At 47.4% G+C, this 70,125-nt stretch overlaps 4 protein-coding genes and 1 long non-coding RNA gene across 11 annotated transcripts in view; 3 read left to right on the top strand and 2 right to left on the bottom strand.

Moving 5' to 3' along the window:
- LOC125347710 (zinc finger protein 709-like) overlaps positions 1-21,390 on the bottom strand; it is a 37,787-nt gene extending 16,397 nt beyond the window's left edge. The window contains exons 1-4 of the mRNA XM_048340687.1: positions 21,319-21,390; positions 18,618-18,750; positions 17,946-18,003; positions 15,657-16,797 (exon numbers count right to left, since the gene is read on the bottom strand). Of these exons, the coding sequence (XP_048196644.1) occupies positions 15,657-16,797; positions 17,946-18,003; positions 18,618-18,750; positions 21,319-21,390 (1,404 nt within the window). The remainder of the gene's footprint in view (positions 1-15,656; positions 16,798-17,945; positions 18,004-18,617; positions 18,751-21,318) is intronic.
- A 13,987-nt stretch (positions 21,391-35,377) lies between these two features.
- Positions 35,378-36,325, top strand: LOC125347957 (olfactory receptor 10H1-like). The gene has a single exon (XM_048340887.1). It carries the CDS (start codon positions 35,378-35,380, stop codon positions 36,323-36,325), a length of 948 nt encoding a protein of 315 aa, XP_048196844.1.
- Positions 36,326-39,893: 3,568 nt separating this feature from the next.
- Positions 39,894-40,841, bottom strand: LOC125347956 (olfactory receptor 10H1-like). The gene has a single exon (XM_048340886.1). It carries the CDS (start codon positions 40,839-40,841, stop codon positions 39,894-39,896), a length of 948 nt encoding a protein of 315 aa, XP_048196843.1.
- Positions 40,842-46,154: 5,313 nt separating this feature from the next.
- On the top strand, positions 46,155-64,267 carry LOC125348876 (zinc finger protein 564-like). 7 transcript variants are annotated; one of them, XM_048342495.1, is made up of 6 exons: positions 46,155-46,166; positions 54,160-54,437; positions 57,350-57,444; positions 60,347-60,473; positions 60,631-60,691; positions 61,758-64,267. In XM_048342495.1, exons 4-6 carry the CDS (start codon positions 60,440-60,442, stop codon positions 63,517-63,519), a joined length of 1,857 nt encoding a protein of 618 aa, XP_048198452.1. In that variant the 5' UTR covers positions 46,155-46,166; positions 54,160-54,437; positions 57,350-57,444; positions 60,347-60,439; the 3' UTR covers positions 63,520-64,267. The 7 variants fall into 7 exon arrangements, with proteins under 7 accessions (XP_048198452.1, XP_048198448.1, XP_048198449.1 ...); XM_048342491.1 differs by lacking the exon at positions 46,155-46,166 and adding an exon at positions 53,282-53,429 and having other exon boundaries at positions 54,377-54,437; positions 57,350-57,397; XM_048342492.1 differs by lacking the exon at positions 46,155-46,166 and adding an exon at positions 53,282-53,429 and having other exon boundaries at positions 54,377-54,437.
- Positions 55,874-56,815, top strand: LOC125348879. The gene is made up of 2 exons (XR_007210415.1): positions 55,874-56,694; positions 56,742-56,815. It is a non-coding gene; the product is annotated as an uncharacterized LOC125348879 (long non-coding RNA).
- Positions 64,268-70,125: the final 5,858 nt, after the last annotated feature.

The following is a 70,125-nucleotide window of genomic DNA, read 5'->3' as shown; positions in this document are numbered from 1 at the left end:
AATTGGTGGCCTGGGTTTGCTCACAGGGCCTGCTTATCTCAGGTTCGCATAGTAAAGTGGGGCCTGACTTCAAAATGGCTTTAGTCTGGCTCTTCAGAAGCACTGACAGCATAACACAGACCTGGGGACGCAGTCTCTCTTCATTGTGGAACCATTCATGGAATTAAGGTTTTACCCACACTGCTTTATATGCACAAGAGCTTCTCTTCAGTATGTTTTTTCCTCGTTTTGTTTTTGCCAGTCCTGGGGCTTGAACTCAGGGCTTGGGTGCTTGCCTGTCCCTGAGCCCCTTTGTGCTCAAGTCTAATGCACTACCAACTTGAGCCACAGCACTTCTGGCTTTTTCTGAGTAATTTATTGGAGATAAGAACCTCATAGACTTTTCTGCCCGGGCTAGCCTGGAACTGCAGGCCTCAGAACTCAGCCTTCTGAGTCTCTGGAATGAAAGGTGTGAGCCACCAGTGTTAGCTGGTTTCTGAATGAGATTGTACATGTTTTGGAACCAAACAACTAAATACTTCAGAACAATGTTTAATTTTTTTGGTTTTTGTGCTGTCCTAGAGCTTGAACTTAGAACTTGGGCACTATTCCCTAAGCTTTTGCACTCAAGGCTAGCACTCTACTGTAATATGGAGGTCAGATCTGGCCAGTGCAATCATTGGCTATTGAGGGGTGTCAGATTGACTCCATCTCAGATTAGTTAAAGAGAGCAGAAGCTGACTCCATCTTCACTAAGATCTTTCCTGCCCTATCCAGGGAAGTTCCCCTTGGCTGTGATAAGATTGTATAAACTGCTTGACCACCTGAGTAGTGGAATATTCAAGGTTAAACCTGTGCCCTCCCATGAGTAGGTGGATCTGCCTGTATCATGTGAGCCCTGCCAAACCCGTGCACCAAGCCTTACTAAAGTGATAGGTTGGTTCAAACAGTTGCTATGAGGTAGACTATAACTCCAATGGCCACCTGAGAGTGACCTGGCATACTCTGTAAGTGTTGTAACCTCATTGGCCACCTGCGTGTGGCAGGCTTGACCATGTGGTGTTTGCCTTTATAACCCGACCTAGAGCGCAGCCCAGGGCATGCCCAGTCCCAGCTCCCAAGTCTGGGCTGCAGCCCTGGCCTGCCAGCCTGCTTTTTTTTTTTTTTTTTTTTTTGGCCAGTCCTGGGGCTTGGACTCAGGGCCTGAGCACTGTCTCTGGCTTCTTTTTGCTCAAGGCTAGCACTCTGCCACTTGAGCCACAGTGCCACTTCTGGCCGTTTTCTGTATATGTGGTACTGGGGAATTGAACCCAGGGCCTCATGTATACGAGGCAAGCACTCTTGCCACTAGGCCATATCACCAGCCCCCAGCCTGCTTTTTACAGTTGCATTCCCAGCTCCTGAGTCTGGGCTGTGACCCTGGCCGGTCAGTATACATTTTACTTCCCCAGTAAATCCATCTTTTTACTTGAGACTGTCTCTGAGTGGTGGACTCTTGGAGGGATGGGGGGTTCCTCCCCATCGGACCCCATTACACTGTGGTCCCCTCCCTTTGGGGGACCCCATTACATCTACCACTTGAGTCACAGCTCCACTTCTGAGTTTTTTAGTGGGTCATTGGAGATAAGAGTCACACAGACTTTCTTGCCCAGGATGGCTTTGAACCAATCCTTATAGATCGCAACCTTAATGTTTTATTTTGTAGGTGGTCTTGTGCGAATCCAGTGGGAAGGATGGAAGGTTTTCTCCCATTCCTTGTGTGTGTGTGTGTGTGTGTGTGTGTGTGTGTGTGTGGCCTGTCTGTATTTCACTTGTACCCACAGGGTTTGTGTTCAGTGGGAACTCTGAGGAGCACATTCAAGGATGAATGATAGACAAGGGCTTCTTCTCAAACATGGATGCCCAAGGTTGTGCTGCCAGGGTTTCTCTGGGGCAAAATCCTCAGGCTTCAACTTTAATACTGCACCTGACTGAGCAGCCTTTCCATAGTCACATGTTTTTTCTCTACCGCCTGACTTGTGTAACAAATAAGAAACATTGTGCTGTGGTTTTAGCAGGACAAGCATTCTTTTCAATTGCCAGTCCTAGGGCTTGAACTCAGTCCTGGGCACTGTCCCTGAGCTTTTGCTCAAGACCAGACCTCTACCACTTGAGCTACAGTGCCATTTCCAGCCTTTTCTGTGTATGTGGTACTGAGGAATCAAACCCAGGGCTTTATGCATGCTAGGTAAGCACTCTACCACTAAGCCACATTCCCAGCCCCAATATATTGTTTCTATTCATCTTTGGTAAACACTAAATGTGTCACATTTTAACATATTTAGCTATACCTAGGGGCTATTTCTGTGCCTCAAATCATGCTGGTTTTTTAAATACTTGCAAATCCATGACTAGATACCTAGAACTTTGGTCCACGTCTAAACAAAATAAATATATATTTTTCCATATACTCACCATATGTAGAAGCTGAATAGTTAAATGTATTTTCAATAGTATTGTTCATGGAGCCAAGTGTGTATATATCGAACTATGATCAATGACACTTGTGGAAACATGTTAGTTTACATTTAAAAAAAATTGTGTCAGTCCTAGAGCCTGAACTTGTGGAAACCAAGTGAAAGGTATAGGAGAACCCCCTTTTTGAGTCCCTAGAAACAGCAGGCTTAGACAAAGTAGTGGGCCTGGGGAGGGGCAAACCTAAGCTGAATAACAGGAGCCAAAAGCAGCTGGACCTAGAGCTGCTTGACCTTGGCAAAAGAAAATGAGGAAGACCACTCAGTTTAGGGGAAGTTCCAAGAAAAATATTTAAGGCTAATTAAGACCAGTCACATCCAGAACCAAGAATTGTATTGCTTTGTTTACGGAGTTTACTGGAACTGTAACCACTAACAGCAATTCTGCTTCTGTATGTCTGCCTGCTTGGTTTGCCTAACTTGCCAGACCACCTGTGTGTGGTGAATATAATTCTTGTATGAAGGTCAGATCTGGCCAGCACCATCATTGGCTATTGAGGGGTGTCATATTGACTCCATCTCAGATTAGTTAAAAAGAGCAGAAGCTGACTCCATCTTCACTAAGATTTCCCCCTGCCCCTGAGCCTCAAGTTTGGGAGTGTGCCCAGTCTGCTCCCTATCCAGGGAAGTTCCCCTTCGCTGTGATAAGATTGTGCAAACTGCTTGACCACTTGAGTTGTGGTTAAACCAGTGCCCTCCCATGAGCAGGCTTATCCGCCAGCATCATATGAGTTCTGCCAAATCAGTGCACCAATTCTAACTAGAATGATAGGTTGGTTCAAACAGTTACTATGAGATTGTAACTCCATTGGCCACCTGCGTGTGACCTGGCACACTCTGTAAATGTTGTAACCTCATTGGCCACTTGTGTGTGGCAAGCTTGACCACGTGGTATTTGCCTTTATTTATAACCCAAGTGGGGTGGGTGGTTCCAGCTCCCTAGTCTGGGCCATGATCCTGGCCAATCAGTTCACTTTTTACTTCCCACATAAATCCATCTTTTTACTTGAGACTGTCTCTGAGTGGTGGACTCTTGGAGGGATGAGGGATACCCCCCCCTCAGACCCCATTAAAATTCTTACCCCATGACCACCTATGAGTGGTACGTGTGATATTTGCCTTTAAAAACCCAGCCCTATTTGGCCCTAGTGCTGTTTTTCACCATCCCGGTGGTGGAGAGCAGACGCTGTGCACAGCTAAATAAAGACTCCTAGCCTGATTGACTGAATGCTGGTGACTATTGTGGGTTTGAGGCCCATCTGGGTATCCAGTATACAACTGAACTCAGAACCTGTGCACTGTTACTGAGCTTTTCTGCTAAAGGTTAGTGCTCTACCACTTGAGCCACAGCTCTATTTTCTGCTTTTTTGAGGGGCAAGGGATAGTTTTGTGGGAAGCCCCCTTTTTGAGTCCCTAGAAACTGCAGGCCTAAGCAAGGTAGTAGGCCTAGGGGAAGGGCAAACTTAAGCTGAATAACAGGAACATGTTCTGGTAAATGTTACCCTAGCCCTTATGGAAAACCGAATGAGAGAATTTGGAATGTGTTTTTTCTGCTAACCTGCTAACTATGCTTCTGCAACTGTGTGCTTGCTTGAATGGGGAATAACAGCTTTGATGTAATTGTACTATGGAGGTCAGATCTGGCCAGCGCCATCATTGGCCACATGGCGAGTTGCACTACCTGGCATCTTGTCTTCATGGGGTGCCTGGATTCTTGGAGGAAGGGACATCCCATCCCCAGGTGATGGGTGTTTCTGAATCCCTAAAGACAGGGGTGGGCACGTGGCCTATAGGTTACTGAACCTGTCAATCAAGTGCTTGGAACTGGGAGCTTCCTGTGATGCTGCTCCCTTACCTGACCCTATCAGACAAGCTCAGGTCCCATTACACCATGCCACATGTCTCCGTATTCCTGTCCTGTCTCCTGTCTCCTGGCTTGTCTCTGAACACCATGGCATCCCAAATCAGCTCTCCATTGGAGCTGGATTGGTTTGTTGGTATGGTTTTTGTTCTTTCTTCCCTCTCTGGCCCATTTCCTGATAGTGTTAAGGGTATGTGTGGGCTGCAGGCCTTTGTAACAACTGGCTGCCTGCAGACTGCTAATGCTCTAATAAAAGCTCCAAGATTCAATCCGTGTATATGTGGCTTCTTGCATAATTTACACATATATAACATAATGACCTTTTGCGACTAAAAGAAAAACTGCAAAATTTCCAGAGTGTAATTATACTGATATAGGAAGCATGATAAAAATGCTAAAAGTTAATATTCTGTCAGCCTAACCGTGAAATACCACTTATGTAAATGGCTTGCTTAACCTGTTCTTAACTTGCTTTGGCCATCTGTGTGTGGTACATATGATTTCTGTGTTTAAATACCCTGAGCTGTAGAGACTCAGGACTGCAGTCTAGATCCCAACGCTAAGACTCAGCCCCCAGCACTGTAGAATAAACTTTTCTTTTCTATCTCCTGGTCTGGCTCTCTCTTATTTGGCCTTTGGGATATAACAGCTTCTTAAAGAGTCTCATGCTGGGATTACAGGCATGAGTCATTGTGTGGAGCTCATCTCAGGATTTCTGGAGCCATTTCTGTCTTGTGTGTGCAAATACCTTTTCTCTTGGGGTTTTGGGACTCATCTTTAACATTATGTTCCACTTTTTTTCTAAAAATGCAGATCAGGAAAGAGAAAGATGGCGCTGACAGAATAGGGAGGCACCCCGACTGGCTCCAACTGAATTGCGAGCTGGGAACTCCAACACCCAACACCCCAGCAAGAACCCAGCAAAACCAGCAGCCAGAAGCAGTGGAAAAACGCAGGAAAACAAAAAGGAGCAAAAAAGAAGAACCGAAAACCTACACGGAGCCGGAGAATCACCGGGGCACCCTTCCCCCACCAGCCGACCCTGGCCCAAACAGGGCCAGGCTTGGAAAGGGGAACCTGGCGATCGGCAGACAGGCTGCCAGGAGCGCAGAATTCATATAGCGGGAGACCCCACGGACACAAGGCAGGGTGCGGACCAAGACACACACTGGCAGCGACGAGAAGTTCGGGTCCACACCGGGTTCGGACAAGGGAACCCAGCGTGGCAGAAAGAGGGAACCGGGGAAACCACCACGACACTTCGCCAACCCCTGAAGGGCCAATGGCTGCACAGGACACACACACAAAGCAGCAACTGTGAGTCCCTCATTATCCCCTCCCCCAACGGGAGACCAGCTATCAGAGACCCAAGCCCAACAAAGAAGCTAGATCTCCCTCCCTCCCCCTCCCCACCCCGAGGGAACAAAGAACCCCCAAATCAGGCGGGGAGCCCCCATCAGGCGCTGGGAAGTCAGTTTAGCAGGGGAAGGGTGGAGCAGCCCCAAGGCCCCACAGGTTCCTGAACTGGCAGAACCGGCCCCGCCCCCTTCCCAACAGGGGCCTGGGGACAGCCAGCAGTGCAAGCCCCACCCGAGGCGCCTGGACCTCGCAGACTCTTACAACTAAAATCACAGGCGCTGGTGGGCAATACCAGCCCAGCAGGGTCACCTGAGCCTGATCACGTCCCCCTCTCGCAGCGGAGGCGAGGTCTGAGGGTGCCAAGCCACACCTGGACAGTCGATCCCACTGGACCCCACACATACTGCCCCCCACAACGGACTCACAGGAGGGTGCAAGCACAACCCAACAACCCGGGGCTCGCTCTGGGAGGCATATCCCGCTAAAGTGCCTGTTGTAGTGGACGCACAGTGCACAGGAGGGCAGGGCCCCCGGCGACAGCGCCCGCTCTGGTAGGCGTACCCTGCACTGGTGGGCGGGGCCACAGCGACAGCACCTGCTGCCATAGACACGCCTACACAGAAGGGAGGGAAGACCTACACAGACCTCCAGATGCACAAATCACAAAGAAACATAACTCAGTTCATCAAAGGGCAAGCCAGGGCTGGGGATATAGCCTAGTGGCAAGAGTGCCTGCCTCGGATACACGAGGCCCTAGGTTCGATTCCCCAGCACCACATATACAGAAAACGGCCAGAAGCGGCGCTGTGGCTCAAGTGGCAGAGTGCTAGCCTTGAGTGGGAAGAAGCCAGGGACAGTGCTCAGGCCCTGAGTCCAAGGCCCAGGACTGGCCAAAAAAAAAAAAAAAAAAAAAAGGGCAAGCCAACTCGCCAGCTCCAAAAAGCAGCACGACTAAAGAGGAAATGGAGACTAAAAAAGCAAATGAGGCCATGTTAACAGGAATGATCGAAAGCGTCAGAAATGAAATCAGAAAACAATTCCAGGAGTTTAGAGCGGAAATCTGGAAGGACACCCAGGAAGCCAAGAAAGAAATGGAAGCAAAAATGGATACAATGCAAACCTCAATTAAAGAAATGGAAGCAAAAATGGATACAATGCAAGCCGCCTTTAAAGAAATGGAAGCAAAAATGGATACAATGCAAGCGCCTTTAAAGAAATGGAAGCAAAAATGGATACAATGCAAGCCGCCTTTAAAGAAAATCTCCACATCCTGAGAATTGAAATGCATGAAAAAATAGATTTAAAATACAACTCTTTAAAGGAAGAAATTTCCACGATCAGAGCTGATATGACAACCATAAATAGCTCTCTGACATCCATAAACTCCGCAATTGAAACCATAACACAAAGAGTGGACCATATAGAATCCAGAATCTCTCACCTGGACGATGAAGCAGCTGACAACAACCAGAAAATGGCCACACTCCAAGAAAAGGTGAAGCTTCAGGGAAGACTAAGACAGGAACTAATGGACAAAGACAAGAGATATAATCTGTGCATAATTGGAATAGAAGAAGGAGCCGAATACCAGAACAGAGGGCTTAATCATGTTCTCAATAAAGTTATTGCAGAAAACTTCCCCAATCTCACAGGGGACCCCATCCAGGTAACCGAAGCCTGTAGGACACCTGGCAGGCCAGACCCCAGGAAAGCCACCCCAAGGCACATAATATTCAAGACTACAGACCTCAAGATTAAAGAGAAAATTCTGAATTCAGCCAAAGCAAAGAAGGAAACTTTTTTCAATGGGAAGAGGATTCGAATAACATCCGACTTATCCACACAAACTTACCAAGCTCGAAGTGAGTGGAAGAACACCATCCAAGTACTTCAGAATAACAATTTACAACCTCGGATCAAATATCCAGCGAAATTGGAGTTCACATTCGAAGGGAGAACCAGATCTTTCCACACCAAAGAGGAGCTAAAGGAGTATGTGAATAAAAAACCAGCCCTACAGCAAATATTAAGAGGGGAACCCCACCCAACAGAGATCGTAAAAGACACATAGACAGAATCAGAAAGAAACTTCAATAGCCAAAGTCCATCAGAAAGACCAGTTCACTAAAGACAGGAAAAAAAAAAAAAAGAGGAAAAAATAGCCCAACAAGAAAATGGAAGGAGAAAAAAACACCCTTATCCTTTATCTCTTTAAATATAAATGGTTTAAACTCCCCGATAAAGAGGAGCAGACTGGCAGAATGGATTCGCAAACAAAAAGTTGACATCTGCTGTCTACAAGAGACCCACCTTACAGCAAGGGACAAAAACAGGCTTCGAATGAAAGGATGGAGCAAGATCTACCAAGCAAATGCACCCACCAAAACGGCAGGTGTAGCCATTCTGATCTCAGACAAGCTGGACTTCTCATTAAAGTCCACTCAAAAAGGCAAAGAAGGACACTACATATTAATACAAGGAAAAATCCAGAATCAAGAAATCACAGTGATAAATGTATACTCACCGAACAAAAGAGGCCCTACATATGTCAAGCAAATTCTCACAGAATTACAGAGCAAAATAGACGCAAACACAATCATAGTGGGTGACTTTTATACCCCACTTTCTCCAAGAGACAGATCCAACACCCAGAGGATTAGCAAGGGAGCTGAGGACCTAAATAACACCATTTCCCAAATGGATCTAACAAACCTATATAGAACCTTCCACCCTACAGAGACCCAACACACCTTCTTTTCAGCAGCCCATGGATCATATTCCAAAATAGACCACGTCATAGCCCACACAAAGAACCTCAGCAAATACAAAAGTATTGACGTCATCCCATGTATTATATCTGATCACAGTGGATTAAAGGTAACCCTCAACAACAAAGGATACCACAGAGCCTATACACATTCTTGGAGGCTAAACCCCACGCTGCTATCCAACACTTGGGCCACAGACCAAATTAAAAATGAAATCAACGAATTCATAAGCCACAATGACAATGAAAACACATCACAAAGAAACCTATGGGACACAGCTAAGGCAGTACTGAGGGGAAAGATCATTGCCCTCAGCACTCACATTAAAAGAATGGAAGCAGAGCAGGTGAATAACCTCACGATGAAACTAAAACAACTGGAGAAACAAGAAATGACAGAATCTAAAACGACTAGGAGGGGAGATATCACAAAGATTAAAGAAGAGATAAATCTGATTGAGAATAGAAACACCATTCAACAAATAAATAAGAATAAAAGCTGGTTCTTTGAGAAAATAAACAAAATTAACAGACCCCTTGCAAGACTTACAAAAAAAGAAGAGAAGAGACTCATATACATAAAATCCAGGACTCCACCGGAAAAATTACAACAAGTACACACGATATTCAAACAATCATAAGGAGCTATTTCCAAAACCTCTACTCAGCAAAAAACAATAATTTTACAGAAATGGATCAATTCTTAGAGAAGTACAAACTGCCCAAACTGAACCAAGAAGAAATAAATCAACTAAATAAACCAATAACTTACAGTGAGACACAGGAGGTAATCAAGAGCCTCCCAACAAAGAAAAGCCCAGGCCCAGATGGATTCACCAACGAATTCTACAAAACCTTTAGTGAGGAGCTAATACCAATACTCCTCAAACTCTTCCACGAAATAGAAACAGAGGGAGAAATCCCAAACTCATTCTACGAAGCTAATATCATACTCATTCCCAAACCAGGCAAAGACCTAACAAAAAAAGAGAACTACAGACCAATATCACTAATGAATACAGACGCAAAGCTCCTCAATATAATATTAGCTAACAGGATCCAGACTGATCAAGAAAATCATACATCATGACCAAGTAGGCTTCATCCCACAGTCACAGGATGGTTCAACATCCGTAAATCAATCAACGTAATTCACCACATAAACAGATCTAAAATTAAGAATTACATTGTTATCTCAGTTGATGCCCAAAAAGCCTTTGACAAAATACAACATCCATTCCTATTAAAAGCTTTGGAGATAACAGGAATAGATGGAACATTCCTCAAAACAATAGAAGCCATATACAACAGACCAACTGCTAATATCATATTAAATGGAGAGAAACTTAAATCATTCCCCGTAAACTCAGGAACAAGACAAGGATGCCCATTCTCCCCACTTCTTTTCAACATAGTGCTGGAATCCCTAGCCATAGCAATAAGGCAAGAGGAGGACATCAAAGGGATCCACATCGGCAAGGAAGAAATCAAGTTACCCTTTTCGCAGATGACATGATCTTATATCTGAAGGACCCAAAAAACTCAGTACCCAAACTCCTACACCTAATAAACCAATTTGGCAAAGTAGCAGGATACAAAATCAATCCACAAAAATCAGCAGCTTTTCTGTACACCAGCAATAGACAAACAGAAAAGGAAATTATGGAAACAATTCCATTTACAGTAGCCAAAAAAAGAATAAAGTACCTAGGGATCAACTTAACCAAGGACATGACGGACCTATTCAATGAAAACTACAAAAATCTAATAAGGGAAATCAAAGAAGACACAAGGAGATGGAAAGACCTCCCATGCTCATGGGTAGGCAGAATCAATATCGTGAAAATGGCCATATTGCCCAAATTGTTATACAAATTCAATGCAATACCTATCAAAATCCCAGCCACATTTTTCACTGAAATAGAGAAACCAATCCATAAATTCATATGGAACAGCAAAAAACCTAGAATAGCCAAAGCAATTCTAGGCAAAAAAAATAGTGCAGGAGGTATCACAATACCAGACTTCAAGCTCTACTACAAGGCCATCATAACAAAAACAGCATGGTATTGGTATAAAAACAGATCGGAAGACCAGTGGATTAGAATTGAAATAAAACCCAGAAATAAAACCGCACTCTTACAGCCAACTGATATTCGACAAAGGAGCTAAAGACATACAATGGAATAAACATAGCCTCTTCAACTACTGGTGCTGGGAGAACTGGGCAGCCATATGCAGAAAACTCAAAGTAGACCCAAGCCTATCACCATGCACCAAGATCAACTCAAAATGGATCAAGGAACTCAACATCAGACCTGAATCCTTGAAACTACTGAAGGACAGAGTAGGAAAGACACTAGAACTTATAGGCACAGGAAGGAACTTCCTGAATAGAGTCCCAGGGGCACAACAAATAGGGGAAAGACTCAACAAATGGGACTACTACAAATTAAAAAGTTTCTTCACAGCTAAGGTCATAGCCACCAAAATAGAAAGACAGCCAACGATATGGGAAAGGATATTTACCAGCACAGCAACAGACAAAGGCCTGATATCGGTCATCTACAGAGAACTCAAAAAACTAAGCCCCTCCAAGCCCAATAAACCTGTTAGGAAATGGGCAAAAGAGCTAAAGAGAGACTTCACAAGAGAAGATATAAAAATGGCAAAGAAACACATGAGGAAATGCTCAACATCCCTGCTAGTAAAGGAAATGCAAATAAAAACAACCCTGAGATACCACCTCATCCCAGTTAGAATGGCCTATACTCTGAACTCAGGAAACAACAAATGCTGGAGGGGCTGTGGGGAAAGAGGAACCCTTCTCCATTGTTGGTGGGAGTGCAAATTAGTACAACCACTTTGGAAAACAGTATGGAGGTTTCTCAAAAAGCTCAATATAGACCTACCCTATGACCCAGCCATACCACTCCTAGGCATCTATCCTAAACAGCAAAACCCAAGATATCAAAAAGACATTTGTACTTCCATGTTTATCGCGGCACAATTCACAATAGCCAAAATATGGAAACAACCCAGATGCCCCTCCACAGACGAATGGATCCAAAAAATATGGTACTTATACACAATGGAATACTACATAGCGATTAGGAATGGTGAAATATTGTTATTCGCAGGGGAATGGTCAGAACTCGAACAAATAATGTTGAGTGAGACAAGCCTAGAACACAGAAAACAAAGGGGCATGATCTCCCTGATATATGACTGTTAACAAAGGGAGACGGAGAGACAGTAGAGACCAAGTCTGTGAATACTGTATATGTTCTTGATACATTGTATATATGTCTACCTGACCTAGACAAGGGATAGAAAAACAGGTCGTAAGATATCACAAGAAATGTACACACTGCCCTACTATGTAACTGCACCCTCTTTGCACAACACCTTGTAAAAAAATTTATGTTCAATTAATAAAAAAAGGAAAAAAATGCAGATCATGGAAAATAAGCACTGTTACAGTATTATAGAAAAAAACATAGTTAAGTCTAGCTATATTCCTGGAATGGTAGGGAAACTTTGGGTAGCTATTCCTCACTTGTCCCCTCCAAGGTTACATTATGATTCACTTAATATACATTTATGTTGCCATGGAAAAAATGTACCCAGATTTATTAACCAATCTGTGTTTGCTTTAATGGGGCCAGAGCAAAGGACAGGTAAGCCTGGCGCCAGTGGCTCATGCCTGTAATCCTACTCAGGAAGCTGAGATCTGAGGATCATGGTTCAAAGCCAGGGCAGGATAGTCTGAGACGCTTATCTCCAATAAGAAGCCTGAAGTTGCACTGTGACTCCAGTGGTAGAGTACAAAGAATCTCAGGGATAGTGTCCAGACCTTGAGTTCAAGCCACAGAACGAGCAAAAAAAAAGACTTTACATATAGACCATGAGCTGGATATTTGGCATGACTGGTATAAAGGGATCTTGCCCAGTTTATTTACATAAGTATTCCTTTTTCACAATCCAAACCATGCAACGGTGCTGACCAGGAAGAACATCATGCCATCTTTACCTACAGAGATGAGGCTCTTGGATATTTCAAGCAGAACTCTTGTAGTTTCTTCTGGAGAGCGTCCAGCAGAGGACCCTCCACTGTTGAGGAGTCCTCTACAGTGAAGGTCACCTCCACACCCCCCAGGGCCCTTGGTTCCTGAATCGACATGTCCAGCAGGGAAGTGAGACTCAGGACTAGAGATGGAGACTTACTTCTTTAACAAGCTGACAGGAAGTCAGCACCAGCTCCTCACACCTGTAATCGCAGCTCTTCAGGAGGCTGAATTCTGAGGATGGATAGCATTTCCTCCCAGCCTGGGCAGGAAAGTCTGTGAGACTCTTATCTCTAACGAGCCAGCAAAAAGCCAGTAGTGGAGCTGTGGCTCAAGTGGTAGAGCAGAAAAGCTTGAGACCGTGCTGAAACCCTCAGATCAAGCCCCAGGGCTGGCACATGGGGGTGGGAAGAATAAAGACCCAGAAACAAAGTCCACCTGCCCCTGCCAAGCAAGGAGGATTTTCTTATGCTGATGAGAGGGCAACTGGCTAAGCCTGTAATAAACAGCAAAACCTAGCCTCATCAGGGACAAACAGGCCTACTTAAATTTGACATACCTTTCACCTCCAGCCTCAGTTCTCCCACTAGTTAAAAATGAAAGTTATCTGATCACATCAAAGAACACTTATTGAAATTAATTTGAAAAACAAAACAAATGCTAGCTGGGTACAAGTGGCTCATGCCTATAATCCTAGCTTCTCAGAAAGCTGAGATCTGGGGCTGGGAATGTGGCTTAGTGGTAGAGTACTTGCCTAGAATGCATGATTCCTCAGCACCACATAAACAGAAAAAGCTAGAAGTGGCGCTGTGGCTCAAGAGCTAGAGCTCTAGCCTTGAGCAAAATGAAGCCAGAGACAGTGCCCAGGCCCTGAGTCCAAGCCCCTGGACTGGAGAGAAAAAAAAAGCCTGAATCTGAGGATTGGGTTTGAAGCCAGTCCAGCAGGAATGTCTGTGAGACTCTGATCTCTAATTAAGCAGCCAAAAAAGATGGCAGTGAAGCTGTGACTCAACTGGTAGAGTGCCTTGAGAGAAAGAAAAAGTTAAGGGAACGTGCTTAGGCCCAGAGTTCAAGCCCAAGTATCAGCAACAAAACCAAGACCCTAAAACGCTTGTCCCTGTAGAAAACTGTACTGTATTTTTCCTATTTCCAGAGTCTGCAGTTGCCATGCTACTAAAATCTATTTCTCTGCCTTTTCACCATTATGTCTTATTTGGTACATTGGGAAAAGATGCTAGACCAGACATACTGGGCCTCTGCTCAGACTGGGTCACAGGTGGGTGCAAACTCAAAGATCAGTAGAAGTTAAGACTTTAGCTGGGATTTACTAAATCCCACCACCCCGTTAGTTCTGATCTGGAGAAAGCACCCAACTCTCCCCACACTTGTTTGTGTCGGTTGTAGGGCTTGAACTCTGGGCCTGGGCACTGTCCTCTTCAGCTCAAGGCTAGCACTCTACCACTTGGAGCCCCAGCACCACTTCCAGTTTTCTGGTGGTTAATTGGAGAGAAGATTCTCACTGACTTTCCTGCCCCAGCTCTTAACTGTGATGCTCAGATCTCATCCTCCTTGAGTAGCTAAGATTACAGATCAGATGTAGCCATCAGTGGCTGGCACACACTTTTCTTTAACCTAAAACAAAGTCACACACACACTACAAATTCCAATTTGGAGCAAAAAATACTTTAGCTAAATTGGTAGAAAAACACCAAGCAAATTTTCCTGAAGCTTTCCCCTTAAGAGGCCTGTGATCTGTGATCATCCTCAGGAAGCAGCACCACACAAAATCCTCCTGTGCCATCTTCCTAAGCTACTCAGGAAGGCAGAGACGTGGAGGATCGTGATTCAGAGCCACTCAGGGAAGAAAATTTTGTGAGACACTTATCTCCAATGAGCCATCAATAAACTTGAGCTGCTGCTGAAGTGGTTTAGAGACAGTTTTGGTGTTTGTGTTGTTCCTAGGTCTTGAGCTCAGGGCCTGAGTGCTGTCCCTGAGCTTTTTTTTTTTTTGGCCAGTCGTGGGCCTTGGACTCAGGGCCTGAGCACTGTCCCTGGCTTCTTCCCGCTCAAGGCTAGCACTCTGCCACTTGAGCCACAGCGCCGCTTCTGGCCGTTTTCTGTATATGTGGTGCTGGGGAATCGAACCTAGGGCCTCGTGTATCCGAGGCAGGCACTCTTGCCACTAGGCTATATCCCCAGCCCCTCCCTGAGCTTTTTGCTCCAGGATGATACTCTACCACTTGAGCCACACCTTCACTTCTAGTTTTACGGTGACTAATTGGAAATAAGGTCACCAGTCTCCCTTCCCAGGCTGGCATAGAACCATGATCCTTATATCTCAGCCTCCTGAGTAGCTGGAATTACAGGTGTGAGCCACCTGCTCCCTGACTATTGGTATGTCTTAATTAGATGTCTGTTCTTTGCATTGCTATGACTTCTTGGTAAGAACTATTCTAATTCCCAAAGCCAGATTTGCACTCGTTCCCCCAAAGGGAAACTTGTAATGTTTAGTAGCAATCAATGGCCCACACCAAATGCCAGTCCTCTCAGACCTGCAATCCAGGACTTTCAATGTTGCACCAGAGTCAGCAACAGTTCTTTTGAAGTTTATTGGTATAATTCATTACATCTCATTTGACTTTATGGTCTTTAGGAAAGAGAACCCTTACGTCAGCACAACATAACATTTAATATGTTCAATGAAGGACAAATCATTTTACATATGAAGGCTTTAAGAATATAACTGAGTCTGGTGGCTTATGCCTATAATCCTGGCTACTCAAGAGGCCAAGGTCTGAGGATTGCCGTTCATAGCCAGCCCAGGCAGGAAAAAAAAGTCCCCATTGAGACTTATCTCCAATTAACCACTCTAAAACCAGAAGTGGTGCTATGGCTCAAATGGTAGAGCACCAGCCTTTGAGCACAAAGAAACTCAGATCTCAGCCTGAGTAGCTAGGATGGCAGGCATGAGCCACCTGTCCCCAACTCTAGGCCATTTTCCCCCACTGGGATTTGGTAGGCTGATGTTCTCTACCACACGAGCCATGTCCCCAGTCCCCTCTATTACAAGTGGCAGTTCATACATCCTCCTCTGTGGATTTCTCTCACACGTGGCTCTTTTCATGCCTCTGGAGGGAACCATAATAGGGGTACGATTTCCCACATTGCTTGCACACATAGGGCTTCTCGCCTGTGTGAATCTGCTTGTGCCTTCGAAAATTGCTCAGGGAAGAAAAGGCTTTGCCACACTGCTCACACACATAGGGTTTGTCCCCCGTGTGGATCCTCTCATGACATTGAAGGGAGCTGTGACCCACAAAACCTTTGCCACACTGCTTGCACATGAATGGCTTCTCGCCCGTGTGAATGCGCTCGTGGATGCGGAAGGAACTGGAGGAGATAAAGCCTTTCCCACAGTGTTTACACAGGAAGGGCTTCTCGCCAGTGTGAATCATGCTGTGCCTGCGGATGGAGCTGGTGCAGGGAAAGGCTTTCCCACACTGCTTGCACACATAGGGTTTCTTTCCTGTGTGGACACTTTCGTGGTAGCGCAGGGACGTACGGCTGGTGAACTCCTTCCCGCACATCTTACACACATAGGGTCTCTCTCCCGTGTGAGTCCGGTTATGCTGCTGATAGGAGTTGTAGTAGGCAAAGGCTTTTCCACACTGCTTGCACACATAGGGTTTCTCGCCAGTGTGAGTTCGCTTATGTTGCTGGAAGTTGGTCAGGTAGCTGAAGGCTTTCCCGCACTGCTCACACCCATAGGGCTTCTCTCCCGTGTGGGCCCTGATGTGTCGCCGGATGCTACTCAAGAACGAGAAGGATTTTCCACACTCCTTGCACATATATGGTTTGGGGCCCGTGCTGGTCTTTCCCTGAGCAGAGGTGCTCGTGGAAGGAGAGGCAGAGTCTTTCCCAGGTTGCTCAGATCCACGTGCCTTTCCACCCGTGTCAATTTTCACATAGATTTGGACGTCATTGTGACTCTGGGAAGCTTTCCCACTTTGCGCACCTTCATCTTGCTTCTTTCTGGAGGCAGTTTGTTTGGGTTTCTGATGTTTCTGTGTTGTGGGAGTGGGGAGGGGCAGGCTGGGCAATGTCGGAGCAGACAGGGGGGAGCCATACCTCCCGTTTTCACCCAACTTCCTCCCCAAAATCCTTCTGGATACCAGTCGGATGTGCGTGATGAATTTTTCACTTTGAGTTCCATTTTCTTCATGTACAAAGACTCTCTCAAACACTTGATCTCTGTTTTGGGGGAAGAAAGAGGGGGAAGCACATTAGTCAGGTTTGGTTTATTATTTACCAGCAACTTCTGACTTTATGTCCTATACATAATATGAACTATTTTGGATTGGATGGATAAAAAATACGTGTGTGTGTGCGCACGTGCGCGCGTGTGTGTGTTGGTCCTGGGCAGTCTCTGAGCTTTTGTGCTCAAGGATAGCACTCTACTAATGGAGCCAAAGCTCCATTTCCATTGTTTGTGGTGGTTCATTGGAGATAAAGAGTCTCCCAGCTTTTCCTGCCTGGGCTGGCTTTGAGCCATGATCCTCAGATCTCAACTTCAGCCGGAGTAGCTGGGATTACAGGTGCGAGTCACCCACGCCTGCGTTATCTATATTCTAGGCTCAAAACTTGGGAGTTAATTTTACACATGATAAGTTTGTGCACAGAGCAAAGTTTGTGTAAAGTAAGCAATCAAAAAACATCCTTTGCAAGATGAACCAAAGCAACAGCAATACTTAAAAAACAACAACTATATATATATATAAAAAACAACAACTATATAACTCATGGGGAGGGTGGGAAAGGGGGAGAAAAACGAGGGAGGAGGTAGCAAGTTGGATAAGAAATGTACTCATCCTAGCCTTGAGCAAAAAGAAGCCAGGGACAGTGTTCAGGCCCTGAGTCCAAGCCCCAGGACTGGCAAAAAAAAGAAAAAAAAAGAAATGTACTCATTGCCTTACATATGAAACTGTAACCCCTCTCTCTGTACAGTACCTGGACAATAAATTTAAAAAAAAAAACCCTCTCTCTGTACAGTACCTGGACAATAAATTTAAAAAAAAAAAAAGAAAAAATGTCCTTTGTGACATTGTGTTCAGTTCCCATATGTTCTCAATACTAAGAGCATTTTAGAGTATAGTCTTCCAGAGAATGTGGCTTAGTGGTAGAGTACTTGCCTAGAATGCATGACTAGGTTCAATTCCTCAGTACCACATACACAGAAAAAGCTGGAAGTGGTGCTGTGGCTCAAGTGATAAAAGCTCAGGAACAATGCCCTGGCCCTGAGTTCAAGCCTCAGGACTAGCAAAAACAACAAAAAGCACAAGGCTCACCTTATATGCATTATTTTTTGTTTTGTGGGAAATTCATTGGTGTGGTGAAATTACCTCATATTTTCACTTGTTTTAAAAGCATCTGCAACATTCTTGTCTCCGTGTCTTCTTACTAAATTGTAGATCAAGAAAAAATTATGAGTTACACTACTTCACAGGAAAAACAGCATGTCCAGTAAGTTCACCAAATCACACTCTCCATGTTCTTTTTTTTTTTTTTGTGCCGGTCTTGGGGCTTGAATTCAAGGCTTGGGCATTGTTGAGCTTTGTTTCTCAAAGCTGGTGCAGCTTTGATCTACAGCCGCCACTGTTGGGTTTTCTGGTGACTCACTGGAGGTAAGAGTCTTATGGACCTTCCTACCTGGGCTTGCTTTGTACCACAGTCCTCAGATCTTAGCCTCCTGAGTTGTGAGGATTACCGGCGTGAGCTACTGTGCCTTGATGAGATGATTCCCCCTTGTGAATGAGCAAGAAACACTGGCCAGGGGCTGGAGATATGGCCTAGTGGCAAGAGTGCTTGCCTCGTATACATGAGGCCCTGGGTTCAATTCCCCAGCACCACATATACAGAAAACGGCCAGAAGTGGCGCTGTGGCTCAAGTGGCAGAGTGCTAGCCTTGAGCAAAACAGAAGCCAGGGACAGTGCTCAGGCCCTGAGTCCAAGGCCCAGGACTGGCAAAAAAAAAAAAAAAAAAAAAAGAAACACTGGCCAGAGCGAGCCCTCACCTTCATCCACGCAGGCCAGGCTCCACATGGTCTCCAGCATCACATCCTTGTACAGCTTCTTCTGGGAAGGATCCAGCAGAGCCCACTCCTCAGCATTGAAGGTCACCGCCACGTCCTCCAGGGTCACAGAGGCCTGAAACCACAGCAAGGACCAGTGTAAAGGGCCCAGGAATGCCCAGTGCAGGGGGCTCACACCTACAATCCCAGCTACTCAGGAGGCTGAGATCTGAGGAGTACAGTTCAAAGCCAGCCCAGGCAGGAAAGTCCCTGAGACTCTTATCTCCAATGAACCACCACAAGTAGTGGTGAGACTCCAAGTGATAGAGCACTAGTCTTGAGCAAAACAGCTCAGGGATAGCCCTAGGCCCTGAGTTCAAGACCCACAACCAACAAAAAGACTTGGGGACAGGGCTGGGACTGACTCAACATTAATTCATCCATACTGACACCATACCAAAACCGACACTGTACTTACAAATAGAAAATCCAAAACACCTCACCAACAAAGTTTTTTTTGTTTGTTTGTTTTGTTTTTTGCCAGTCCTGGGCCTTGGACTCGGGGCCTGAGCACTGTCCCTGGCTTCTTTTTGCTCAAGGATAGCACTCTGCCACTTGAGCCACAGCACCACTTCTGGCCATTTTCTATATATGTGGTGCTGGGGAATCGAACCCAGGGCTTCATGTATACGAGGCCAGCGCTCTTGCCACTAGGCCACATTCCCAGCCCACCAACAAAGTTATTTAAAAAGCCTCAATAGGGGCTGAGAGTGTGGCTTAGTGGTAGAGTGCTTGCCTAGCATGTGTGAAGTCCTGGGTTTGATTCCTCAGCACCACATATATAGAAAAAGCCAGAAGTGGGCGCTGTCGCTCAAGAAGTAGAGTGCTAGCCTTGAGCAAAAGGAAGCCAGGAACAGTGCTCAGGCCCTGAGTTCAAGCCCCAGGACTGGCAAAAAAAAAAATCCTCAATAGTTAATTGCAGTTATCAATTTATCAATATATTTAATACAATCATGTATCACAATCTACAGTAAATGAGAGCTATTGGGTTTTTTTTTGTTTTGTTTTGTTTTTAATTTTGGTGCTGTCCAGAGGCTTTAACTCAGGGTCTGAGCACTATCCCTTGAGCTTTTTTTTTTCCTGATCATGGGACTTGAACTCTGGGCCTAGGCACTGTCCCTGAGCTCTTTTTTTTTGGCCAGTCCTGGGCCTTGGACTCAGGGCCTGAGCACTGTCCCTGGCTTCTTCCCGCTCAAGGCTAGCACTCTGCCACTTGAGCCACAGCGCCGCTTCTGGCCATTTTCTGTATATGTGGTGCTGGGGAATCGAACCTAGGGCCTCGTGTATCCGAGGCAGGCACTCTTGCCACTAGGCTATATCCCCAGCCCCCCTGAGCTCTTTTGCTCAAGGCTAGTGCTCTACCACTTTGGGCCACAGCCCCACTTCCTGTTTTCTAGTGGTTAATTGGAGATAAAGAGTCTCTAGGCAGGAAAAGCCTTGGCTGGCTTTGAACAGTGATCCTCAGAACTCAGCCTCCTGAGTACCTAGGATTACAGGCAGGAGGCACCAGCCTCTCCATCTCCAGTTTTCTTCTTTTTGTAGTGTTGAAAATTGCACACCAAGGGCGGGGGGGGGGGGGGGGCGGCGACAACTAGCTACACCTCCCACCCGAGAGCCTCGATTACAGGCCCCCCACTCAGCAACCTCTCCAATTCATTCAATTGTGGATTAAAAGCCCAAAGCAAAGCAACACCCCACCCATTAAGCCATTGTCCCACCTTTGTTAACCAATTACAAAATCCTAGGACATCTTTGTCTCCTAAAAAGGATTTAACTCAAGTTAGTAGAAACAGAACAACAACAAGGAAAAGCACAGTGAACTTTCCTAAATTCCTCTTCTACCTCCAGGCAAGTGAATCACAGCCCAACCCTAGGCCTACTCCGGCCTACAATTCCGCCTCAGAAGTCTCCACAAAGAGGGAAGCATCAGGGACAATCACAGGAGCGAAGTTTCCAATATTATCAGACCCTACATAGCCAACACTTGTGGTGTTCCTGTCTACGCCGCCGCCCAAGCTTTTTCACTCAAGGCTGGCATTCTTGGCCTGTTTTGGTGGTTCATAGGGAGATAAGAGTATCAACTTTGAACTTCAGACCCTCCGATCTCAGTCTCCTGAGTGGCTGGGATTACAGGCATGAGCTGCTGGTATCTGACTCAACTTTCTTCTCTCTCTCCCTCAACTTTCTGTCTCTCTCTCTCCACTTTCTTCTCTCTCTCTCTGTCTCTCTCTCTCTACTTTCTTCTCTCTCTCTCCACTTTCTTCTCTCTACTTTCTTCTCTCTGTCTCTCTCTCTACCTTCTTCTCTCTCTCTCTCTACTTTCTTCCCTCTCTCTCTCTCTCTCCCCCAGACCCTCTCCCTGTCTCTCTCCCTCTCCCCCTGTCCCTCTCTCTCGCCCCCCCCCCCCTTTAACATTAGAAACCATCTGGGACCGTAACAATTCACCCAGCCCGTCATCGCACTCCAATCACCAGGCAGAGCTCCAATATTTAGATTTACTGTCAGACCAAGAATCCCACCAAACAACATCAGAAGCTCTGGGAAGCTCTGCCCCACAGCCTGGGGAGACAGTGCTCCGGCTGAGGGAGGCTCATTCAAAGCTGGGAGGCGAAGTGACCAAACTGGCTTGTCCTTCTAGACGCACCCTGAGGGTGGGAGAGGCCCGACCAGGCCAGAACTGCTGCCTCCGGGGCTGACTTGGGGAGGCCATAACCATTCCTCGCCCCCCCTCCCTGGTTTGTAAAGTCCCTCCCCACCTGTCTCAGATGCTAGGCCCCCTCATACTCACCATTGCTGCCTTCCTAGGTCCAGGCATTCCCCAACTCGAGAATCAGCGCATCCGTTGCTGAGTGACCAGCAACCCAACTCTAGAGCCGGGACAGCGAGCACACTAGTGCAGTTCCAGAGTCAGCAGGGAAAATGAGAAATCCAGTTACCTGCTTGAGCAACTTGTAAGCCCCGCCCTAGAGATCCTGATTGATTGGCTTGTGGTCATATGCCCGCCCCTGAAGGTTGAATGACAGGGGAAGCTATTCTCCCTCAGGGCAGGGGGAATTTAGAGAGGAATTCCAGCCACAGATTTTGCTAATCTGAGCTTCTTCCTGGGTGGGACTGTGGCCCAGCTTGGGGGTGGGGGGCGGCAGAGGATAATTGTAGATTGGCCAAACCCACTCCTGAATTGTCAGAAGATTTTCTTTTTCTTTTATGTACAATCACAGGTATTGGGACTTGAACTCAGGGCCTAGGTGCTGTCTCTTGAGTTTGTATGCTCAAAGCTGGTGCTCCGCCACTGTGCCACAGCACCACGTCTGGCTTTTTTTGTGGGTGGTGGTGATGGTGATTAATTGGAGATAAGAATCTCAAGGACTTTCCCTTCTGGGTTGGCTTCTCCATGATCCTTTCCTGAGTGGCTGGGTTTACAGGCATGAGCAGCTGGGCCTCCTTTGCACTAATCTAACTTGTTCTGGGCTTTCTGAAGCAGATCCTAAATCCAGGGTTTCTTTTTTTCTTTTTTGGCCAGTCTTGGGGCTTGAACTCAGGATTTGAGCACTGTCTTTGGCTTCCTTTTGCGCAAGGCTAGTACTCCACTTCCAGCTTTTTCTGTTTGTGTGGTGCTGAGGAATCGAACCCTAGGCTTCATGCATGCTAGGCAAGCACTCTACTGTGAAGCCACATTCCCAGCCCCAATCCAGGGTTTCTGAAGCAAGATTCTGTTGAGATGGCTGAAGTGAAGGGATTGTCTTTGTCATGCTAATGAAAGACGGGAGGGGGGGGAAAGGGGGCAGGGGTGTCCCCAAGTAGCTTCGGTATCAACCATGTCCAGGTAGCAAGGAAGAACCAGATTGGTGAAACCCTCCCACACAGGTGTGGAGAATTGCTGGGACCAGAACACCACCCCTCACTGCACTGGGGTCCCAGTTTTATCACACACTGGTTGTGAGGATCATTTATGTATGTATGTATGTATGTACGTACGTACATCCTTGCTTGCTTACTTATTTATTGGGGGCCAGTCCTGGGGCTTGAACTCAGGGCCAGAGCACCATTCCTGAGCTTTTTTCTGCTCAATCTGTTGCTCTGTCACTTGAGCCACAGATCTACTTCCAGCTATCTAGTGGCTCACTGGAGATAGTCTCACAGAAGCCAGGCATCAGTGGCTCCTGCCTATAATCCCAGCTACTCAGGAGGCTGAGATCTGAGGATGGAAGTTGGGAGCCAGCCTGGGCAGGAAAGTCTGTGAGACTCATCTCCCATTAACCACCAGAAAACTAGAAGTGGAGTGGTAGCTCTAAACGGGAGAGGGCTAGCCTTGTGCAAAAGAGCTCAAGGACAGCACCAGGCCCTGAGTTCAAACCCGAGGACCAACATCAAAAAGTCTCACAGCCTTTTCTGCTCAGGTTGGCTTAAAAACTCTGTCCTCAGATCCTAGTCTTCTGAGAAGCTGGGATTACAGGCATGAGGCATCTGTGCTGGGCTTGTGATGGTCAATTTTGACTGTAGCTATGGCTGGATTTAAAAATGCCTGAATAGGGGCTGGGGATGTGACTTAGTGGTAGCATGCTTGCCTAGCACGCATGAAGCCCTGGGTTCCTTTCCTCAGTACTACATCAACAGAAAAAGCCTGAAGTGGTACTGTTGCTCAAGTGGTAGAGTGCTAGCTTTAAGCACAGAGAAGCTCAAGGAGAGAGCCCAGGCCCTGAGTTCAAGCCCCAGGACTAGAAAAAATATGCATAAATAAATAGGGTGAGTGCAGGTGTCTCCTGGCTGTAATCCTAGCTACTCAAGAGGCTGAGATCCCAGGATATCAAGTTCACAAATCCAAGAATTTTTTTGGCCAGTCCTGGGCCTAAAACTCAGAGCCTGAGCACTGTCCCTGGCTTCTTTTTGCTCAAGGCTAGCACTCTGCCACTTGAGCCACAGCGCCACTTCTGGCCATTTTGTACATATGTGGTGCTGAGGAATTGAACCCAGGGCTTCATGTATACCAGGCAAGCACTCTTGCCACTAGGCCATATTCCCAGCCCAAGCCTCAAGAGTCTTATCTCCAATTAAACGGAAAAAAAAAAAAAGAAACCCACAAGCTTGGTGATATTGGCTACTCACAAAGCTGAGATCTAAGGATCCTGGTTCTAAGATAGGCCAGGCAGGAAAGTGTATGAGACTCTTATCTTCAATGAACCACTGGAAAACTGGTAAGTGGAAGCTGGGTGCCAATGGCTCCTGCCTGTAACCCCACCTACTCAGGGGGCTGAGATCTGAGTGTTATGGGGTTCAAGGGAGGGGGGTCCCTGTCCCTCCAAGAGTCCACCACTCAGAGACATTCTCAAGCAAAAAGATGGATTTATTAGGGAAGCGAAAAGCGAACTGACTGGCCAGGAACGCAGCAGACTCGGGAGCTGAAACTGCAACTGTAAAAAAAGCAGGCTGACTGGCCAGGGACACAGTACAGACTTGGGAGCTGCCACCGTGACCCTGAGCAGTCCTCAAATTGGGGTTTATAAAGGTAAAAGCAAAGCACAGATGTAGGGGGTTGACGCAGGGGTAGAGCAAGCAACAAACAAGTTAAGCAAGTCATTTACAGAAGCAGAATTTGGGGGTCAGGTTGACCTAATCTACTTCCCCCAACATTTCCTACCATGTTTCCCTAATCAAGATGGAGTCAGCTCTGTTCCCTACAACACAGAGGATCACTAAGTCAACTTCTGTCTCCAATAAACTACTAAGAGACCTTGGGGATGGGGACCAGGGGAAATGGGGTGCATGGGCTGGGAATGTAGCTTAGAGGCGGAGTGCTTGCTTGCCTCCATGAAGCCCAGAGTCTGATTCCTCATTACTACATAAACAGAAAAGGTGCTGTAGTTAAAGTGGTAAATTGCCACCACTCTTTTCTTTTTTATTTGTTTTGTTTTTGTTGCCAGTCCTCTGGCTTCTTTTTGCTCAAGGCTAGCACTACCTCTTGAGCCACAGGGCCACTTCCGGCTTTTTCCTATATATGTGGTGCTGAGGAATCGAACCCAGGGCTTCATGTATACGAGGCAAGTACTTTACCACTAGGCCATATTCCCAGCCTGCCACCACACTTGAGCACAAAGACACTCGGACAGTACCCAGGTGCCTGTACCAGCAAAACAAAAAGAAAGCTGGAAGTGGAGCTGTAGCTCAAGTGGTAGAGCTGTAGCCTTGAACTGAAGGACTCAGGGACAGCATCCAGGCCCAGAGTTCAAGCCCCACGGCCAAAAAGAAAAAAGGAACAAAAGAAAAGAAGAAAAAGAAGCTCAGCGGCCAGGTGCCAGCCCCCCCCACCCCCGCCTGAAATCCTTAGCTACTCCGAAGGCAGAGATCTGAGGATTAAGGTTACCATTGAAATGGAACCCAGGCAGAAAAAAATCTAGGAGATTCTTATCTCCAATTAACACAGAAATTTGGAAGTGGAGCTGTGGCTCAATATGGTAGAGTGCTAGCCTTGAGCTCTTTTACTTCAGGACAGTCCCCAGGACCTGAATTCAAGCCCCAGGCCCAGCACACACATATATACACACACACACACACACACAAAGAGGAAAGAAGAGAAAGGAAGAAAAAAAGAAAGAAAAGAAAGAGAGAGAGAGAGGGTTGGGAATATGGCCTAGTGGTAAAGTGCTTGCCTTGAATACATGAAGCCCTGGGTTCGATTCCTCAGCACCACATATATGTAAAAAAGCCAGAAGTGGCGCTGTGGCTCAAGTGGCAAAGTGCTAGCCTTGAGCAAAAAGAAGCCAGGGACAGTGCTCAGGCCCTGAGTTCAAGCCCCAGGACTGGCAACAAAACCAAACAAAGAAAGAGAGAGAGGGAAGGAAGGAAGGAAGGAAGGAGAAAATGTCTAGAGGATTAGTACATCCCATCTCTGGGTATATTGATGACCTTTTTTCCCAGGGTCAATTTCTAATCCATGGGCTTCTCTCCTAATGGATTTATAATCTGATAGCCTTATTCAGAGAATTGTGGGTGGGAGTAGAGGAAGAGTCACTAGGGGCTTGTCCTGGGGGCTAGTTTCCACCCTAATCCCTTCCTCTCCTTCTCAGGGCCCTATACTGCCTGCTCCCCAGCTTCTGCTGGGTTCTGCCCAAGCACTTGCAGTCTGCATCCTGCACTGTGAGCCAAAACACAGCCTTCTGCCCTTAGCCCCTCCCTCTCTCCCTCCTTCTCTTCCTTCCTTCCTCCCTCCTTCCTCCCTTCCTCCTTCTTCCCTTCCCTCCCTCCCTCCCTCCCTCCCTCCCTCCCTCCCTCCCTTCCTTCCTTCCTTCCTTCCTTCCTTCCTTCCTTCCTTCCTTCCTTCCTTCCTTCCTTCCTTCCTTCCTTCTTTCTCTCCCTCTGTTCCCTCTCCCTCCTTCCTTCCTTGCTTCTTTCCTTCCTCTCTCCATCCCTTTCTCCCTCCCTCCCTCCCTGCCTTCCTCCTTTCATTCCTTCTGTCTTTTCATTTCTTTCTGTGTTGGCCCTGGTGAGGTGCCAGACTTTGAAGTCAGGCCCCACCACATGAACCCCATTTTAGAATCGAACCCTGAGCCAATCAGATTTGTACCTGTGTTCTAATCTTGCTTGCACAGCTGATTGTTGTAACCTTGTTCTTTGCCTTTATAAGCCCTGTGTAATCACAGCTCGGGGCTTCCTCCTAACCTCTGCTGTGTCGGTGGGTAGGACGAGGCCCGAGTTGGCAGCTCGTTAAATAAAGCCTTGCCTTGCTTTTGCATTTTGGAGTGTCTGAATCTCGGTGGTCTTCTTGGGGGTGGTCTTGCGACTTGGCACAACATTTGGGGGCTCGTCCGGGATAGCCCCAGAGACCCCGAGATCCCAGACTCCGAAGGTAAGAAAACAGCGCTCTTCATTTGTCTTGTCCTGTAATTTGTCTGTTTGTCTGTTTTGCTTTTGCTTATACTTGTAGGGCACGAGTCAGTTTGGTTTTTGGCCGGAACTGACCAGGAGGACCTCCTAAACGAGACTCAACCCGCCCACCTTGTACTTGGGTCTGCTCCTTCTGCTTATCTGGCAGGAGGTTGTGGGCCAACTTGGGAGATCTCCAACTCGTAACTCGGGTCCACTCCTTCTGCACCCTTGCAGGAGGTTGTGGGCCAACTCGGGTCCACTCCTTCTGCACCCTTGCAGGAGGTTGTGGGCCAACTCGGGTCCACTCCTTCTTGCAGGAGGTTGTGGGCCAACTCGGGTCCATTCCTTCTGCACCCTTGTAGGAGGTTGTGGGCCAGCTTGGGAGATCTCCAACTCGTAGCTTTTCTTGTTCTCAGGCCTGTGTGTTTTCCTCCTTTTGTATTAATTGTTTGTTTTTTGTAGCCTTTTGGACTGAACATCTGATCAGAGCTATGGATAATGTTCTATCTCGAGGACTTCCATCTAGCCCCCTAGACTTGATCCTAGCTCACTGAAGGGAGGTTAAGGAGATAGCTCATTTTTGTGTGTTTCTTTCTTGCACTGTGCCTGACAAACGGATGATGGGGAACGTTCCTTCCACTCCCCTGGACTTGACTTTAGCTCATTGGAAAGATGTACAGGCGATGGTTCACAATCAGAGTGTGAGTGTCCACAGAAAGAACTCTAGGGGGACCCCCACCCAGCCTTCTTAAGCAGAAAATTGTTTGGTGCGCTAAAATGTTTTACTAAGACTAAAAATGTTTTACTAAAACTATCAAGCCCTGGAAAATGAGGCTGGAGAATGCTAAAATCATTTGTTAAAGGTTTTTGTCTTAAAATGTACGGCCGATGCTTATTCAGCGTGCTTTAAGATCTTTTGAAAATGTGTGTGTGCATGTGTGAGTGTGAACATGTTCAAGACTGCAGTATGATGCAAAACTAAGTTTAAATTCAAAGGTCTTCATGCCATGCAGTAACTGGGACTGAAGAAAAAAAAAAAGGCTCTTTTGAAACAAGCAGCCCGTAAGCAAAGGGCGGCACCTGGTTTCAGATTGCCTGTGAGCTTCAGTTTTTCCGATGCAGATAAAAGCTAAAGTGTTGTGTTAGTGTTAAAAAGGCTTTGGAAATCAAGAATACATTTCTAGATAAGAAATTTGGAAGTAAAATTGTCCTAAATAATTATTGCAAAGTGAGAAAAGGAGAATTATGGCTACCAAAATGTTTAATTGCCATTCCAGCTTTTGTAGGTTTTTTGTAACAGTTTCCAGCAGGCCCACAGAGAAGCACAGGTGATTCTTACAAGTTTGTCAAGATCTAATACTGACCCTTAATAAGTTCCAGGTAAGAGCATGCTTAAAAACTACTTCTGTGTGGACCACCTTGTTGCTTATAATTGGAGTAAAGTGGCCCCTTATAAGACTCATTGATCTGAATCTGCGGTTCGAAGCCAGCCCGGGCAAAGAAAGGTCCCTGTGAGAGACTTGTCTCTAATCAGCCAGCAGAGTGCTGGGAACGGAGTGGTGTGGAGCTCAAAAGTGGTAGGGTGCTAGTCTTGAGCTGGAGAGCTGAGGGACAGCACTCAGGCGCTGAGTCCAAGTCGAAAGTCACTCCTCCTGGGACAAAAGTGATGGAGCATCCAGAGGCAGTAAGCCACTGCTTGGATGGCAGAGATGGTGTCAGATCCTAGAGTCACTACTGTTGGCCTTTCAAAAGTTAAAGCCGGGAAGTCCTAGAAGAATAGTTCATAAGCATGCCTTTCCAATGCCCATGTCTGTCTACTGGGCAGGAATTTGCCAGTCATCTGTGATAGTGGTTAGTAAGGGTAAGTTTGTCAAATAAGAGGATAGATTAAAATCTCACCCCCCGCATTTACTCAAAGCCCTGACTGGCAGTGAGAATTTTAAGCTCATATATCTGTTTAGTAAAGAAAGCTTGTAGACCTGAGATTGTGTTCTTATTGAGATCTGTTAAAGGCCTGCAAAGGTATATTGTTAAAAATTGCAAGATCTGTCAGCTTACCAATGCCCCCAATCAACAGATTACTAAAGGAGCTCGCCTCTGTGGGAATAGGCCAGGCGTGTATTGGGAAGTAGATTTCACAGAAATTACAAATATTTGCTAGTTTTTGTAGACACCTTTTCAGGATGGGTTGAAGTCTATCCAACAAAGCATGAGACTGCGAATGTAGTGGCTAAGAAGATCCTGGAAGAAATCCTACCCAGGTATGGCTTCCCATCCACCATTGGGTCAGACAACGGACAGGCTTTCGTCTCAAAAGTAAGTCAGGGAATAGCTGCAGCACTGGGGACGGATTGGAAATTGCATTGTGCTCATAGACCCCAGAGTTCAGGACAGGTAGAGAGAATGAATCGGACTCTAAAAGAGACCTTAACTAAATTGGCCTTAGAGACTGGCGCAGACTGGGTGTCACTCCTTCCTTTTGCTCTGCTTAGAGTAAGAAATTCTCCCTATCAGCTTGGCTTTACTCCTTTTGAAATAATGTACGGGTACCCCCCACCCATTATCCCTAGCCTTCAGACTGAATTGCTTGCTGATTTGGATAATGCTGAATTTTTGTGTAAACTCGATTATTTGCAGCTCGTGTACAAGAATGTGACCCCAACTTAAGGCATTATATGATTCTGCTTCTGTCCCTACCCCCCATTTATTCAGACCAGGGGACTGAATCCTAAGAACCACGGTGGAAGGAACCCTAGACGGCATCGCCACTTGGGTTCATTGCTTCCACCCCAGGCCAGCTGACCCCTTTGCCCTGGATGACAACTACCGTGATGGAACATGGGAGGTCTCCAAGCACCCAACTCAGCCGCTTTGCCTTCGCCTCAAGAAAAGAAAGTTAGACTGAGACTAAGGTTATAGGTTCCTGGCTAGGTAAGGTCTACGCCCCTGAGTCAGCCTGAAGAAGTTACAGAAGATGGATGATCTTCACCCATCAGCCCCCCTTTAAAATCAAGGGACCAGAGTTGTTTTTGGGAAGATGAGGCAGGATAAACTAGAGACATGCAAAACAGAGGTACAGAGAATATTCTTGTAAGAAATGGTGACAGGCCATTTGTTTACTACATTGGGCCCTACTGGCCCATGCCTTACCTCTATATCATCCCCTAGACATGCAAGCCATTGAAATGGACAGAATGGAGCCATGATTGGCTCCCAAGGTACCAAAAAGAAAAAGGGGGAAATGAGGTGCCAGACTTTGAAGTCAGGCCCCACCACATGAACCCCATTTTAGAATCGAACCCTGAGCCAATCAGATTTGTACCTGTGTTCTAATCTTGCTTGCACAGCTGATTGTTGTAACCTTGTTCTTTGCCTTTATAAGCCCTGTGTAATCACAGCTCGGGGCTTCCTCCTAACCTCTGCTGTGTCGGTGGGTAGGACGAGGCCCGAGTTGGCAGCTCGTTAAATAAAGCCTTGCCTTGCTTTTGCATTTTGGAGTGTCTGAATCTCGGTGGTCTTCTTGGGGGTGGTCTTGCGACTTGGCACAACACTGGGACTTGAAACCTAGGGCCTGAGTGAGGTTCCTGAGCTTTTTCACTCAAGGCTAGTACTCTACCACATAAGCCACATCTCCACTTCTGGAGTTTTGGGGGTGGTTCATTGGAGATAAGAGTCTCACAGACTTCCCTGCCCTGTTTGCTTTTGAACTGTGATCCTCAGATCTCAGCCTCCCGAGCAGCTGGGATTACAGGTGTGAGCATTGGTGCCCGGCAGGTTCTTCCTGTAGTGTCTTCGGTTATCACAGACCTTCAGGAGAGGATGAGCCCCTCTCTCTTCCCAAAGGCCAGGGTTTGTGCCGCCAGCTCTCTTCAGCTCTCCAGATTCTCCTCTGCCAGCTGGGGGCGGGGGGCGGGGGGCTCCCTTCAGCTCTCCAGATTCTCCTCTGCAAGTTGGGGGGCAAGATGAGCTCTCCTTGGGAAATGGTGTTCTGACTGCTGCTTCTTCTGTCTCCCCAGATGCTTACACCAATGGATGCCAGCCCAGCGTGGCTGTCCTGGGAGGTCAGGAGGGGGCCAGACCCTGGCAGGACAACAAAGGAAGAATGGAACCCAGAAGGTGACTCAGTGAGGGAAGTGGGTTTCAAGAAAAAGGAGAGGGAAAAAGAAAATGGGGACAAAGGAGGGAGGACAGGAGGGAGGGAGGGACAGCAAGGCCAGGTACTGTGGCTCACACCTGTAATGCTATCTATTCAGAAGGGCTGAGATCTGAGGATCCTGGTTCAAAGCCAGCCTCCTGCAGGAAAGTCAGTGAGACTCTTCTCTCCAGTTCACCAAAAGCCATAAGTAGCTCAATTGGTAGAGTGCTAGCCTTGAGCAAAAGAAGCTCAGGGACAGTGCTCAGGCCCTGAATTCAAGCCCCAGAACTGGCAAGAAAAAGAAAAAAAAGAAAGAATGACAAATAGGTGATAGATAATTACCCAAGTAGATAATTAGGTAGAGTGATAAGTAATTAGACAAATAACTATGATTGATGATAGATAATTAGATGATAGGTCATATGACAGATGATAGATCCACAGATAATTAGATAGGTAAATGATAGACAAGATAGATAAATGATAGATGATGGAGGATTGGTAGTTCATTGATAGATAATAGATGGGGTGTAGATAGGTGATGATTAGTAGAGGATAGGTGGTGGATAGATGGATACACAGGAGGCCTAGGGTGGGGTGATTCCCAGTCCCCTGGCACCCCCTTGGCCTGGCAGTGCCCGACTCCCTGCCCAGGCGGCTCAGTGGCTGGCAAAGCCCCTGGGAGTGTGCCCCTGGGAGGAGCCCCAGCTGCAGAGATAAAGCTGGGGCCTCCTCCCCAGGCCCAGGCCCATTGCCCCCTGCTGGGCTGCGGGGCCTCCCCTAAGGTGAGAGAGGAAGGGAGCCGCCTTGCCTTTCCAGGAAGCTTTCCATGGCTAAACCAGCAGTGCAGAGGAGCCTGGAGCAGTGAAGGGGAGAGGACAGGAGGAGATGGCAGCCCAGGTAGGAGTCCGAGGCAGGAGAAGATGGCGGGGTGACGGGGAGTTTGGGTGCACAGCCTGGCAGCCCAGCTCTGGCTGTGTGGCTGCTCCTGGCTCCTGCAGGCTCCCCGAGTCACTGTGCCCAGGAGCCATTTGGAGGTGGGCAGTGGCCCCCATGCCAAGTTTTGGGGAAGACAAACAGAGAGAGAGAGAGACAGAGACAGAGAGACAGAGAGAGACAGAGACAGAGACAGAGACAGAGATATAGAGAGGGAGAGGTATGTGCTGGTCTTGGAGCTGGAACTCAGGGCCTGGGCTCTGTCCTTGAGCTTTCGTGCTCAATGCTGGCACTCAACCACTTGAGCCACAGCTCTATTTCTGGCTTTTTTTTTCTGGTGGTTTATGGGAGATAAGAGTCTCACGGACTTTTCTGCCTGCGCTTGCCTCAAACTTTGATCCTCAGGTTTCAGCCTACTGAGTATCTAGGAAGACTGGTACGAGCCACCAATAACCCTGGCTGGGATGGCCTTCCTTTTCAACCAGAAATGGGGTTCGGACTCAGGGCCTGGAGCATGTTTGGTAAGCATACTACTACCCCCGGAGCCTCCACCCTCCAAAACATGTTTTATGTGTCCTCTATGATACAGGGCTCATGCTGAATGTTCTGTTCCTAATGTTGCTTTGAATTGCATGGCCTGTGTTCACCCCGCTTTCTTTCCCACTCTTCTCCAGCTCATGGGGACCCTCCACCAGGGACCATACTCTGTCACAAGCCCTCGCTTGTGTCAGCACTGCCTTCCTGCTGAGGGGCTGTGGCTCTCTTCATGTGCCCAACAGCCCCTTAGTCCATTACTGGATGGATGAGGGCCACAGGCCTTTGTTTTTAAAAATTGATAAATAGGGGGCTGAGAATATGGCTTAATAGAGTGCTGGCTTCATATACATGAAGTCTTGGGTTCAATTCCTCAGCACCACATATATAGAAAAATTCAGAAGTGGTGCTGTGGCTCAAGTGATAGAGCACTAGCCTTGAGCAAATAAAGCTTAGAGACAGCACCCAGGCCTGGGGTTCAAGCCCCAGGGCCAGCACAAATATATATATGTTATTTTTTTTAGTTCAAAATTATTTATTGTTAGCAACTTTATATTTTTTTATTGTCAAACTGATGTACAGAGAGGTTACAGTTGCATACGTTAGGCATTGGATACATTTCTTGTACTGTTTGTTACTTCCTCCCTCATTCCCCCTCCCTCCTCCCATATATATGTTATTATAAAGGTGATGTACAGAGGAGTTATAGTTATGTAAGTCAGGTAATAAGTACATTTATTTTTGGACAATGACACCCTTCCTTTGCTCTCTCCCCCCTTTTCTCTCCCATCTCCACCCATAAGTTGTATAGTTCACTTTCAACATAGCGTCTAGTGAATACCACCACGGCTACATTTGTTCACCCTGTGCTCCTCCATTGTTGGGCCCCCTTTGCCCTCCTCTGGACCGATAAATGAACAAACATGACACAAAGAAAAAGCAACAAACTTGTTCCCATTTCCTGGAATTTACTTTGATAAACAGTATTTTATGTGCTCAGAGGCACAGAGGCATTGTGCCTTGGGGTTCCTTCCCTAAGAATATCCTCCTTTGCTCTAAATTGTGTGTGAATGACTAGAGTCCTGGTCTATTTTATTTTATTTTTATTTCTTTTTGTTAGTAATGGGTTATGAACTCAGGTCCTGGGCACTGTCCTTGAGCTCTTTTGCTCAAGGCTAGCACTGTACCTTTTTAAGCCACAGCACTACTTCTGGTTTTCTGGTGGTTAATTGGAGATAAGAGTCTCAGGACTTTCCTGCCTGGACTGACTTTTGAAACATGATTCCTTAGATCTCAGCTTCTCCAGTAGCTAGAATTACAGGCCTGAGCTACCAGCACCTAACTTCCGGTGTATTTTGTTTTGTTTTGCCGGTTCTGGGGCTTGGGACTCAGGGCCTGAGCACTGTCCTTGGCTTCTTTTTGCTCAAGGCTAGCACTCTACCACTTGAGTCACATTGCCACTTCCTGCTTTTTCTGTTTATATAGTGCTGAGGAATGGAACCCAGGGCTTCCTGCATGCTAGGCAAGCACTCTCCCACTGAGCCACATTCCTAACCCTCCTGGTGTATTTTAAATCTAGCTTCTGCATATGAGAGAATAGATGCACCATTTTTCTCTCTGAGCTTGGTTTATCTTGAAAACTTTTTTGCTAAGGCTGGCCTTAAACAGTGATTCCCCATGTCTGTCTCCAAAGTAGCTAAGATTACAAGTTCTAGCCTCCTCTCTCTCTTTCTCTCTCTCCATTTTCAGTAACCAAAGATTGAACCAAGGGCCTCAAACTTGCTAGGCAAGTGCTCTATCACTTGATTTATGCCATTAGCCATATTGTTATTATTGTTATTATTATTATTATTTTTTTGCCAGTCCTGGGCTTTGGGCTCAGGGCCTGAGCACTCACTGTCCCTGGCATCTCTTTGCTCAAGGCCTAGCACTCTGCCACTTGAGCCACAGTGCCACTTCTGGCTGTTTTTTTTTTTTTATATATATATATATGTGGTACTGGGGAATTGAACCCATGTCTTCATGTATATGAGTCAAGCACTCTTGGCACTAGGCCATATTCCCAGCCCTTATTACTTCTGAATTGTTATTACATAGGTGATGTGCAGAGGGGTTACAGTTACACAAGTCTAGTAAAGAGTACATTTGTTTTTGGACAATGTCACCCCTTCCCTCACTCTCCTAGGTTTATTTATTTATTTAGCCAATCCTAGGGCTTGAACTCAGGGCCTGGGCACTGTCCCTGAGCCTCTTTATACTCAAGGCTAGCACTCTACCACTTGAGCTACAATGTCACTTCCAGCTTTTTCTGAGTGGTTCATTGGAGATAAGAGTCTCATGGGGACTTTTCTACCTGGGCAGTCTTTGAGCTGTGATCCTCAGATCTCTGCCAGGAGAAGCTAGGATTATAGGCATGAGCCACCTGTGACAGGCTCCAGTTTTTGTTTTTGTTTTGCCAGTCCTAGGGCTCAAACTCAGGTTCTGGGCTCTGTCCCTGAGCTTCTTTTGCTCAAGGCTCACTTGAGCCAAAGTACCACTTCCAGCTTTTCTGTTTATGTGGTACTGAGAAATTGAATCCAGGGCTTCATGCATGCTAGGCAAGCACTCTATGACTACACTACATTCCCAGACCCTCTACTTATTTTTTACATGAGATTTACTCACTTTACCCAGGATAACCTTGAGCTTATGATCCCCCTAAGTCTACTTCCAAATAAGCTGGCTAACATTTCTTTTTATATATTCTTACCTCCTACAACTAGGCCTTTTAAACCATCTGTGTTGTCTCTCTGAGTATGGTATTGTGAGCAGGCCAACTTCTAGTTCTCTAAAAAGACTTTTTGTAGGCACTGCTGGTTCCCTTGTGTCATCCTAGCTACTCAGGAGGCTGAGATCTGAGGATCATTGTTCCAAGCCAGCCCAAGGAGCAAAGTCTGTGACATTCTTATCTCCAGTTAATCACCAGAAAGCCAGAGGTGGAGCTGTGGTTCAAATGGTGGAGCACTAGCATTGAGAAGGGAAAAGGCTCAGGAACAGCACCTAGGCCTTGAGTTCAAGACCCAAGATGGGCACATAAATCATATATATATATATATGTATGCATATATATAAAATTTTATTTCATATTTCATATACTTGCAGATGAACTAGCTCATGCAGGTGAAAGAATATTGTGGATGTCCTCCATCTAGATGTCCCCGGCTCTTCTTCCCTGCCTCCTCTACCCAAGGTGTTTGCCATGCAGGACCCAAACTCCACTTCCCTCTCTGAATTCGTCCTTGTGGGCTTTGCCTCCTTCCCTCGCCTGCAGCCCCTCTTCTTCCTGCTCTTCCTGCTCATGTACCTCTTCACGTTGCTAGGCAACCTGCTCATCATGGCCACCGTGGGCCTGGAGCGCAGCCTCCACACGCCCATGTACCTCTTCCTGTGCACCCTGTCCCTCTCCGAGGTCTTCTACACTGTGGTCATCATCCCACGCATGCTGGCCGACCTGCTCTCCACACGCCACACCATCGCCTTCCCCGCCTGTGCCTGCCAGATGTTCTTCTCCTTTGCCTTCGGCTTCACCCACTCCTTCCTCCTCACCATCATGGGCTATGACCGCTACGTGGCCATCTGCCACCCCCTGCGCTACAATGTCCTCATGGACCCTCGGGGCTGCGCCTGCCTGCTGGGCTGCTCCTGGGCCGGCGGCTTTCTCATGGGCCTGGTGGTCACCACAGCCATTTTCCACCTCCATTTCTGTGGGCCCAATCACATCCATCATTTCTTCTGCCATGTGCCACCACTGCTGAAGCTGGCCTGTGGCCCTGACGTCCTGCTGGTGGCCAGGGCCGTGGGCCTCGTGTGCATTGCCGCCCTGCTGGGCTGTTGCCTCCTCATCCTCCTGTCCTATGCCTTCATCGTGGGGACCATCCTGAGGATCCCCTCAGCCGAGGGGCGCCACAAGGCCTTCTCTACCTGTGCATCCCACCTCACCGTGGTCATCGTGCACTATGGCTTTGCCTCTGTCATCTACCTCAAGCCCAGGGGCCCCCCGTCTCTGGAGGGGGACACCCTGATGGGCATCACCTACACCGTCCTCACACCTTTCCTCAGCCCCATCATCTTCAGCCTCAGGAACAAGGAGCTCAAGGTCGCCATGAAGAAGACTTTCCTCCACAAATTCCATCTCCAGCACACGTGAAGAGCTGGGCCTCCAGGGGGAATGTGTTGGGAAGGGGAAACATTCTTGTACCCTAGGAATGAACTCTTTTATTATGTATAAGTATGGGGCTTGAACTCAGGGTTCAGATGCTTTCCCTGAACATTTTCCCCTCAAGGCTAGCACTCTACTATGGAGTTTGCTTCTTGATCTGGCTTTGAACTGTGATCCTCAGGTCTCTGCCTCCTGAGTCGCTGGGATAACAAGTGTGAGCCACTACAGGGACCCTGTTCTCCTAGCCTGTTTTATTATTTGCATTTCATTCAATTTCATTTGCAAAGCAATGTGTCAATACTAGGATCCCACTGTATACTATGCTAGGGTTTTACAGTTGCTTTGAGTTCCATTTCCTTGATGAGAAATAACAGGCATGAAATGTGCCTGTTGCATCTGGATTTCTTTTACAGAAAATGTGAATGTGGGTACCCTAGAGTCATCAGAGGAAAAGTCAATGTGTTGTTGTTTAGTTGATGAAATATGGATTACATTCTAAAATCAAGAGAAAGCTGAAAGCCTGCCATGACAGTTCAGGCCTATAATCTGAGCTACCCAAGAAGTTGAGACCTGAGGATCCTAATTCAAAGCCAGCCAGGGTAGAAAAGTCTAAGAGACTCATCTCCAGTTAACCAGCAAAAAATGCTGGAAGTAGAGCTATAGTTCAAGTGGTTCAGCCTTAAGGGAAAAGGCTCAGGGACAAAACCCAGACCTTGAGTTCCACCCCTAATACCAGCACACACACGCACACACACACACACACACAGCTAATAATTTTGATTTTTATATGCATCAAATGATCACACTGTGCTCCATTAATTATATATATGTGTATATATAATTTACAATGAAATAAATAATTTTGAATAAACTATCACATTGCATATTGTTTATTTTGATTCCTGAATATTTGGTGGCTACTTAAATTGGTTGTCTAAAGTGCCTGTGTCACCTGCTCTGCCTTCTCCCCCAGAGGAAATATTTCTTTTCTTTTCTTTTTGTCTCTAATGACCTGAAGTAGAAGCCATCATTAATTTTTTTTTTTAATTTCTGGTGACAGAGAATGGGGATGAATGTGAGTGCTCAGTGTGAACCCTGCCAGAATTTTGGGCTGATAACCTGCACACAGCTTTGTGGAGCCTATTGGTCATCGCCCCCCCACCTTTTAAAAAATTTTTGCTCAATAAACCCCCATCTTCTGCTTTGAACTGGCTTCCTTGCTCTGGAAGTTTCCCAGCTCTGCATTCCTGGCTGCGTGCCATTCTGGTTAAGTGTTCCTCCGGGTCACATTCCTTGGTCTCCCCAAGGCTAAGCCCACAGAGATGATTAAGGAAGATGTCTTCAGAGGTGGGCTGTAGGCATAGAGATGGCCCAGTTTTCATATCACTGCCTCTGAGCTAATCCAAGCCAAGGATGGCCATGCTAACTGCTAGATGCTAAGGCCAGACCAACACATCTCCCCAAATTCAGGTATGTGCCTATTGCTTCTATACGGCCACACAGGATTTTGTCCAGAAAGCAGCCCTATTATCCTCTGTACTTGCATTATCTCTAGGTGACTTAGAATAATTAATACAGCCTAAGCCCGGTGCCTGCAATTTATGCCGGTAATCCCAGCTACTCAGAAGGCTAAGATCTGAATATTACAGTTCCAATCCAGCTCAGGGCAGGACAAGTCTGTGAGATTCTTTGTTTTGTTTTTTGTTTTTTTGGCCAATCCTAGGCCTTGGACTCAGGGCCTGAGCACTGTCCTAGCTTCTTTTTGCTCAAGGCTTGCACTCTACCACTTGAGCCACAGCTTAACATTCCAGCTTTTTCTATATATGTGGTGCTGAGGAATTGAACCCAGAGCTTCATGTATACGAGGCGAGCACTTTACCACTAGGCCACATTCCCAGCCCAAAATCTCAGCCTCCTGATTAGCAAGGATGACAGATGTTAGCCATCAGTACCTGGTGGCCTAAGTTTTAAGTGACATAAATGGCATACAGATTGTGATTTTTTTTTATTTTTTTTTTTTTGCCAGTTCTGGGCCTTGGACTCAGGGCCTGAGCACTGCCCCTTGCTTCTTTTTGCTCAAGACTAGCACTCTGCCACTTGAGCCACAGCACCACTTCTGGCCATTTTCTGTATATGTGGTGCTGGGGAATTGAACCCAGGGCTTCATGTATACAAGGCAAGCACTCTTGTCAGTAGGCCATATTCCCAGCCCAATGGGAGATTCTTATCTCCAATGAATCACCCAGAAAAGTAGAAGTGGAGCTGTGGCTCAAAGTGTGCTTGAACCTTTGAGCAAAAACAGCTCAGAGATTATTGCCAAGGCCCTGAGTTCAATCTCCGTGATGCACCAAAAAATACTACTACTACTACTATTAAAAATAATAAAAATACAGAGTGAGAAAAGACCCCACTGGACAAGAAAGAACCAGACTGTTGCCCTTAGCAATAGCAATTTGTAAATTTTATTGCATAGGTCAACATAATAAAATTTAGGGTGTTTTTCATTACAAAATCCTTTAAAGGTTTACAGTCAGATTACTCTCCATACTGGGTCCTGACAGCTGGAAGAGGAGCCTTCCATTTTCACATTGCATTGTTGGCATGGCTTGTGTGGCTTGGAATATTACATGACTCTGAACTCTGAATCTTTTTTTTTTTTTTTTGCCAGTCCTAGGGCTTGAACTCAAGGCCTGGGCTCTGCCCCTGAGCCTCTCTGTGCTCAAGGCTAGCACTCTACCACTTGAGCCACAGCGCCACTTCCAGCTTTTTCTGTTTATGTGGTACTGAGGAATTGAACCCAGGGTTTCATGCATGCTAGGCAAGCACTCTACCACTAAGACACATTCCCAGCCAGACTCTCAGTCTTGACAAAGATGAAGATCAGGCAATAGTGTCTCATGCCTGTCATCTCAGTTTCTGAGATCTGAACATCACAGCTCAAGCAGAAAAAACATGTGAATGCTCTTATCCCCAGTAAATCACTAAAAAGTTGGAAGTGCAGGACTGGGAATGTGGCTCAGTGGTAGAGCGCTTGCTTAGCATGCATGAAGCTCTGGGTTCAATTTCTCCTAAACATAGACAGAAAAAGCTGAAAATGGCACTGTGGCTCAAGTGGATGAGTGCTAGCCTGGAGCAAAAGAAGCTCAGCAACAGTGCTCAGGCCCTGAGTTCAAGCCCTGGCACTGGCAAAAAAAGAAAAAAATGGTAAAAGAAAAAAATGATAGCCTTGACACAAAAGCTAAGAAACAGCAGCCAGGCCTTCAGTTTAAGACCCAGCAATTTCCTGTTTTCCCCCACTCTACCCCCCCCCCCAGAACCAATGTCCTGATTTAAATAGAAACAGTCAAATAGGGTTGATTTTTTTGTGTTATAGTGTCATGTCACATCTCAAATAAACTCTTGGTGATGACCGGACCCTCTGGTGTTTACTTGGCCTCCAATTCTTTTCCTAAACAAGAATTAGAAAGAGACAAGGGCAAGTGTGGTTAGGGTTGCAAACACAGAGCACTATTTTGAGGAGAAGAATCGGCTAACAGATGGAAAAGTTCCCAGATCATTATAGCTTTTCTGGGTAGAGTTTGTGGAGGAAAGTCTTCTTCATGGCGACCTTGAGCTCCTTGTTCCTGAGGCTGAAGATGATGGGGCTGAGGAAAGGTGTGAGGACGGTGTAGGTGATGCCCATCAGGGTGTCCCCCTCCAGAGACGGGGGGCCCCTGGGCTTGAGGTAGATGACAGAGGCAAAGCCATAGTGCACGATGACCACGGTGAGGTGGGATGCACAGGTAGAGAAGGCCTTGTGGCGCCCCTCGGCTGAGGGGATCCTCAGGATGGTCCCCACGATGAAGGCATAGGACAGGAGGATGAGGAGGCAACAGCCCAGCAGGGCGGCGATGCACACGAGGCCCACGGCCCTGGCCACCAGCAGGACGTCAGGGCCACAGGCCAGCTTCAGCAGTGGTGGCACATGGCAGGCAAAGTGATGGATGTGATTGGGCCCACAGAAATGGAGGTGGAAAATGGCTGTGGTGACCACCAGGCCCATGAGAAAGCCGCCGGCCCAGGAGCAGCCCAGCAGGCAGGCGCAGCCCCGAGGGTCCATGAGGACATTGTAGCGCAGGGGGTGGCAGATGGCCACGTAGCGGTCATAGCCCATGATGGTGAGGAGGAAGGAGTGGGTGAAGCCGAAGGCAAAGGAGAAGAACATCTGGCAGGCACAGGCGGGGAAGGCGATGGTGTGGCGTGTGGAGAGCAGGTCGGCCAGCATGCGTGGGATGATGACCACAGTGTAGAAGACCTCGGAGAGGGACAGGGTGCACAGGAAGAGGTACATGGGAGTGTGGAGGCTGCGCTCCAGGCCCACGGTGGCCATGATGAGCAGGTTGCCTAGCAACGTGAAGAGGTACATGAGCAGGAAGAGCAGGAAGAAGAGGGGCTGTAAGCGGGGGAAGGTGGAGAAACCCACCAGGACGAACTCAGTCACTGTGGAGCGATTGGTGCTCTGCATGTAGCTGGGCCTGGAGCAGATGGTGACAGGGACCAGTCAGTTACTGCTGATGACCGATGTCAACTAGCATTCATTCAGTTCCCACATGGATGGTAAGGCTGCGATAGAATGATGGGACTATTATTATTACTATCATCCTCATAATAATCATCATTATGATTAGCTTCCTTTCTTTTTTGCCAGTCCTGGGGCTTGAACTCAGGGTCCGGGCACTGTCCCTGAGCCTTCCTGTGCTCAAGGCTAGCATTCTACTACTTAAGACACAGCACCACTTCTGGCTTTTTCTGTTTATGTGGTGCTGAGGAATCGAACCCAGAGCTTCCTGCGTGCTAGGCAAGCACTCTACCACTAAGCCACATTCCAGCCCCTTAACCTCCTTTTCTGAAAGCTGTTGACATACTCTGAGAATATTACAAGGGTACCACGATAAAATGGTTCAGCCAGGCACTGCTGGCCCAGGCCTGTCATCCTTGCTACTAAGAAGGCTGATATCTGAGGAATTATGGTTCAAAGCCAGCCCCCGCGGGAAATTCCATAATACTCTTATCTCCAATGAACCACTAGAAAACCAGAAGTGGCACTGTGGCTCAAAGTGGTAGAGTTCTAGCCTTGAGCAAAAGCACTCAGGGACAGTGTCCAGGCCCCCAGTTCAAGCCCCACAAACATCAAAAAAAAAAAAAAAGTAAAAGAAAGAAAATGGTTTAAGCAAGGCACCAGTGGCTCATGCCTATAATCCCAGCTTCTCCAGAGGCTCAGATCTGAGGATCATGATTCAACGTTAACCATGGCAAACAAGTTTGAGAGATTCTCATCGCCAATTACCTAGCAAAAAACTGGAAGTGGAGCTGTGGGCTCAAAGGGTAGAGCACCAACTATTTAAAAAAATTTTTTTATTGAGTTTATGTTACTACATATATTTTTCACAGTACACATTTTAACCTTCACAATGATGAAAATTGTCATTCTACTCTACATAGCTTACAAAGTCTATGAACTTTAACAATAAAACCATTTCTTCCATTTCTTTCCTTTTGTCTAGTATCAACTGTTCCCTCTTTCTCTCCCGTTACCTCCCTCCCATCACTGCCCTTGAGTTGCTTAGTTCACGTTTATCAATGTCCAATACAGCTGATGGGCACCTCTGCTATATTATTTTTTTCACCTGTTTTCCATTCGTTCTGTGCCCTCCTCTCAGATTCCCTCAGGTGTAGAGCACCAACTTTGAGTGAAAAAGTTTAGTGAGAGTGTGATGCCTTGAGTTTGAGCCCCAGTTAGGGCATAAAAAGAGAAAAAAAATACCGTTCTCACACTGAAGCTGTTGACATGCCCAATGCAAGAGCTGAACTCACACTTGGGCTAACTCCATAAATTCTGTCACCTCATTTTACCACGTTTTGACATTTCCTTTTTCCTGGAAATTTCAGCCATTGGTTCATGGTCCAGGGAATAATCCCTACTTTAATAAGAGCTTGGAGCTTCTACAAGAATCAGTTCCCTATATTTGAATTATGTTGTTTTGCTGTTGTTGTTGTTGTTTTTGCCAGTCCTGGGCCTTGATCTCAGGGCCTGGGCACTACCTCTGGCTTCTTTTTGCTCAAAGCTAGCACTCACCACTTGAGCCAAAGCGCCACTTCTGGTTTTTTCTATATATGTGGTGCTGAGGAATTGAACCCAGGGCTTCACATATATGAGGCAAGCAGTCTACCACTAGGCCATATTCCCAGCCTGGGTTTTTGTTTTTGTTTTTTGCCAGTCCTGGGGCTTGAACTCATGCTTGGGCACTGTCCCTGAGTTCTTTTGCCAGCATTCTACCACTTGAGCCACAGCGCCACTTCTGGCCTTTTTGAGTAGTTTATTGGAGATAAGAATCTCAAGGAGGGCTAGGAACATGGCCTAGTGGTAGAGAGCTTGCCTAGTGTGCACAAAGCCCTGGGTTTGATACCTCAGTACCATACAAACAGAAAAAGCCAGAAGTGGCACTGTGACTCAAGTGGTAGAACACTAGCTAGCTTTGAGCACAGAGAGGCACAGAGATAGCGCCCAGGCCCTGAGTTCAAGCTCCAAGACCAGAAAAAAAAAAAGAATCTCATGGAGTTTCCTGCCTGGGCTGGCTTGAAACTGTGATCTTCAGATCTCAGCTTCCTGAATAGCTAGGAGTTGTGAGCCACAAGAACTTGGCTGAATTATGTATTTTTAAAATCAGACAACATATGTAGTTGGGCAGGTCGGCTCATACATGTAATCTCTGCTACTCAGGAGATGGAGATAAGGAAGACTGTAATATGTGAAGCCAGTCTGGGAAAAATATTACCAAGACCCAATTTCAACATATATGCTGGGGGGCTGGGAATATGGCCTAGTGGTAAAGTGCTCCCTTCATATACATGAAGCCTTGGGTTCGATTCCTCAGCACCACATATATAGAAAAAGGCCAGAAGTGGCGCTGTGGCTCAAGTGGTAAAGTGCTAGCCTTGAGCAAAAAGAAGCCAGGGACAGTGCTCAGGCCCTGAGTCCAAGGCCCAGGACTGACAAAACAAAACAAAACAACATATATGCTGGAACTGTTGGTTCATGCTTTCAATCTTAGCTATATGAGAAGAATAGATAGGAGAATCAATGTCCGAGGCAAGCCTAGGCATAAAATGGATCTCTATTCCTCCCTCCCCACCCCGCCCCATTATAGGGCTTAAACTCAGGGTCTGGCGCTGTCCCTGAGTTCTTCTGCTCAAGGCTAGTGCTCTACACTTTGAGCCACAGCAACACTTCTGGTTTTCTGGTGGTTAATTGGAGATAAGAGCCTCATGTACTTTCTTGCCTGGGTTGGCTTTGAACCATGATCCTCATAGCTCAGCTTCCTGAGTAGCTAGGATTACAGGCGTGAGCTACAGGAACCCAGGTTTGGTTTTGTTTTTAATTTCAGAGCTGAGTACTGAACTCAGGGGCAAGTGCTCTTCCACTGAGCTGAATCCTCAACCCCTGAGCCTCAGTCATTAAAAAAATAATAACTTAGCTGGGAGCCAGTGGCTTACACCAGGAGGCTGAGATCTGAGGATCACTGTTCAAAGCTTGCCCAGCAAAAAAAATCCATGAGATTCTTATCTCCAATGAACCACTCAGAAAAAACTGAAGTATCATTGCAGCTCAAGTGGGAGAGTGCTAGCCTTGAGTACAGAGAGGCTCAGGGACAGTGCCCAGGTCCTGAGTTCAAGCCCCAGTATGGGCAAAATAAATAAATAAATTAATTAATTAATTAATAATAATAACTTAAAAAGGACTAGAGCTGAGGCTTAAGTGGTAGACCATTTGATCAGAGAATACAAGGCCTTATTTGGGTGCAGGTGGCTCACACCTGTAATCCTAGCCACTCAGGAAGCTGAGATCTGAGGATCAAGGTTTGAAGCCAGCCCAGGCAGAAAAATTCCTGAAAGACTCATATCTCTAATTAACTACATGAAAACTGGAAGTGGTGCTGTAGCCTGTAGCTCAAGAGTGCTAGCCTTGAGCACAAGAGGCTCAAGGACAGTGCTCAGGCCCTGAGGTCAAGCTCCACATGACACAGAGAGAGAAAAAGAGGGAGAGGGAGAGGGAGAAGGAAAGGGAGAGGGAGAGGAGAAGAGGGAGAGAGAGAGGGAGGGAGAGAGAGAGAAAGAGAGAGAGAGAGAGAGAGAGAGAGAGACACAAGGCCTTGAGGTCAAGCCTCAGCACTGCCATAAAATAAAACAGGGAAAAATAAGTAGTGTAAAGTTTAGTTATACCACTATTCTGTTTCAGCTTTCCATTAATTTGCCTGGTATACGTTTATATAAATAGACTTTTGCATTTGATTTCTTGCTAAACATCATTTGTTAAAGTTCATCTCTACATTATAACATATATTGCAACTTTGTGTATGGGGGGGGCGTGTGTGTGTGTGTGTGTGTGTGTGTGTGTGTGTGTGTGTGTGTGTGCCTGTACTGGGGCTTGAACTCAGGGCCATATATTCTTCCTTAGCTTTTTGTTTTGGTTTGTTTTTTTTTTTTTGCCAGTCCTGGGCCATGAACTCAGGTTCTGAGCACTGTCCCTGGCTTCTTTTTGCTCAAGGCCACTCTGCCACTTGAGCCACAGCACCACTTCTGGCTTTTTCTATATATGTGGTGCTGAGGAATCGAACCCAGGCCTTCATGTATACGAGGCAAGCACTCTAGCTTTTTTTGTCCAAGGGTAATGATCTACTATATGGGTTACATCTCTACTGTGTCTCTTTGTTGGGCAATTGGACTTTGATCTGGACTGGCTTCAAGCCCTAGTCCACAGATCTCCACCTCCTGAATTGCTAGGTTGACAGTTGTGACCCACCAGTGCCAAATGCATAATGATATTTCTATACATGCATTTAGAGTATTTGATACCATCTACCTCCTCTATTAGTATTTGTTTCCCTCATTCCTATTCCTTTCTTCCTCTTTCACTTCTCTTTCAACCTTCCTAGTAGCTGGGAGCAAAATTCCCAAGAAAAATCCAATTTGAAAATGTAGTACTGTTATTCAGTCAACTTTCAACTGGTGGCACAAATCTTTCAGCTTTAAAAAAACAAGTGGAGGGGGGCTGGGAATATGGCCTAGTGGTAAAGTGCTCGTCTTGTATACATGAAGCCCTGGGTTCGATTCCTCAGCACCACATATATAGAAAAAGCCAGAAGTGGCGCTGTGGCTCAAGTCACCGAGTGCTAGCCTTGAGCAAAAAGAAGCCAAGGACAGTGCTCAGGCCCTGAGTCCAAGGTCCAGGACTGGAAAAAACAAAACAAAACAAAACAAAAAACAAGTGGAGGGCTGGGAATATGGCCTAGTGGTAAAGTGCTTGCCTTGTATACATGAAGCCCTGGGTTCGATTCCTCAGCACCACATATGCAAAAAAAGCCGGAAGTGGTGCTGTGGCTTAAGTGGCAGAGTGTTAGCCTTGAGCAAAAAGAAGCCAGGGACAGAGCTCAGGCCCTGAGTTCAAGCCCTAGGACTAGCAACAAAAACAAAACCATACAAAAAAAAAAAAAAAAACAAGTGGAAAAAGCCAAGTACTGGTGGCTCATGCCTGTAACCCCAGCTAGTCAGGAGGTTGAGATCTGAGGATCGGGGTCCAAAGCCAGCCTGGGCAAGAAAGTCCATGACACTCTTATCTTCTTTGGACCACCCAAAAGCCGAAAGTGGAGCTATATTCCAGCACCATTACAGGCATAGGAAACAAACACCTAAGTAAATACATAAGTAAATGAACCCCCTTGCTCATGAATTCATTCCTGATGAGTTTCTGTGCCATGTTTCCCCTTGGAACCACACCTGTGCCCAGCAATGGGTGGATGCTTGCCTGATATCAAGGATTTTTGTTTTCTCCACCACCAGTCCTGGCGACTCCAAAGACCCAACTCGTTACCCTGCAGCTGAGCGTGTGGGACCCGGGCTGCCTCAGATGGTCCTCCAGGAGTCCTGTGTCCCACCGTGGAGATGGTGGAAGGTCTCTGATGTCCAGGGACTGGTGGGCAGCGGGAGGGGAGGCAGGACACAGCGCCTCATGGGGAGAGAGCGTGTCGTGGGACACTGGATGGCACATGCATGACCTGTGCACTTGTCCACACTGGGAAAGGGACAAGAGCAGAGCAATCCCTCAAGTCAACTGAGAGGAAGGAAGAGGGGAGGGGAGGAAGGAGAAGAGCAGGAGGAGGAGGAAGAGGAGGAGGAAGAATAGGAGGAGCAGAGAGAAAGAGGAGGAAGAAAAGGACAAAGAGGAAGAAGGAAGATGTAGAGGAGGAGGAGGAGGAGGAGGAGGAGGAGGAGGAGGAGGAGGAGGAGGAAGAAGAAGAAGAAGAAGAAGAAGAAGAAGAAGAAGAAGAGGAGGAGGAGGAGGAGGAGGAGGAGGAGGAGGAGGAGGAGGAGGAGGAGGAGAAGAAGAAGAAGAAGAGGAGGAGGAGGAGGAGGAGGAGGAGGAGGAAAGAGGAGGAGGAGGAGAAGGAGGAGGAGGAACAAAAAGAAGAGGAAGAGGAGGAACAAGAAGAAGAGAATGAAAGGGAGGAAGAGGAAGAAGAGGAGAAGGAGGAAGGAAGAAGGTGACACAGAGATAGAGACAGACAGATAGGGGAGCAGAGACAGACAGGAGCAGCAAGACAGACAAACTGAGAGACACAGACAAGAGACAGACAAGGAGAGATGGGGTTGAGGTCGGGGGAGAGACAGGGAGACAAGATGGGAAGACAAAGGGCAAGGCACACAGAAGCTACATTTCCTGACATGAGTCCCCTGCCGTATGATAGATCTGGGAACTCAGTTCTCCCGATGGAATGTTCGCCTCTAACAATTTTGTGTGCCCTCCTTCGCCACCCCCCCCCCCCCCGAGGACCTGGAAAACCACCAGCTCTCCGGGCACAGATGCAACAAAGCACATGATCTCATTTTGATGTGGAATCCAAACAAAAACTAAACTTCACAGAAACACATCCTAGGAAAATCCAGTTGGTATATATAGGCTTTTGGTAGTTCACTGGAGATAAGTCTCATGGATTTTCCTGCCTCAGCTGGCTTTGAACCGTGATCCTCACATCTCAGCCTCCTGAGTAGGTAGGATTACAGGTGTGAGCCACCAGCGTCTGGCTGGAGTCGTTAATTATGAGCCTCATCGCCCCATTGATGCCTTCCTCACTTACACACACACACACACACACACACACACGGAAGATGGATTCTCAGTCTCCTGACCTCTCTCTTCCATCTGCCACTTTCCCATTTTTTCCCCCACTGGTTTCCAACTGATCATGAAGCCAGGTTAAAAGCATGGAAACAACCCCCGGCACTGGTGGCTCCAGGCCTGTGATCTCAGCTGCTCAGGAGGCTGAAACATCTGAGGATCTAGGTAAAAAACCAGAGTGGACAGGAAAGTTTGCAAGACTTGTATCTCCAATGAACCAGCAGCAAGCCAGATGTGCAGTTATGCCTCTGGTGAAACAGTGTCAGCCTTGAGTGAAATAGCCAAAATGCACTGTGGCCCTGATTTGAGTCCCAGTACTGGTGTGTGCACATGTGCACATACACACACGTGCACGCACACGCATGTAAACATCAAGAGAAAATTTCCCCTCTGTATCTAGTTTTTCTCACCTGTGCAGAGAACTTACCTCACACCATAGCAGACAATCCCCCCAAAATGAGAAAAACCTTTCAGACATCCATCACACTCTCTGAGAGACCCCTAGGGTCCATATGCTAGAACATTCTACAAGTGGGATAGAGAGGTAGCCTTTCCGAATTGTAGGTGGCTACTAGTTTCCAAGGTCTCGCCTGGTGTGTGGTGAGCTGGAAGAAAGGTTACACAAGCTGAAACTCCCAGCCCTGCCCCAATGTATGTCTCCCCCTCTTGAGAAACCCCCGTTTAACGTTCCTGAGCAGTTTGGGCACACTTGAGCGGGAGCTTGAAGAAGTCAGCCTTCCATCATTTCATCTCTTCCCTGCTCCCTGCCCTCTTCCAACGCTTCTGGCTTTGGTCCTGCTGGATGTGTGTACTGGGGTGTGGGAGGACTCCCCCAGGGGCCCTGGCAGGGCTGAGGCAACCTTGGGGAGCCTGTGTCCTCGCTTTTGCTCCCTTTCCACTTACCAGGGCTGAGTCAATTATCTGAGTTTCTCCAGGGCCTGAGAACTGTTCCAAAATGATTTTCCAAATTTGGCATTTGGGACTCTGTGGGGAGGAAGGCCTGACTTGTGGCTGCTCGCTGGGGCGGAGGAGGCAGCCAGCCTAACCCCATGGTCTGTCCATCTGCCCGCCTGCCACTTCCTCAGGCTCCTGTCCAATTACAGCTGTTGTTAAAGTTTTTTTTTTTTTTTTTTTTTGCCAGTCCTGGGGCTTGAACTCAGTGCCTGAGCACTGTCCCTGGCTTCTTTTTGCTCAAGGCCAGCACTCTACCACTTGAGCCACAGTGCCAATTCTGGCTTTTTCTATTTATGTGATGCTGAGGAATCAAACCCAGGACTTCATGTATGTGAGGCAAACACTTTAACACTAGGTCATATTCCCAGCCCCTAAAGATAAAAATATCACAAGCCGGGCAGACAATGGTGGCTCATGCCTCTCATCCAAGCTATTCAGGAGGCTGATATCTGTGGATCATGGTTTGAAGCCAGCCTGGGCAAGAAAGTTCCAGAGACTCTTATCTCTAGTTAATCATCAAAAAGCCAGAAGTGGAGCTGTGGCTCATGATAAAGCATGGACCTAGAGTAGAAAAGCTCAGGGACAGGTCTCAGGCCCTAAGTTCAAGTCCCAGGACAAGCATACACGGGTGTGCGTGTGCGCACACACACACACACTCTCACACTAATTAATAGTAATAATAGTAATAATAATAATAATTTTAAAACAGCTAGAGACTGAGACTAGTGGTTCGTGTCAGTAATTCTTCCTGCCCAGGAGACTGAGATATAAGGACCACAATTCAAAGGCAGTATAGGCATTTTCTGCCCACGAAACTCTTTTATTGTGCTAGTCTTGAGCTTGAACTCAGGGTGTGGGCACTGTCCCTGAGCTTCTTTTGCTCAAGGTTAGCATTCTACCACTGGAGCCATAGCACCACTTCTGGCCTTTTCTGTTTATGTGGTACTAAGGAATTGAACCCAGGGTTTCATGCATGCCAGGCAAGGACTCTACCACTAAGCCACATTCCCAGACCAAGAATTTTCTAAGTCTATTTTTATTTTTCTGTTGGTTATGTGGCTTGAACTCCAAGCCTGAGCACTATCCTTGAGCTCTTTTTGTTTTGTTTTGTTTTGTTTTTGCCAGTGCTGGGGCTTGGGACTCTGGGCCTGAGCACTGTCCCTAGCTTCTTTTTGCTCAAGGCTAGTACTCTACCCCTTGAGCCACTGCACCCCCTTCTGTCTTTTCCTATATATGTGGTACTGAGGAATCGAACCCAGGGCTTCATGTGTAAGAGGCAAACACTCTACCACTAGGCCATATTCCCAGCCCCCTTGAGCCCTTTTTGCTAAAGGCTAGTGCTCTATCACTTTGAGCCATAGCTTCACTTCCCATGAGACGCTTATCTCCAATTAACCACAAAAAAGCCTTAAGTAGAACTGTGGTTCTAGTGGTAGAATGCCAGCTTTAAAGTTTGAGAAAGCTAAGGTGCTCAGCCTTTTTATTTATTCATTTTATTTTTTGCTGGTCTTGGGCTTGATCTCAGGGCCTGGGCACTGTCCCTGTGCTTCTTTTGTTCAAGGCCAGCACTCTGCCACTTGAGCTGCAGTGCCACTTCTGGCCTTTTCTGTTTATATGATACTGAGGAATCCAACCCAGGGCTTCATGCATGGTAGGCAAGCACTCTACCGCTAAGCCACCTTCCCAGCCCCCCTGGTTCTTTATTGTTTGTGGTTGGGCTTGAACTCAGGGCTTGAGTGTATTCCCCGAGCTCTTTTTTTTTTTTTTTTTTTTTTGCCAGTCCTGGGCCTTGGACTCAGGGCCTGAGCACTGTCCCTGGCTTCTTTTTGCTCAAGGCTAGCACTCTGCCACTTGAACCACAATGCCACTTCTGGCTATTTTCTATATATGTGGTGCTGGGGAATCGAACCCAGGGCTTCATGTATACGAGGCAAGCACTCTACCACTAGGCAATATCCCCAGCCCCCCAAGTTCTTCTTGTTCTTTTGTGTCTACTGCTTTGAGCCACAGCTCTACTTCTGGCTTTTTGTTAGATAATTTCCTACTTGAGCTGGTTCTGAACCAAAATCTTTGGATCTCAGCCTCTGGAGTAGCTAGGATTTCAGGCATGAACTACAGGTCCCCAGTGATATTTGGATATACTTACCAACGCTAGTTTGAAGCAGATGAATAACGGGGAAGTGTAGGCTAAGGCTTGTGAACACTCCAAAAATGAGCCCATTTTGAGCTTCCAAAAAGAGTCATACTGTTGTTGTGTTGGTGCTTCTGTATAACTAACTGCCTTGTGTTCCTCAGCACCAGAGCGTTACAGTGGGAAAAGTCAACACACCATAAAGGAAGCAAGCTTTGCACACATGTGGAGGGAGGTTCTGTATGTCTGAGGGTATAACTGGGGAGGAGGGGAGAGGCTGAATTCCATAGAGTTAATTTGGTTTGGACACACAGAGTTGCCGGAATTAATCAATAACTTGTATTCATGAAGGAACTCTAGATGAGTTCCTCTTTGCTCCATATCAAGAAGGAGGATGGTGGGAAGAGGGAATGGTTTGTGATAGTTTCCAGATTTTAAAACCCAGCACCAGGGGCTGGGGATATGGCCTAGTGGCAAGAGAGCTTGCCTCCCATACATGAAGCCCTAGGTTCGATTCCCCAGCACCATGTATACAGAAGACGGCCAGAAGGGGCGCTGTGGGTCAAGTGGCAGAGTGCTAGCCTTGAACAAAAAGAATCCAGGAACAGTGCTCAAGCCCTGACTCCAAGTCCCAGGACTGGCCAAAAAAAAAAAAAAAAAAAAAGTTTGAGAATATGGTTGTGGTGTGTGTGTGTGTGTGTGTGTGTGTGTGTGTGTGTGTGTGTCTAGCATTGGGGCTTGAACTCAGGGCCTGAGCACTGTCTCTGGCTTCTTTTGCTTTTTTTTTTTTGCCAGTCCTGGGCCTTGAACTCAGGGCCTGAGCACTGTCCCTGGCTTCCTTTTGCTCAAGGCTAGCACACTGCCACTTGAGCCACAGCACCACTTCTGGCCGTTTTCTATATATGTGGTGCTAGGGAATCAAGCCCAGGGCTTCATGTATATGAGGCAAGCACTCTTGCCACTAGGCCATATTCCCAGCCCTGCTTCTTTTGCTCAAGGCTAGTGCTCTACCACTTGAGCCATAGCACAATTTCTGGCTTTTTCTGCTTATGTGGTACTGAGGAATCAAACCCAGGGCTTCATGCATGCTAGGTAAGCACTCTACCACTAAGCCACACTCCCAGCCCTGTTTGTTCAATTTTTTTTGGGGGGGGGGGGCCATTCCTGGGGCTTGGACTCAGGGCCTGGGCACTGTCCCTGGCTTCTTTTTTTTTTTTTTTTTTTCTCAAGGCTAGTACTCTGCCACTTGAGCCACAGCGCTACTTTTGGCCGTTTTCTGTATATGTGGTGCTGGGGAATTGAACCCAGGGCCTCACTTATACGAGGCAAGCACACTTGCCACTAGGTCATATCCCCAGCCCAATTTTTTATTGCTATTATGAAGGTGCCATACAGAGGGGGTTACAGTTATGTAAGTCAGGTAAAGAGTACATTTGTTTCGGACAGTGTCACCCCTCTCCTCTCTACCCACAAGTGTATCCCTGACTTTTTTTTGGGCTCAAGGTTGGCCACATGTCCACTTCTGGCTTATTTTGGTGGTTCATAGATGAAGAGTTTCATGGCTTCATGGTAGAGTGCTTGCCTTGCATGCATGAAGCTCTGGATTTGATTCCTCAGTACCACATAAACAGAAAAAGCCAGAAGTGGTGCTGTGGCTCTAGTGGTAGAGTAATAGCCTTGAGCAAAAGTAGCTCAGTGACAGTGCCCAGGGCCTGAGATAAAGCCCCAAGACTGGCCAAAAAAAAAAAAAAAAAAAAAAAAAGAAAGAAAGAAAGAAAAAGAAAATGATTCTCATGGACTCATGGCTTCAAACCAGGATCCTTAGAACGCAGCTTCCTGTGGCTTTGGATCACAGGTCTGAGTCACCAGTGCCATATATATATTTATTTTTGCCAGTCTTGGGGCTTGAACTCAGGGCCTGAGCACTGTCCGTGGTTTTTTGTTTTTTTTTTATCTTGCTCAAGGCCAGCACTTTACCACTTGAGCCACAGAGCCACTTCTAGCCTTTTCTGTTTATGTGGTGCTGAGGAATCGAACCCAGAACTTCATGCATGCTAGACAAGCACTCTACCACTAGGCCACATTCCCAGCCAGTGCTATATATGTCTAACTTGAATGCAGGGTTTCTGGGGAGCTGTGGGTAATATTTACTTTTAATATTTACTTATAATGTTTACTTGTCTTCCCTCTTAATGTTACCAAGGTATAACTGTAGGTTTCAGTGCATTTAATAACTATTCTTGCTGGACACAGGTGGCTCACGCTTGTAATCCTAGTTCGAAGCCAGCCTGGGTAGGAAAATCTGAGTCTGAATTCCCCCAGCAGAATCTGTGATCCCATCTCCAGAAGGAAGAAGCATGAAGAACCCAATGGTAGGAAGTTCTTTTTGCCTGTGGAAAGCCAAGAGAAAATCCAGTTTGAACGTGGCGTTTACACCACGCTGAGCCGATTCTGCACACTTAGAAGATGCCCGGCGAGGGGAGGAGGGAAAGGCTGTCACTTCCCTCTTCCCTGTCCGGAAGTGTAGGGGTGGGGCGCATCGCTTGTCATTCATGACGCTCCAGCCAATCCGAAGAAGCAACGATCCCGTACAACTGCCCAATCAGGTCCGCCTGCAAGAGGAAGGGGCGGTTCCACGTGGGTGGATCTTCCTTTCCGCCGCCGCCATTTTCTCGTCTCGACTTCGGTTGTCGCGCGGCCTCCCTGGGCGGCTCGATTTCCGTGGTTACTTGACGTGAAAAGGTCGCGGGGGGCCCCGTCGGGGGGGCGCTGGGACACCCCGGGCTTACGACATGGTGAGTGTAGGCTCCGGAGGTTCCCAGAGTCCGGGAAGATTTGCTGTTGGGAACCGGCCGGAAGCGGCTGTGGTGGACACCGGCCGGGGCTTCCGCCGTCCCGGAGCGCGAGGCCTGCGCGGGTCACGGCCTCCGCTGAGTCCCCGAGGCGCTGCGCGGCCTGCGGGCGGGAGGTCGGGGGTCCCCAGGTCCCCCTGGGTGCCTGGGCGGCGCCGGGAGGCCTCCCCGAGCGCCTGCGGCCCGTTGGCCCGCCAACTTGGGGGAGCCCCACTGCCTTATGGGGGTGATCGCCGAGTCACCCCAGATTCTGAGGCGATCCGATCCAACAAAGGATAGAAATGGAGTGTGACACTCAAAAGTAACGTGTGCGGCGCCTGGGGCTTGAACTCGGTCCCTGGGCGCTGCCCCTGAGCCCTCTCAAGGCTGGTTGGTGCCCTACCACTTGAGCCACTGCTCCACTTAATGCTTTCTGGTAGTTCATTGGAGATTAAAAAAGAAAAAAAGAGGCTTGTGGGCTTTACCCCCCCTCCTCACCGCCGTGCTGCCTTTGAACCTCGATCCTCAGATCTCAGTCTCCCGAGTAGCATGGGATTAGAGGCGTAAGCCCACCGGCACCCGGCAGGCTTAAGAAGTTGAGAATGGAAAAACCCAGCATTAAGGGGAACGCGGCCTGAGCAGTTAGGAAAATGCCAGCTTCCCAGGCCTCCCCGAATATGGGAGAGGCTCACAGCAGTGGCTGATCTCAGGGAAAGGAAAGGGCCCATGACGAAGCAGATTTTTGTAAAGGATCTGCGCCCGTCGCCTGCCCATGGATTTAATTATATGTATGAGAGGCAACGCATGTGCGCGTGAAAACCTAAGTAGGGGTTTGTGGTGCAATGGCCTGGCTTCCGCCGCGCCGGTGCCTCAGCTTGGTTAGAACTGACCCGCAGTTTTTCTACCCCTAGGAAGAGACGTCCTAACAGAAAACTGATCACTAATTACCCCCAAGGAGGAGTGGCCGCGGAGGTACTAGGGAGGAGAGAGAACCCACGGGTTGGTGGGGGGCCTTGGAGAGGGGGTTGGTTTCAGCATTCTTTCCTTACAGTTAACCTGCCTCAACTTATGATGAACAAGATCCTGATAAATTAGGGGGGAGGTGCAGATAGAATTGGAGGGTTTTTGTTTTTGTTTTGCCAGTCCTGGAGTTTGAACTCAGGGCCTGAGCACTGTCCCTGGCTTCTTTTTTTTTCTTCTTTATTTATTTTGCCAGTCTCGGGCCTTGGATTCAGGCACTGAGCACTGTCCCTGGCTTCTTTTCTGCTCAAGGCTAGCACTCTGCCACTTGACCCACAGCGCCACTCCTGGCCGTTTTCTGTATATGTGGTGCTGAGGAATCGAACCCAGGGCTTCATGTATTCGAGGCAAGCACTCTTGCCACTAGGCTATATTCCCAGTCCGTCCCTGGCTTCTTTTTGCTCAAGGCTAGCACTCTGCCACTTGAGCCTCAGCACCACTTTGGGCTTTTTCAATATATGTGGTGCTGAGAAATCGAACCCAGGCTTCATGTATACGAGGCAAGCACTTTACCACTAGGCCATATTCCCAGCCCAGAATTGGACTTTATTTTGATTGTAACTTTTATTTTAACTCTGGGGCTTGAGCTCAGTGCCTGGGACCAGAGCCTTAGCTTTTTTTGCTCAAGGCTAGTACTCTTATCACTTGAGCCACAGCTCCACTTCTGGCTTTTTGGGGGTAGTTTAGTGGGGATAAGAGTCTCAGACTTTCAGCCTGGCTTTGTATATCTTCAGATCTCAGCCTCCTGGGTAGCTAGGATTACAGGCCTGAGCTAGCCTCATCCAGTTTGTGTAACTATTTTAGAGCCGAGATGGGGCTGAAGATATTACCTATCAGGGAGCCAGTCTCTCATCCTGCTCTGTCCCTAGGAGGGGGGAGGGGGGCAGTCACCAGCTGTCTGAACTGTTGTCCCACAGGATGAATGTCATTTAGGAAGACTCCAAGCCCTTCTGGCACAGGCTGAAATCCCTGTAGGAGTATGACCTGGCATCTGATGAAGTCAGTGTGGAGTTGCAGCAAGTGTGGTCCAAAAGCAGAGGAACTGGACCAGATGATTAAAGTGACCACAGCTATTGCAGGAGTTTGCCTTTAAAGGAACCCCGCCACCCATACATAGCGTCCACCTTGTCTACTAGACCAGAGGCTTGGATTGCATGTGATCCATGATCTTTCTTCTTTCTTTTTTTTTTTTTGCCAGTCCTGGGCACTGAACTCAGGGGCCTGAGCAGTGTCCCTGGCTTCCTTTTGCTCAAGGTTAGCACTCTACCACTGGAGCCACAGCGCTACTTCTGGCTATTTTCTATATATGTGCTGGGGAATCGAACCCAGGGCTTCATGTATATGAGGCAAGCTCTCTTTCCTCTAGGCCATATTCCCAGCCATCTTAAGATGTTAATATGAAAGTAATGTTTTTCCTTCAGGTACACACATGTGCCTCCAGCACTAGGTAGATCTATGGCCCTTCTAGTTGATAAAATCAACACTTGCCAAGAAATCTTCCTTGTTGGGTCACTATATGGAGCCAATCAAGATAGGTTTGTGAGTGTCTTAGCCTACTGCACTGACATATATACAGAGGCCAGCCCCATAGTGGTTCTGGCCAATCCCAAGGTCACTATAATTAAGAAATTTGCACCAGAGCTACCCTCTCTTGGCATTGTTTTCTGTCATCATCATCATCATTGTTGTTATTGTAGATCTGGACATCTAGGTGTTTCCATGAGCATAATCTACATCAAGGAGGTTAGGCTAAAGAGCACCTTCCCTCCCAGTTGATTGGAAAGGTAAGATAGGCCACATTACCCTTGGTGAATAGTCTGCGTGGGATCCAATGCTGATGGCTAACCACAGCCATGGCTCCCTGGGTCTGTCTGCAGGGGAGGATCCTGGCAGTGTGTGCCAAGTGACATGGGTGGAAGCATGCAGCTTTTCTCAGGCTGCGGTGCTCAGTGCCTCACTTGGGTAGATCTTATGGGGGGAAAAAGCCTTGAGATGCCATCAGGAGTCTTTTTGCCAGAAGGTGAGAGAATGAGAAATGGGATACCTGACTGGTTAGTGAATCCCATCCTGTCTGACAGGTTTTTTTTCTTGCCTGGAGATAGGGCATGATGTTTACTGGGCATACTGGAAGGCCCAACTGTTCCTCATAGGTAGAATTCCAGTGTTCTGAAAATTGACGTCACACAGGGTTCAGGCTCCCTGATTATAGGTAGTGTTTTTAAAACAAATGAGGAACTTAGTGCTCCCTGATTATAGGTAGTGTTTTTAAAACAAATGAGGAACCTAGTATCCAGTTAAAAAAGAGCATGGAGCTGTCACTGGACAGTGGGAAAAGGAGGATTTCTGCTAGTACTCCTATAGTAGCCTGAAGTAACACATTTTCTATGGCTTCATTGGGCTGAGGGAGCCCCATGTAGAACCGGGGGTAGGAAGTGGCATTCGTGGTTGGCCATATTGACCGAGGAGTTGGTACCCCTGTCTGCTGCTGTCTCAGATCAAACGATTTGATCAGAAACCATTGCAGTTCTTTGCCCTCATGGCAGTGAGTGGGAGCCTTGGAGGAGGGTTGAGAGTCCTCCTGGGGTCCTTTTTATTCCATCCAGGGCAAAGTAAGCAACTTCTTGTTACAAGTCGAAAACCAGGAATTCCTTAGGCCCCAGGGTCTGTCTCAGTCCTCTGGGAAAGGAGTCTCAAGTCCTCAGTGGCTCACAGGAACGAGTGCCCTTTGGCATCTCCCCAACAGAAGCAATGTACTCAGTGTGCACTTTACCCACTGTCAGCTCCTTGTACCTGGCTGGCTGTAAGAGTGGCCAGGATCCACAGCCTACTCTAACCTGACATTTTCCCCCCTTCCTTTGGTGCAGGAAGAATCCTTGCCTCCTCTCTCTGACAACCTATTGGATTTGTCCCAGGTGAGTTACTTACTACCTTGCATGGTCACCAGCCTCCACATGGACAAGTAAGTCACTGAGGAGAAATGGCCTGCCATGCACCATTCCATGTGGGTTGAGTTGAGCCTTGGGTCTTTGAGTTTCGCTGGTTCTTTCCACCTTTTCTGAGGCTAGGGGCCTCCTGGTGGAACACAGATGGTAGTTAATACCCAGAGTCCTGGCTACCACGCTCTTTGTGACTGAGGAAACAGTGCTGGGACATTGTCATTTTGAGTGTTTTGAGGTAATCCAAATCTAGGGATAATTTTTTTTAATGTGGAGGGGTCTATTACATCTTGACCTTTTTTTCTGGAAGAGGGCCTCAGTCCATCCATACAGGTGTCAGCCAGCACTAGCAGGAGCTTGTGCCTGCACAAGGAGGCTCGCTGAAGTCAGCCTGCCAGTCCTCACCAGGATAAAGTTCTTTCCTTGTTTGGTTCCACTAAAGGGGGGGCTGTTTTGGTCTTGTTACAGGAGCCCTGGGAGCATGCCCAGTGGTGACTTGTTCAGAAAGGGCTTGGCAGTTAGGTCTGACCTAACTGGCCATACCTAGTTTTGTCATTACATTACTATTGTTGTTGTTGTCCAAGACTGGGACCCACACTTGGTATCTGGCACTTTTATTCTTCGGCTGATGCTCTACCACTTGAGCCATGCGTCCAACCCTAAGGGTTAATTAATTCCCCTTTACACCCCTCCCCCATTAAATTATTTTGACCCAGAAGAATGGCAGGATGTTATAGAACAGCAGGGGGTGGAGGCTTCCTGTAGGGGTGGCCAGAGTTTCCCCTGAGAGCTAGGAAACCACCTGTCTCTTCTTCTTTAGCTCCTCGATTCCTGACCTAGGGGTGCTGTCCCTGGGAGCTACCTCAAAGGCTTGAATGTCTCCTGCATTTCCCTTTTTTAAAACCAGTTATAGGGCTTGAACTCAAGACCTGGACGCTGTTCTGAGCTTTGTGCTCAAGGCTATTGCTCTAGTACTTGGGCCATAGCACCACTCTGGTTTTTGAGTGGCTAATTGGAGTTAAGAGTCTCATAGGGACTTTCTGCCTGGGCTGACTTCGAATTATGATCCTTGGAGCTCAGGCTGCTGAGTAGCTAGGTTTATAGTTGTGAGCCACTGCCACCTGCCACTTTCTTTTCTTACAAAAGATCTAACTGCAAGGTGGCATTAATTTACACTCCAAATTTCACACCACGTTCCTTTTCCCTAGCTGACATCGGTGCTGGCCATGGTATGGGACACAGTGTTCAGATCATTGGGATTAAAGCCATCCCAGTGCTTTTAAGATTGTTGTTGAGTGGAGATTCTGTAGGGATAGAATGAGGAAGGAAGTAGGAGATGGGATGACACCCCTATTAGTAGCTTGGGTATACCTCTGGAGTCAGTGGGATTACAGGTGTGAGCCACTGGCTCCCAGCTTTCAAGTTTTTATTTTTTTTTTTTGTCAGTTGTGGGGCTTGAACTTGGGGCCTGGGTGCAGTCCCTGAGCTCTTCAGCTCAAGACTAGCCCTCTAACACTTGAGCCACAGTGCCACTTGAGGTTTTCTGGTGGTTAATTAGAGATTAGAGTCATGGACTTTCTTCCCTGGGCTGGTTTTTAACTTCCATCCTCAGATCTCAGCCTTCTGAGTAGCTAGGATTATAGGCTGAGTCACCAGTACCCGGCTAATTATTTCTTTTTTCTTAATTTTTTTGGTCCGTTGTGGGGCTTGAACTGTGGCCTGGGCGCTGGCCCTGAGCTTGTCAGCACAAGGCTAGTGCTTTACCACTTGGAGTAAAGTGCTACTTCCTATTTTGTTTATCTTTAGTTGTACAAAAGAGTTGCCATTTAACAAAGTAGTTTATAAATATGGTGCATCTTCTTGAGTGTCAGCCCTTTCAACATGAAGATTATTTTGAACTCAGGGCCTATGTGCTGTCTCTAAGCTTATTTGTCCAAGGCTGGTGTTGTACCACTGAGCCATACCCACTTTGTGGATTCACTGGAGAGAAGAGTCTCATGGACTTTCTGGACCGAGCTGCCTTTCAACCTCGACCCGCAGATCTCAGCCTGCTGAGGAGCTGGATCAAAGCTGTGTGCTGTCTGGTCCAGCTTCCTTTCATCAAGCAACATAGTATATGCAAAATCAGTAAGAAAGGAGACTTACAAAGGAGTGAATATTGAAAGTAGATAACTTACTAACATGTTAGTCATTAACAGCTTCCCAAGTAGCTGGGTTTACAGGCCTGCCCTCCGGCCTCTGGCTCATGCTCGATATTCCACCCTACTTGGTTCTGGTGAGTAATTCTCATATGTTAGATGGAAGCTAATATTGTTTCATAAGGATTTCTGTGTATACCACAGCTTGGGATCTGTACTTGCTGGTGCCATACTGCTTGAGCCACGCCAGCAGCCTGGCCATTGACTGGTTATTTTGGAGATAGGCTTTCTGACCTGGCTACTATTAAAAGAAAAAAATAGCCTAAACTCAGGGCCCTCTGAATATCAGCCTCTGGAGTAGCTAGGAATAGAGGGGTATGCCAGCTGCACCCTGTTGTCCCTCATGAGTCCACACTCTGTGTAAGCATTGAAGTCTGAGGAGATAGCCTGTTCACATACACTGGGACATGGAGTCATGTCCCAGTTACCTCAGAACTTTCCAGATCCTGGGTAACATCCAACTTTGTGCTCAAGCATGTCTAGGAATATTACCTTAGGACAGGTGATGTTAACTTCGCCGCACTGAGCATTGCATGTTGCTGATGTGGTCTTAGAGACCCGCAGTGTGGATAGCAGGCACTCAACAATGATTCGGAAGTGTGGAGGTTACTCCTGCTGTCGTTAACAAGTATTTTCTCATTAGCAACGTGAAAACATCTTGAAAGTATGTCTAGATCTCCAGTACTGTGATCTCACCCTTCCTCGAAATACCCTTGTGATGTTTCAGGAATCGGTGACCTTCGATGATGTGTTTGTCAACTTCACCCTGGAGGAGTGGGCTCTGCTGGACCCCGCCCAGCAGCAGCTATACAGAAGTGTGATGGGCGAGACCTTCCGGAATCTGGCCTCTGTTGGTAAGGACTCCCGCCTCACTTCCTAGATGAGAGCACAACTAGCTCTTGCTTTGCTGTGCTGCTGTAAATGATTTCAAATAAAAATTCACTTTATGCCATAATCCTATCTAGAATTTAATCCCCATTTTTCTCATGTTTTTCTGGGTCTGCATTTTAGGAAAAACACAAGAAGACCAAAATATGGAAGATGAATGCAAAAATCCCCCCATGGATCTAAGGTAATTTTCACTCATGAGAATCAGAGAGTCCTAGTAGAATTTAAGAACAAGAAGACTGTTAATAGGTTCAAGTTGGCTTCACTCAGAGTTTTCTCTGCGGAGTGTTCAGGTTCGGCACTGGTGGCTCATGCCTGTACTTTTAGCTCCTAAAGATGAGATCTTAGGATTGCAGTTTGAAGCCAACCTGGGCATGAAAGTCCCTGAGACTTGATTTTTACTAAATGACCATAAAAACAGATGTGACTCAAGTGGTGGAGGGCTAGCATTGAACAAATGAAGCTCAGGATCAGCACATAGGCCCTGAGTTCAAACCCCAACGTTGGCACAAAAAATAAAAATAAGGTATTGCCAGGTGCTGGTGGCTCACATCTGTAATCTTAGCTACTCAGAAGGCTGAGCTCTGAGGATGGCGGTTCAAAGCCATCCTGGGCAGGAGGGTCTGTGCTCCATTTAACCACCAGAAAACAGGAAATGGCACTGTGCCTCAAGTGGTAGAGTGCTAGCATTAAAAAGAAGCCAGGGACAGTTCTCAGACCCTGCATTCAAGCCCCAGGACTGGTTAAAAAAAAAAAAAATGGAATGGATAATACTCTGGAGTGTGGGCATGCGTGGTGTGTGAGAGGGATTTTGTTTGGATTGGGGACTGTTGAGTGTGGAGAGTCCTGGCTGCTCTTTCCTGCAGACTTGCAGACAGTGCTCAGAATGGCTCAGAAGCATTATTCTGTAGACTCTGGGAACATCTGTTTTGACCACATCTTCGTGATTAAAAAATATGGGGAGGGGCTGGGAATATGGCCTAGTGGTAGAGTGCTTGCCTTGTATACATGAAGCCCTGGGTTCAATTCCTCAGCACCACATATATAGAAAATGGTCAGAAGTGGAGCTGTGGCTCAAGTGGCAGTGTGCTAGCCTTGAGCAAAAAGAAGACAGGGACAGTGCTCAGGCCCTGAGTCCAAGGCCCAGGACTGGCCAAAAAAAAAAAAAAGAAATATGGGGAATAAAACCAGTGCCGGTCAGGGTGAGTAATCTAACCCCAAAAGTCCAACACTGTGCTTCTCCTTTCCAGAAATGAAGTGGTGGAAGGGCTCTCTGAGCATAAAGAAGTCATTCCATTTGAAGACATATTCGTCAGCACCTCTGATGTGGGGGACACACCAACACCCGCTACAGTAGATGCAGATGCAGATGCGAGCGAGGGCTGTGAGTACACAGAAGTCCTTGTGGACCCTTCATCCATGAGTGTGCCCTTTGCCAGTGCTGCCGGGCAGAATCTGTACGAGCCTCCAGGCTATGGCGAGGCCGCACATGCATACAAGGAGTATGAGACTGCCTTCAGCCAGCCCAGTGGTGCCGTGGAGGTGTCGGAGAGGGCGCCTGCCGGGGAGAAGCCGTACATGTGCAAGGAATGCGGGAAGGGCTTCAGCTCGGCCAGCTACTTTAAAATGCACGAGCGCATCCACACAGGCGAGAACCTGTGCATCTGTAAGCTGTGTGGGAAGGATTTCCTGTCTCTGCGGGACGTGCAGCGGCATGAGCAGACACACACAGGCGCCAAGCCGTTCGTGTGCAGGTACTGCGGGAAGGCCTTCAGCTCCTCCAGCTACATCAAGATCCATGAGCGCACACACTTCGGGGAGAAGCCGTATGTGTGCCAACAGTGCGGGAAGGGCTTTTTCTACCTGAATCACTTGCAGAAGCATGTGCATGCTCACAGTGGTGAAAAGAGCTATGTGTGCGAGCAGTGTGGGAAGGGCTTCAGCTCTCCTATCTACCTCCAGAGACACGAGCGCATCCACATGGGTGTGCGGCCCTACGTGTGCAAGCACTGTGGCAAAACCTTCAGCCAGTCCACATCGTGCATTGCCCATGAGCGCATTCACACCGGAGAGAAGCCTTTTGAGTGTAAGCAGTGTGGGAAAGCTTTCTACTCACTGCGGGTAGTCAAGTCCCACGAGCGCACACACAGTGGCGTGAAGCCCTGCGCATGCAAGCAGTGCGGGAAGGCATTCTACTCGTGGAGCGATGTGCGCAAGCATGAGCGCACACACAGTGGGGAAAAGCCATACGAGTGTAAGCAGTGTGGGAAGGCCTTTGCATCAACGCGGGACGTGCAGAGGCACGAGCAGACGCACAGCGGCGACAAGCCCTTCGTGTGCAAGTACTGTGGCAAGTGCTTCAGCTCGTCTAGCTACATCAAGGTGCACGAGCGCACACACACAGAGGAGAAGCCCTTTGTGTGCAAGCAGTGTGGCATTGGCTTCTTCTATGTGAGCCACCTGCGCCGCCACATGCTCACACACAACGCCGAGAAAAGCTTCGTGTGCAAGCTGTGTGGGAAGGCCTTCAGTTCTAAGAGCTATGTGAAGGTCCACGAGCGGATCCACACGGGGGAGAAGCCATTCGTATGCAAGATGTGCGGGAAGGGCTTCTTCTCCCTGAGCGATGCCCAGCGGCATGAGCGCACGCACACAGGGGAGCGGCCGTTCATTTGCAACCAGTGTGGGAAGGCCTTCTCTGCGTGGAGCGACTTCCGCAAGCACGAGCAGACGCACACGGGCGAGAAGCCGTTTGTGTGTAAGCAGTGCGGGAAGGCCTTCAGCTCGGCCAGCTACATCAAGGTGCATATTCGCATCCACACGGGCGAGAAGCCCTTCTCCTGCAACCAGTGTGGCAAGGCCTTCTTCTCCCTTGGCGACCTGCGCCGCCATGAGCGCACGCATAGTGAGCACAAGCCCTGCGTGTGTTCCCAGTGTGGGAAAGACTTCTTCCACAAGAGCCACCTGCGCCGCCACGAGCGCACACACAATACCGAGCAATCTGGCCCATGAGCCTTTGAGAACGTTCTCCTTCCGCTCCCAGGAAAGCTTGCACACGATCTCCGGCTGGAGAGAGTAGTGTGTGTGAACACGCCATGTGGGGAAGATGAGCACTCTTCCACTCCCAGTAGAGAGATGAGATGTGGGAGAGCCCACTCTTGGTGTGACAAGTACTTGCAACCATGAACTAAATCACCGTGGGAAAGAGTTTTGTAAGAGATGAGGCAAAGCCTCCTTCCTTCCAGTGATGCTCAGACACAAGCGCAGATTCTAGAAAGCCTGGGGTATAGGTGGAATCCACGTGCTGCCAGGTTAGAAGCTCAGCTCCAGCAGCTGGTGGTAGTCAATCTAGAAACTTCTGTGGGTGTGTAGGTATGGGTGTGCGGGTTTTGCCCTGGCCCTCGGTCCCTGTTTCATTCTGTTTTTTTCTTTACGAGCTATACCCCACTGTTATGTCTCGCCTCACCGCGGGCCCCAAGTCAGTGGAGCCATGGACCATGGAGTGAAATCTCAGACTAAAATCTACCCAGACACAGGCTGAGCGCAGAGCTGCTGGGCCAACGTGGGCACTGCGCTAAGGTACTGTGTGGTTTCTTTTTAAACGTGAAAAAAATAAATGAGTTCCTTAATCTTTCTTGTGTCAGGTCTTTTGTTAGAGCCACTGAGCCATGCATCACCCACGTTCTCTGCAGGGCGCTGCCTCCTCGTTCCTCATGCGCAGTGAGCTAGTGTGAAGAACGTGTGCAAACGCTTCCAAGTCGAGCAAGGATTTTCAAGTACATGGGAGTTTGTCATGGTAGAATCGTGGGCAGATGCTCATGGCTTGTGGCTGTCATCCTAGCTTTCAGGCTGAGATCAGAGGATGGGGGTAAGCCCAGCATGGGCAGAAATCACCAGTGAAAAGCTGGCCACAAGTTCAAAATGAGCCCGCAAAATAAGAGGGCTGTTGAACACAAGGCAATTGAAGAGCTTTACACAACGGAATGGAATGTTTTCTTTGTTACAGTATAGTACTGGCATTCTGCTGTGTCTTTTAAGTGTTTCGAACTGTGCTTTTTAAGTTTTTGCTTTTTGCTGTTTAATTGGAGATTGAGTGTCCGATTTGTTTTCCTGGGGGGTTGACTTGATAGCACTTTTCTCAGATCTCAGCCTCCCAAATAGCTAGGATTGCAGGCTGAGCCATTGAGGCTGTAATGTATTGACTTCTCTAGAAATGACAGAAATGGAAGGAAAAAGTTTTAAATGTCTTTCTCCATGCCCCATTGAACTAAGTCTCTGCATTTTGTAAGTTTAGTTTTCTGAGCTGCGGGATTAACTCCACAGTGGAATTTTTAATTTTATCCTTGTAATTAAAATTGTGTTGATCTAACTTCTTTGTGCAACAGTTTATTAATGAGATTTTTCACTTTTAATTTTGAACTGTGTTGGATCCTTAAACAGTTGAGGTGTATTTATTTGTAGTAGACCAGAAAGAGGGTTTAAATGTACATCATTTTAAAGTCATTGATAGTGGCAACTGAGAAAGGAATTTGCGATTTTCCTACTAGCTGGTTGTGTTTATGTATTTATGTATATATCACATCTTTTTAGGCAGCAAAAGACATTTTAACCAGATTTTCTGTTTTTCATTTTTCAATAGACATTGTCTCCAAAGAATCTCAGACATGTTAAAAAAGAGGTACCTAAATGTCTCAAACACCTTGCAGAATAACATATGTTCGATTCCTTGGTCTTTTCTTTTTTTTTGCCCTTGATAAAACATTTTGGCTAAATGGAAAGTAGAGTGATGAAAATAATTGTATATAGATTTTTAAAATGCAGATCTACTGAGAAAAATTTCTTAAATGGTTAAAGGGCTGTGCAAAATTGATCCCTACAGATCATAATGTGAAGACTGAAAACGGTGTTATGGGATAGTTGAGCAGAAGATAAATACAGAAAGAAGTAACTATTTCCTGTGTGTTAATCCTTTGACCTTTACATTTGTTGGCCAAATTCATGTAATTTCATCTTGGAGACAGTTTAGCAAAGCATTATTTTAGCAAAAATGGAGAATGTATTAAGGATTGACTGTATGTGCGCGCATATGCATGCGTGCACACCGGTCCTGGTGCTTGAACCAGGGCCTGGGCGCTGTCCCTGAGCTTTTTTGCTCAAGGCTGGCTCTACCGCTTGAGCCACAGCTTCACTTCCCCCCCCCTTCTCTCTCTCTCTGCTTAATTGGAGGTAAGAGTCTCACAGGCTTTCTGTGTGGGCTGGAACTGTGATCCTCTAATGTGGGCCTCATGGGTAGCTAGAAATACAGGGGTGAGTCACTGGTGCCCTACTGATTACTTACTAATTAGTTCCTCTGAAGACCAAAGTATTGAAATCAAGAGAATAATACTTTAATTGCCTGTTTATATGTAGAGGCAAGCTCACCTAAATATAAGATTCAGATCTTTTTTTTTCTTTTTGAAAATTTATATTTTGCTGTATTGGTCTTTAACTGATAAAAATAGTATCTTATTGTACTGATACCCTGTACAAAGATATATTATGTAATGTTTAAACAAAACATTGCCTCAGACTTTGAGCATTTTGTGATAGTCTTGTTGTTTAGCCCGAGCTGGGTTCACCCTCATCTTTCTGCCTTAGCCTCACCAGTACCAGGATTATAGGCGTGGACTACAGCCTTGTCCACAGGCGATCACATTTGAAAGGTTGTGCTCTCTCCAGTGCATGCATGTTCTAACTTAAAAGACAAAAAGTCAGCTGCTGTGTGTGGATCTCGGGACAATCCTGCTTGTGGGACCTTGTCTCTGCTGTTGAGGTTCTGGTGAGTTTGTAGTGGACTACCTCCTGTCTTGTGTAAAATGGCTTTTGTTGATGGTTCCATATACATTTAGAGTTCTTTTGTTTTTGTCTCTATGTAAAGGATGACATGTTGATAGAGATTGCATTGAAGCTGTAAAATGCTTTGTGTGTATGGATATTGTTAAAAAAACTTCATTCTTTAAATACAAGAAGTCTTTCCATTTTTGTGTCTCATTTCTTTCATGAGTGCTTTATAATTTTAATTGTACAGATCTTTTACCTCTTGTTAAATTTGTTCCTAGGAATGTGTGTGTATACATGTACATGCACGGACATGCACACTATTCTTGGGACTTGAACTCAGAGCCTAGGTGCTGCTCCTAAGGTTTTGCAATCAAGGCTAGTGAGCTACAGCTCCAACTTCTGACTTTTTGGTGGTTCATTGGAGAGGAGACTTGAGGGCTTCGTGAATGTGATCCATGATCCTTAGGTCTTAGCCTTCTGTGCAGCTGGGATTATAGGCAGGAGCTATTGGTGCCTGGCTAGCTAGCCATTCTGATTTCTGCCAGTGGGGACCCCAGAGGCCCCCATTTGGGCTCCTTTGGACACAGAAACTCCAAGCCAAGGTCTGTGTGGGGGACAGCGTTGGACTCCGGTGTGTGGGAAGCTCTGCAGGGGAAATGGAGCTGTGGAGGCGGGATTCTGCTGGGCCTGGGCTCTCCTCACAACCAGTGTGCCACCCATAGCCCAAACCTCTTATTCCATGGAGTGGACATACTGTGTCTGCAGTGCTTCCTCATTTTTGGTTTTTGGCCAGTCGTGGGACTTGAACTCAGGGCCTGAGCACTGTCCCTGCCCTCTTTGCTTAAGGCTAGCACTCTGCCACTAGAGCCACAGCGCCACCTCTGGCTTTTTTTTATATATGTGGTACTGAGGAATCGAACCCAGGGCTTCACGTATATGAGACGTTTACCACTAGGCCATATTCCCAGCCCCATGCTTCCTCATTCTGCACACACGCTCAGCTCCCTGCCCTGCAGCTGTCAACACATGCCCGGCATACCCAGATGGCAGAGTTAGCCTCTCCATGGCTCCCCGGACCAGTGAGCAGTACCACGGCGGCATGGTGGCCAGGAGCCCCTGTGGAGCCAAATCCCCAGTGGATTTAAGGAGGTGAGATCCACGCATCTAGCCTTACCAAGCACTGGTATTGCCAGTCTTGTGGGGACAGCCTAGCTCCTTGTGATTTCAGCCATGGGGTTCCAGTGAACCAGGATTGGAGTAGACGCAGACTCTTGTTCTTAGCATGGCGACTAGAGGGCCATTAAGAATGGATTTTTAAGCTAGGTAGCTCACACCTTAATCCTAGCTATTTAAGAGGCTGAGGTTGAGATCTAAGGGTTCCAATTCAAGGCCAATCCAGGCAGGAAAATCCTTGAGGTTCTTACTTCTAGTTAACTATCAAAAAGCCAGAAGTAGAGCTGCAGCTCCAGCTCAACTCTGGGCTGGGCCCTGTCCTGCGTTCTTCAGCTCAAGGCTAGTGCTCTGCCACTTGAGCCACAGTGCTGCTTCCAGTTTTCTGGTAGTACATTAGAGATAAGTGTCTCAGGGGAACTAGGAATGTGGCTTAGTGGTAGAGTGCTTGCCTGGCATGCATGAAACCCTGAGTTCGGTTCCTCAGCAACACATAAACAGAAAAAGGTGGAAGTGGCGCTGTGGCTCAAGTGGTAGAGTGAGAGCCTTGAGCCAAACAAAGCCAGAGACAGTGCTCAGGCCCTGAGTTCAAGCACCAGGACTGGGACTTTCCTGCCTGGGCTGCCTTTGAACCATGATCTCAGATCTCAGGATTACAAGCATGAGCGACTGGCTCCTGAATTTTCTTTTTTCTTGTGTCTTTGACGTTTGGCTGTCCACTTCCGAACACACCGCGTTCTTGTAACATCTGTGGGTTAAACCAATACTAGTTAAGATGTTCCCGCAGATTTTACATGGCTACAAATGCCCTGCCCCATACATGCTACTGTTTTCTAGACAGATCTCTGGTAATGACTCCTCCATGCTCATTAGCCAGGGTGGGCTTCTCCCCTGCATGCCCTCTCATGCTTTGAGTGTAGTGGGGATCACAGCATGCTCCCCCGAATGAGTGCATGTAGGGATGGAATAGGAAGCAACTGCAGGCTGCCCCACACTGCTTGCCCATAGAGGGTTTCTCTGTGGTGTGCTTTCTCCAGTGGAGCTCAGCATTGTGCTGCCACGCGGGGTTTCTCCGCTGTGGATCTTTTCACACTTGTGAGGACCCTGAAGCTTTTCCCACGCTGTGCACTGTGGAAGGTCTCTCTCCAGTGTGGGGCTTCTGGAGTTTCCTCACTGTGCAGAGTGAGCGCAGGCATTCCCCCACTGCTGGCACTCATGCGGTTCCTCTCCTGTGTGTGTCCTTTCGTGTCTGCGAACACGCCTGAAATGGGGGCTTTTCCCACACTGCTTGAGTTCACGGTGTTTTTCCTCTGCCCTTCCTGTCAGGCTTTCACACGTATCTTCCTCACACACAACTCCTCTCCATATTGCACGTGTGGACACATCTGCAAGAGAGCTCCAGCTCACCATGGCACAGCAGCTGGAGAAATTCCCATGGGGCCTCTTTTATGTTCACAGTCGCCCCGTGCTTACCTCTGAGAAGTGCAGTACTGGGGGTTTATTTAGGAAGGACCGCCCATGAGAAGTGCTAAAGGAATGAAGTCTGGAGGTTGTGTGGTCTCAAATGCTCGGCAGACCAGGTCCACGACAACTGTTAGCCGGTGGCTCACCTGTAATCCCAGCTGCTCAGAAGGCTGAGGTCTGAGGATCACTGCTCCAAGCCAGCCCAGGCAGGAAAAGTCTAAGTTAACCACCAAAAAGAGAAGTGGTGTTGTGGCTCAAGTGGTAGAGCACTACCTTGATTGAAAAAAGCTCAGGGACAGCACCCAGGCCCTGAGTTCAAACTCTACAACTGACAAAAAAAAAAAAAAAAAAAAAAGTTTGGCAATTTGCCTGACAGATATCCCTTTCTCCATGGCTGCTGTGTGCATCCCCAAAGCCGTGCCCTGGGCTGAAGACTCAACTTGTGACAGGAGGACAGGTCTCTGATCATGGACACGAGTGGCTGTGCTCCGCTGTTCAAAGGCCAAAGGGTTCATTTGTGTCCCTTGTACAGATGCAATGGGTCAAAACTCAGATTGGGTGGCGATGTGCAAAATATCAGTGATGAGGACACAAGATCCCCCCCAAACCAGGCAAGGGCAGAGGGCATAGGCCATCAGACAGGAAAGTGGGCTAGCAGGTAAGAGTACGAGAAGACAGAAAAGCCAGGTGCCAGTGGCTTACACCTGTAATCCCAGCTACTCGTGAGGCTGAGATCTGAAGTTTATGGTTCAAAGCCAGCCTGAGCAGGAAATCCATGAGTCTTAGCTCCAATAAACCACCAAATAGCCAGAAGTGGAGGTGTGGCTGAAGTGGTAGAATGCTAGCTTTGAGCAAAAAATCTCAGGAACAGACAGTTGGCAGCCAAGTACCAGTGACTCACACTTGTAATCCCAGCTACTCATGAGGCTGAGATCTGGAGATCATGGTTCAAAGCTATCCTGGGGGGCTAGAAATACGGCCTAGTGGCAAGAGTGCTTGCCTCGTATACATGAAGCCCTGGGTTTGATTCCTCAGCACCACATATATAGAAAAGGCCAGAAGTGGTGCTGAGGCTCAAGTGGCAGAGTGCTAGCCTTGAGCAAAAAGAAGCTAGGGACAGTGCTCAGGCCCTGAGTTAAAGCCCCAGGACTGGCAAAAAACAAA

This window comes from Perognathus longimembris, chromosome 3 (assembly GCF_023159225.1).
Source record: "Perognathus longimembris pacificus isolate PPM17 chromosome 3, ASM2315922v1, whole genome shotgun sequence".
NCBI lineage: Eukaryota > Metazoa > Chordata > Mammalia > Rodentia > Heteromyidae > Perognathus > Perognathus longimembris.
The sequence above is the reverse complement of the archived record's forward strand: the minus strand, read 5'-3'. Positions and strand labels throughout refer to the sequence as shown.

Coding starts and splice junctions, on each gene's coding strand:
- LOC125347957 (XM_048340887.1), top strand. CDS start 35,378: ATGCAGGACCCAAACTCCACTTCCCTCTCTGAATTCGTCCTTGTGGGC.
- LOC125348876 (XM_048342490.1), top strand. Junction 60,474..60,630: donor CCGGAATCTGGCCTCTGTTG/GTAAGGACTCCC, acceptor TCTGCATTTTAG/GAAAAACACAAGAAGACCAA. Junction 60,692..61,757: donor AATCCCCCCATGGATCTAAG/GTAATTTTCACT, acceptor TCTCCTTTCCAG/AAATGAAGTGGTGGAAGGGC.
- LOC125347956 (XM_048340886.1), bottom strand. CDS start 40,841: ATGCAGAGCACCAATCGCTCCACAGTGACTGAGTTCGTCCTGGTGGGT.